This window comes from Triticum aestivum, chromosome 7B (genome assembly GCF_018294505.1).
Source record: "Triticum aestivum cultivar Chinese Spring chromosome 7B, IWGSC CS RefSeq v2.1, whole genome shotgun sequence".
Taxonomy (NCBI): Eukaryota; Viridiplantae; Streptophyta; class Magnoliopsida; order Poales; family Poaceae; genus Triticum; species Triticum aestivum.
The window spans coordinates 100,396,259-100,468,347 of record NC_057813.1 but is presented as its reverse complement, the minus strand read 5'-3'; positions in this window follow the sequence as shown (position 1 = coordinate 100,468,347).

Sequence of the window (72,089 nt, the reverse complement as noted above, 5' to 3'; positions counted from 1 at the left end):
ATCATTTTATAAAAAATTTATATCATTTTTTGGGACTAACCTATTGACCCAGTGCCCAGTGCCAGTTGTTGTTTTTTGCTTGTTTTTTACATCGCAGGAAATCAATATCAAACGGAGTCCAAACACCGCGAAACTTTTTGGAGAATTTTTATGGACCAGAACACCCAGGATGGGCCAGAGCAGCACCTGGGGGATGCCCCAAGGGGGGCACAACCCACCAGGGCATGCCTGGGCCCCCTGGGGCAACCAGGTGGGTTGTGCCCACCTCGGTGGCCTCCCGCACCCCCTCTTCGCCCTATAAATTCACAAATATTCCAAAACCCTTCGGGGTTAACTTAGATCAGAAGTTTCGCCACCACAAGCCTTTGTAGCCACCGAAAACCAATAGGGAGCCTGTTTCGGCACCCTGCCGGAGGGGGAAATCATCACTGGTGGCCATCTTCATCATCCCGCGGCCACCACGATGAGGAGGGAGTAGTCCACCCTCGGGGCTGAGGGTTTGTACCAGTAGCTATGTGTCTAATCTCTCTCTCTCTCTCTCTCTCTCTCTCGTGATCTTGAGATGTCACGATCTTGATATATCATGGGCTTTGTTAACATAGATGGATCATATGATGTTTCTCCCCTCTCTACTCTTCTTGTGATGAATTGAATCTTTACCCTTTGAAGTTTTGTCTTATCGGATTGAATATTCAGATTTGAGAATACATGATGTATGTCTTGCGGTATGAATACTTGAGGTGACAATGGGGTATCGTATTGATTCACTTGATGTATGTTATGGCACTCAACTTGCGGATTCCCGCGGTGACATTGGGGTAATCTATGCATAGGGGTTGATGCATGTTTTTATTATCTTTTCTTCGATAGAAACTTTGGGGTCTCCTTGTAGTTCTTTGAGTGGATTGAATATTATGATCATGAAGTTGTTTGATGCATGTCGTATAATTAACTCACGGATACTCGTGGTGACATTGGAGTATCTAGGTGACATTAGAGTTGGTTGATGTGTGTCATATGATGTTATTTTAGTATGAACTCTTGATTAGATCGATCGGAAAGAATAGCTTGTATTATTCTAGTACGAACTCTAGGATGGATCGAATGGAAAGAATAGCTTTGAGGTGGTTTCGTACCCTACAAACAATTTCTGTCTTTTGTTCTCCGCTAATAGGAACTTGGGAGTGATTCTTTATTGCACTTTGAGGGATAATCAAATGATCCAACTATGTTAGCATTGTTGAGAGATTGCACTAGCGAAAGTACGAAACCTAGGCCTTGTTTTCAAGAATTGCAATACCGTTTGTGCTCACTTTTGTTACTTGCTACCTTGCTTTTTTATTGTTCGCACTACAAAAGCTCATATCTACTATCATTACTACACTTTTATTACCATCTCTTCGCTGAACTAGAGCACATATACAATTTACCATTGTATTTGGTGTGTTGGGGACACAAGAGACTTTTTGTTATTTGGTTGCAGGGTTGCTTGAGAGATACCATCTTCATCCTACACCTCCCATGGATTGATAAACCTTAGGTCATCCACTTGAGGGAAAATTGCTACTGTCCTACAAAACTCTGCGCTTGGAGGCCCAACACGAGTCTACAAGAATAAAGTTGCGTAGTAGACACCAAGCTCTTTTCTGGCACCGTTGCCGGGGAGGTGAGTGCTTGAAGGTATATCTTTAGATCTTGCAATTGAATTTTTTACTTTCTTGTTTTATCACTAGTTTGGTTTATAAAAGAAAACTACATGAAAAATGGAATTGAGGTTGCATCATATTATTGATCATCTTTATAATATCTTTCTTGAAAATGATGGATCAGAAAATTGTGCTCAAGTGTTAGAAGAAGAATGCATTAAAATGTTTGGCACTAAATATTTGAATGATGAGCATGATTGCAATGTTGTCGGTATGAACTCTTTGAATATCCAAAATGCTAATGATGATTGCACAAGTCATGACAAAAATGTTTCTTATAAGCATGTCAATTTTTGCGGAGTGAATTGAGAGTGCATTTGCACACCAAAAAGGGAAGATAGATTTTGTAAGAAGCATAAATATTTAGAAACGGAAAAGTTGCAAGAGAGGCTAGATGATTGTGCTGAAAGATTTTTTTTCCACCATCCTTGTGAACTTTGCAATGAACATGGTCATTTGAATCTCCAATGCAAATTGTTTCATGATCAAATCGTGTCCAAAAATTGTGATAACTTGATTACCCTTGAACATCATAAAGAGCTTAGTCTTCTCTTGGGGTATGAAGAAATGAAACGTATAACTAAGGGTATTCCAAAATTTAATCTCAAGAGATTTCTTGATTTTGATCTAGAGGAAATTTTATATGTTTTGTGCGGTAAATTGCATTGAGAATTCTTATATTGCCAACTATCCAAAGACAAGAAAACAAATAGAGTATGAAGAGAGTACTAATGAAAGGGAAAATATTTCCCAATACCCTCCTAGTGTTTATTATGATGAATCAGGTAACGAGGAGGAACTTCCTATCCAATCAATCTCTTCAACAAGAAGCTCAAAAAAATTAATTGAACCCACACATGATGTGGTGAAGAATAAGAAAAGAAGAAAGAATAGAGGTAAAAAGGTATCTCTCCCAAATAATGTTGCTCCTATTATTGTTGTGCCCCACGAAAATGAATCAAAAATTATTGTGGAAGATGATGAACTTGATGATGATATTGCTTCTATGTCTTATGGCACAATGTCCGAGAGCACTATTGATGATGATTTTGTTATGCCTATTGCTTGTTGTGATGATTATGATTGGGAAGATAATGATACTTCTTATAATTTTGGAAATCTTTTTGGCACTTGCTTGGAAGAATATGATAATAATGTTTGCTATACTATTGGTGCCACTCATGCTATTGATAAGAATGATTGTGATGATATGCAAAACCACAAGCTTGGGGATGCTATGTTTAATGAGTATGAAATGTTTGAAGATTTATTTTCTGAAAATAATGCTTGTCCTAAGCTTGGGGATGCTTTTCTTAATGAATATGATTCTTTGATTCCTTCTACTTTCGATAAGAAAATTTATTATGATGATAGCATGCCTCCTATCTATGATGATTATTATGATGACATGTATGCCATAAAGAGTAATAAATCTTCTATGCTTGTGCATCATGAAAAGAGTGTTGTATGTGATATTTATATTGTTGAATCCATTCATGATGCCTCTGAAAATTATTATGGGAGAGGAACTTATGCTCTTACATATCTCAATAATATCAAGTTTCTTCTCTATGTGTTGATTGTTTTGAAGTTGTACTTGTCTTGCCTTCCTATGCTAGTTGGTTCTTGTTTTCATGGGTTGCTTTCTCACAAAATCCCTATGCATAGGAAGTGGGTTAAACTTAAATGTTCTTGACATGTGTTTCATGATGCTCTCTTCATATTTCAATTCTTATCTTTTATGTGAGCATCATTGAAATCATCATGCCTAGCTAAAAGGCATTAAAGAAAAACGCTTGTTGGGAGATAACCCAACACTTTTACCTACTTTTTTTGCGTGATCACATGATTATGCTACTGTATTAATCATGTTTTATTGCTTTTGTTGTAATAAAGTGCCAAGTAAAGCCTTTGGGATCATGTTGGGTGATAGTTAATTTGATCTTGCTGAAAAACAGAAACTTTTGCACTCACGAAAATAATTATAATTTTTAATAGAAGAGTGACTTTGAGTTTATTCCTTTTGAAGAAGATTAATATACAAATTTCTCACGTGGTCCTAATTTTTCAGAATTTTTGGAGTAGCATAAGTATGGTAGTTATCCAGATCATTACTGACTGTTCTGTTTTTGACAGATTCTGTTTTCAATGCATAGTTTGCTTGTTTCCTAGTTTCTATGGATTATATTGCTCAATATAAATTGTGGAAATGATAATATACAGTAGGCATTCTGTGGAAACGATTATGAATCTTGTATTTGACAGTACCAAAGTGAAATGGTTTGCTCTTTATCATACTAACGCATCTCACGAAGTTCCGTTAAGTTTTGTGTGATTGAAGTTTTCAAGTTTTCGGTGAGATATTGATATGAGGAGAATAAGGAGTGATAATACCCTAAGCTTGGGGATGCCCAAGGCACCTCCAAGGTAATATTCGAGGAAAACCAAGCAACTTAGCTTGGGGATGCCCCGGAAGGCATCCCCTCTTTCGTCCCCAACACTATTTGTAACCTCACATGGAGCTATGTTTTCGTTCATCACATGATATATGTTTTGCTTGGAGCGTCATTTTATTTTGCTAGGATTTGCTTTCTGTTATTTAGAATAATGTTTTGCATCTTTATTTTCAATAAAAATGTCAAGGATAGCCTTTACCATGCTTATTTTGCAAGTATATATGTTGTTGTTTCAAAACAGAAAGTTTATCATTGTTGCAAAAATTCCCTAGAAATGTTAGAGTGTGATAAAATGTTGAAACTTTTTGCACAATAAGCTTTGAAATTTTTTCTACAGTGTGGTGAATTTTCAGAATTTTTGGAGTTAGGGAAGTATGATGAATATTGCATTCTTTACAGATTGTACTGTTTTGGCAGATTGCTGTTATGTTTGCATTGTTTGCATATGTTTGCTTGTTTAATGATTCTATTCAAGGATAGGAGTATTAAATATGTAGAGGCATTTAGTATGCAATGTTGAATAATAATTTTAGTGATTTGCTACAGTAGAGAATGATAAGGTTTTTGCATTGATTTATACTAATTTATCTCACGAGTTCTTGTTGAGTTTTGTGTGGATGGAGTTTTTGAGATTTAGGAAAACCGTGATATGGGAGGAATTAAGGAGTCACAAAAGCTCAAGATTGGGGATGCCCAAGGCACACAAGATAATATTTCAAGAAATCTCAAGCATCCAAGCTTGGGGATGCACCGGTAGGCATCCCACCTTTCTTCTTCAACAATTATCGGTTAGTATCGGTTGAGCCTAAGTTTTTACTTCTTCACATGATGTGTGCTATTCTTGGAATTGTTGGGGAACATAGTAATTTTAAAAAAATTCCTACGCACACGCAGGATCATGGTGATGCATAGCAACAAGAGGGGAGAGTGTTGTCCACGTACCCTCGTAGACCGTAAGCGGAAGCGTTATGACAACGCGGTTGATGTAGTCGTACGTCTTCACGATCGACCGATCCTAGTACCGAACGTACGACACCTCCGCGATCTGCACACATTCAGCTCAGTGACGTCCCACGAACTCACGATCCAGCAAAGTGTCAAGGGAGAGCTTCATCAGCACAACGGCGTGATGACGAGATGATGAAGCTACCGGCGCAGGGCTTCGCCTAAGCACTGCAACAATATGAACGAGGTGGAGTATGGTGGAGGGGGGCACCGCACACGGCTTGGAACAATCAACTTGTGTGTCTTAGGGTGCCCCCCTTGTCCCGTATATAAAGGAGCAAGGGGGAGGCCGGCCGGCCTTGGGACGCGCCAAGGGGAGGGGGGAGTCGTCCTCCTAGTGGGAGTAGGACTCCCCTTTCCTAGTCCAACTAGGAAGGAGGAAGGAGGAAGGAAGGAGAGGGAGAGAGTGAGGAAAGAGGGGGCGCCGCCCCCCCTCCTTGTCCAATTCAGACTCCCAAGGGGGGGGTGCGCGGCCAGCCCTTGGCCCTCTCTTCTCTCTCTCACAAGGCCCATGTTGAGCCATTAGTTCCCCCGGGGGTTCCGATAACCTCCCGGCACTCTGATAAATATCCCGTGACCCCCGGAACTCATCCGGTGTCCGAATATAGTCATCCAATATATCAATCTTTATGTCTCACCATTTTGAGACTCCTCGTCATATCCGTGATCACATCCGGGTCTCCGAACTATCTTCGATACATCAAAACACATAAACTCATAATACCGATAGTCACCGAACGTTAAGCTTGTGGACCCTACGGGTTCGAAAACTATGTAGACATGACCGAGACATGTCTCTGGTCAATAACCAATAGCGGAACCTGCATGCTCATATTGGCTCCTACATATTCTACGAAGATCTTTATCGATCAAACAGCATAACAACATACGTTGTTCCCTTTGTCATCGGTATGTTACTTGCCCGAGATTCGATCGTCGGTATCTCAATACCTAGTTCAATCTCGTTACCGGCAAGTCTCTTTACTCGTTCCGTAATGCATCATCCCACAACTAAATCATTAGTCACATTGCTTGCAAGGCTTATAGTGATGTGCATTACCAAGAGGGCCCAGGGATACCTCTCCGACAATCGGAGTGACAAATCCTAATCTCGATCTATGCCAACTCAACAAGTACCATCGGAGACACCTATAGAGTACCTTCATAATTACCCAGTTATGTTGTGACGTTTGGTAGCACACAAAGTGTTCCTCTGGTATTCGGGAGTTGCATAATCTCATAGTCATAGGAACATGTAGAAGTCATGAAGAAAGCAATAGCAATATACTAAACGATCAAATGCTAAGCTAACGGAATGGGTCAAGTCAATCACATCATTCTCTAATGATGTGATCCCGTTAATCAAATGACAACTCATGTCTATTGCTAGGAAACTTAACCATCTTTGATTCAACGAGCTAGTCAAGTAGAGGCATACTAGTGAGACTCTGCTTGTTTATGTATTCACACATGCAGTAAGTTTCCGGTTAATACAATTCTAGCATGAATAAGAAATATTTATCATGATATAAGGAAATATAAATAACAACTTTATTATTGCCTCTAGGGCATATTTCCTTCAGTCTCCCACTTGCACTAGAGTCAATAATCTAGATTACACAATAATGATTCTAACACCCATGGAGTCTTGGTGCTGATCATGTTTTGCTTGTGAGAGAGGCTTAGTCAATGGGTCTGCAACATTCAGATCTGTATGTATATTGCAAATTTCTATGTCTCCATCCTTGACTTGATCGCGGATGGAATTGAAGCGTCTCTTGATGTGCTTGGTTCTCTTGTGAAATCTGGATTCCTTTGCCAAGGCAATTGCACCAGTATTGTCACAAAAGATTTTCATTGGACCCGATGCACTAGGTATGACACCTAGATCGGATATGAACTCCTTCATCTAGACTCCTTCATTTGCTGCTTCTGAAGTAGCTATGTACTCCGCTTCACACGTAGATCCCGCCATGACGCTTTGCTTAGAACTGCACCAATTGACAGCTCCACCGTTCAATATCCGGTTTGTGACTTAGAGTCATCCGGATCAGTGTCAAAAATTATATCAACATAACCATTTACGACGAGCTCTTTGTCACCTCCATAAACGAGAAACATGTCCTTAGTCCTTTTCAGGTATTTCAGGATGTTCTTGACCACTGTCCAGTGATCCACTCCTGGATTACTTTGGTACCTTCCTGCTAAACTAATAGCAAGGCACACATCAGGTCTGGCACACAACATCGCATACATGATAGAGCCTATGGCTGAAGCCTAGGGAACACCTTTCATTTTCTCTCTATCTTCTGTAGTGGTCGGGCATTGAGTCTGACTCAACTTCACACCTTGTAACACAGGCAAGAACCCTTTCTTTGCTTGATCCATTTTCAACTTCTTCAAAATTTTATCAAGGTATGTGCTTTGTGAAAGTCCAATTAAGCGTCTTGATCTATTTCTATAGATCTTGATGCCCAATATATAAGCAGCTTCACCGAGGTCTTCCATTGAAGAACTCTTATTGAAGTATCCTTTTATGCTATCCAGAAATTCTATATCATTTCCAATCAACAATATGTCATCCACATATAAAATTAGAAATTCTACAGAGCTCCCACTCACTTTCTTGTAAATACAGGCTTCTCCAAAAGTCTGTATAAAACCATATGCTTTGATCACACTATCAAAACGTTTATTCCAACTCTGAGATGCTTGCACCAGTCCATAAATGGATCGCTGGAGCTTGCACACTTTGTTAGCATCCTTTGGATCGATAAAACCTTCAGGTTGCATCATATACAACTCTTCTTCCAAAAATCCATTCAGGAATGCAGTCTTTACATCCATTTGCCAAATTTCATAATCATAAAATGCAGCAATTGCTAACATGATTCGGACGGACTTAAGCATCACTACGGGTGAGAAGGTCTCATTGTAGTCAACTCCTTGAACTTGTCGAAAACCTTTCGCAACAAGTCAAGCTTTGTAGACAGTAACATTACCATCAGCGTCAGTCTTCTTCTTGAAGATCCATTTATTCTCGACGGCTTGCTGATCATCGGGCAAGTCAACCAAAGTCCACACTTTGTTCTCATACATGGATCCCATCTCAGATTTCATGGCTTCAAGCCATTTTGCGGAATCTGGGCTCATCATTGCTTCCTCATGGTTCGTAGGTTCGTCATGGTCAAGTAACATGACCTCCAAAATAGGATTGCCGTACCACTCTGGTGCGGATCTTACTCTGGTTGACCTACGAGGTTCGGTAGTAACTTGATCTAAAGTTACATGATCATCATCATTAGCTTCCTCACTAATTGGTGTAGGAGTCACAGGAACAAATTTCTATGATGAACTACTTTCCAATAAGGGAGCAGGTACAGTTACCTCATCAACTTCTACTTTCCTCCCACTCACTTCTTTCGAGAGAAACTCCTTCTCTAGAAAGGATCCATTTTTAGCAACGAACGTCTTGCCTTCGGATCTGTGATAGAAGGTGTACCCAACAGTCTCCTTTGGGTATCCTATGAAGACACATTTCTCTGATTTGTGTTCGAGCTTATCGGGTTGAAGTTTTTTCACATAAGCATCGCAGCCCCAAACTTTAAGAAATGACAACTTTGGTTTTTTGCCAAACCACAATTCATAAGGTGTCGTCTCAACGGATTTAGATGGTGCACTATTTAACGTGAATGCAGTCGTCTCTAAAGCATAACCCCAAAACAATAACGGTAAATCAGTAAGAGACATCATAGATTGCACCGTATCTAGTAAAGTACGATTACGATGTTCGGACACACCATTACGCTGTGGTGTTCCGGGTGGCGTGAGTTGCGAAACTATTCTGCATTGTTTCAAATGAAGACCAAACTCGTAACTCAAATATTCTCCTCCACGATCAGATCGTAGAAACTTTATTTTCTTGTTACGATGATTTTCCACTTCACTTTGAAATTCTTTGAACTTTTCAAATGTTTCAGACTTATGTTTCATCAAGTAGACATACCCATATCTGCTCAAATCATCTGTGAATAATGATACCCGCCGCAAGCCTCAACATTCATCGGACCACATACATCAGTATGTACGATTTCCAATAAATCGGTTGTTCGCTCCATTGTTCCGGAGAACGGTGTTTTAGTCATCTTGCCCATGAGGCATGGTTCGCAAGTACCAAGTGATTCATAATCAAGTGATTCCAAAAGTCCATTAGAATGGAGTTTCTTCATGCGCTTTACACCAATATGACCTAAACGGCAGTGCCACAAATAAGTTGCACTATCATTATCAACTCTGCATCTTTTGGCTTCAATATTATGAATATGTGTATCACTACTATCGAGATTCAACATAAATAGACCACTCTTCAAGGGTGCATGACCATAAAAGATATTACTCATATAAATAGAACAACCATTATTCTATGATTTAAATGAATAACCGTCTCGCATCAATTAAGATCCAGATATAATGTTCATGCTCAACGCCTGGCACCAAATAACAATTATTCAGGTTTAAAACTAATCCCGAAGGTAGATGTAGAGGTAGCGTGCCAACCGCGATCACATCGACTATGGAACCATTTCCCACACGCATCGTCACCTCGTCCTTAGCCAATCTTCGCTTAATCTGTAGTCCCTATTTCGAGTTGCAAATATTAGCAAAAGAACCAATATCAAATACCCAGGTGCTACTGCGAGCATTTGTAAGGTACACATCAATAACATGTATATCACATATACCTTTGTTCACCTTGCCATCCTTCTTATCCGCCAAATACTTGGGGCAGTTCCGCTTCTAGTGACCAGTCCCTTTGCAGTAGAAGCACTCAGTCTCAGGCTTAGGTCTAGACTTGGGCTTCTTCACTTGAGCAACAACTTGCTTGCCGTTCTTCTTGAAGTTCCCCTTCTTCCCTTTACCTTTTTTCTTGAAACTGGTGGCCTTGTTGACCATCGACACTTGATGCTCCTTATTGATTTCTACCTCCGCAGCCTTTAGCATTGCGAAGAGCTCGGGAATTGTCTTATCCATCCCTTGCATATTATAGTTCATCATGAAGCTCTTCTAGCTTGGTGGCAGTGATTGAAGAATTATGTCAATGACACTATCATCAGGAAGATTAACTCCCAGTTGAACCAAGTGATTGTTATACCCAGACATTTTCAGTATATGCTCACTGACAGAACTATTCTCCTCCATCTTGTAGCTGTAGAACTTATTGGAGACTTCATATCTCTCAATCCGAGAATTTGCTTGAAATATTAACTTCAACTCCTGGAACATCTCATATGCTCCATGACGTTCAAAACTTTGTTGAAGTCCCGGTTCTAAGCCGTAAAGCATGGCACACTAAACTATCGAGTAGTCATCAGCTTTGCTCTGCCAGACGTTCATAACATCTGGTGTTACTCCTGCAGCGGGTTTGGCACCTAGCGGTGCTTCCAGGATGTACTTCTTCTGTGCAGCAATGAGGATAATTCTCAAGTTATGGACTCAGTCCGTGTAGTTGCTACCATCATCTTTCAACTTAGCTTTCTCTAGGAATGTATTAAAATTCAACGGAACAACAACACAGGCCATCAATCTACAACAACATAGACATGCAAAATACTATCAGCTACTAAGTCCATGATAAATTAAAGTTCAATTAATCAAATTACTTAAGAACTCCCACTTAGATAGACATCCCTCTAATCATCTAAGTGATCACGTGATCCATATCAACTAAACCATGTCCGATCATCACGTGAGATGGAGTAGTTTTTAATGGTGAACATAAACTATGTTGATCATATCTACTATATGATTCACGCTCGACCTTTCGGTCTCATTGTTCCAAGGCCATATCTGCATACACTAGGCTCGTCAAGTTTCACCCGAGTATTCTGCGTGTGCAAAACTAGCTTGCACCCATAGTATGTGAGCGTAGAGCTTATCACACCTGATCATCACGTGGTGTCTTGGCACGACGAACTTTCGCAATGGTGTGCTACCTCTTGAGCATTGCGTTGGTTTTCCCTTGAAGAGGAAAGGGTGATGCAGCAAAGTAGCATAAGTATTTCCCTCAGTTTTTGAGAACCAAGGTATCAATCCAGTAGGAGACTACACACAAATCGCCTCGTACCTACACAAACAAATAAGAACCTTGCAACCAACGCGATAAAGGGGTTGTCAATCCCTTCACGACCACTTGCAAAAGTGAGATATGATAGAGATAATAAGACAAATATTTTTGGTATTTTTTATGATATAGATTGAAAGTAAAGATTGCAAAGTAAAATAGATTGGAAACTTTATGATGGAAAATAGACCCGGGGCCATAGGTTTCACTAGCAGCTTCTCTCAAGATAGCATAAGTATTAGGGTGGGTGAACAAATTACTGTCGAGCAATCGATAGAAAAGTGCATAATTATGAGAATATCTAGTCATGATCATGTATATAGGCATCACGTCCGCGACAAGTAGACCGAAACGATTCTGCATCTACTACTATTACTCCACACATCGACCACTATCCAGCATGCATCTAGAGTATTAAGTTCATAAGAATAGAGTAACGTATTAGGCAAGATGACATGATGTAGAGGGATAAACACAAGCAATATGATATAAACCCCATCTTTTTATCCTCGACGACAACAATACAATGCGTGCCTTGCTGCCCCTGCTGTCACTGGGAAAGGACACTGCAAGATTGAACCCAAAGCTAAGCACTTCTCCCATTGCAAGAAAGATCAATCTAGTAGGCCAAACCAAACAGATAATTCGAAGAGACTTGCAAAGATAACAAATCATACATAAAAGAATTCAGAGGAGATTCAAATATTGTTCATAGATAATCTTGATCATAAACCCACAATTCATCGGATCTCGACAAACACACCGCAAAAAGAATTACATCGAATAGATCTCCAAGAAGATCGAGGAGAACTTTATATTGAGGTCCAAAGAGAGAGAAGAAGCCATCTAGCTAATAACTATGGACCCGAATGTCTGTGGTAAACTACCCACACATCATCGAACAGGCTATGGTGTTGATGTAGAAGCCCTTCGTGATCGATTCCCCCTCCGGCGGAGCGCCATAAAAGGCCCCAAGATGGGATCTCACGGGTACAGAAGGTTGCGGCGGTGGAAATAGGGTTTCGTGGTGCTCTCGGATGTTTTTGGGGTATATGAGTATATATTGGCGAAAGAAGTCGGTCAGGAGAGCCACGAGGGGCCCTCAAGGGTGGGGGCGCGCCTACCCACCTGGGCGCGCCCTCCTACCTCGTTGCCTCCTCACTTCTTTCTTGACCTCCACTCCAAGTCTTGGATTGCGTTTGTTCCAAAAATAACTCTCCCGAAGGTTTCATTCCGTTTGGATTCCGTTTGATATTCCTTTTCTGCGAAACACTGAAATAGGCAAAAAAACAGCAATTTGCACTAGGCCTTTGGTTAGTAGGTTAGTCCCAAAAATAATATAAAAGTGTATAATAAAGCCCATTAAATATCCAAAACAGATAATATAATAGCATGGAACAATCAAAAATTATAGATACGTTGGAGACATATCAAGCATCCCCAATCTTAATTCATGCTCGTCCTCGAGTAGGTAAATGATAAAAATAGAATTTTTGATGTGGAATGCTACGTAGCATAATTCTCTATGTAATTTTCTTTATTGTGGCATGAATGTTCAGATCCAAAAGATTCAAGATAAAAGTTTAATATTGACATAAAAATAATAATACTTCAAGCATACTAACAAAGCAATCATGTCTTCTCAAAATAACATGGCCAAAGAAAGTTATCCCTACAAAATCATATAGTCTGGCTATGCTCTATCTTCATCACACAAAGTGTTTAATCATGCACAACCCCGATGACAAGCCAAGCAATTGTTTCATACTTTTGATATTCTCAAACTTTTTCAATCTTCACGCAATACATGAGCGTGAGCCATGGACATAGCACTATATGTGGAATAGAAGGGTGGTTGTGGAGAAGACAAAAAGGAGAAGATAGTCTCACATCAACTAGGCGTATCAATGGGTTATGGAGATGCCCATCTATAGATATCAATGTGAGTGAGTAGGGATTGCCATGCAACGGATGCACTAGAGCTATAAGTGTATGAAAGCTCAACAAAAGAAACTAAGTGGGTGTGCATCCAACTCGCTTGCTCACAAAGACCTAGGGCATTTTGAGGAAGCCCATCATTGGAATATACAAGCCAAGTTCTATAATGTAAAGTTCCCACTAGTATATGAAAGTGACAAGATAGGAGACTCTCTATTATGAAGATCATGGTGCTACTTCGAAGCACAAGTGTGGTAAAAGGATAGTAACATTGTCCCTTCTCTCTTTTTCTCTATATTTTTATTTGGGCCTTTTTCTCTCTTTTTATGGCCTCTTTTTTCTCTCTTTTTTTTCGTCCGGAGTCTCATCCCGACTTGTGGGGGAATCATAGTCTCCATCATCCTTTCCTCACTTGGGACAATGCTCTAATAATGATGATCATCACACTTTTATTTACTTACAACTCAAGAATTACAACTCAATACTTAGAACAAAATATGACTCTATGTGAATGCCTCCGGCGGTGTACCGGGATATGCAATGAGTCAAGAGTGACATGTATGAAAGAATTAATAAGGTTGCTTTGCCACAAATACAATGTCAACTTCATGATCATGCAAAGCAATATGACAATGATGGAGCGTGCCATAATAAATGGAACGGTGGTAAGTTGCACGACAATATATCTCGGAATGGCTATGGAAATGCCATAATAGGCAGGTATGGTGGCTGTTTTGAGGAAGGCATATGGTGGGTGTATGATACCGGCGAAAGGTGCGCGGTATTAGAGAGGCTAGCAGTGGTGGAAGGGTGAGAGTGCGTGTAATCCATGGACTCAACATTAGTCATAAAGAACTCACATACTTATTGCAAAAATCTATTAGTTATGGAAACGAAGTACTACGCGCATGCTCCTAGGGGATAGATTGGTACGAAAAGACCATCGCTCGTCCCCGACCGCCATTCATAAGGAAGACAATCAATAAATAAATCATGCTCCGACTTCATCACATAACGGTTCACCATACGTGCATGCTACAGGAATCACAAACTTTAGAACAAGTATTTATCAAATTCACAACTACTCAACTAGCATGACTCTAATATCACCATCTTCATATCTCAAAACAATTATCAAGTATGAAACTTCTCATAGTATTCGATGCACTTTATATGATAGTTTTTATTATACCTATCTTGGATGTTCATCATATTAGGACCAATTTTATAGCCAAAGAAAACTACCATGCTGTTCTAAAAGACTATCAAAATAATATAAGTGAAGCATGAGAGATCAATAATTTCTATAAAATAAAACCACCACCGTGCTCTAAAAAGATATAAGTGAAGCACTAGAGCAAAATTATCTAGCTCAAAAGATATAAGTGAAGCACATAGAGTATTCTAATAATTTCCGATTCATGTGTGTCTCTCCCAAAAGGTGCGTACAGCAATGATGATTTTTCTAAACTAAAAAGAAAAGACTCAAATCATACAAGACGCTCCAAGCAAAACACATATCATGTGGTGAATAAAAATATAGCATCAAGTAAAGTTACCGATGGACGAAGACGAAAGAGGGGATGCCTTCCGGGGCATCCCCAAGCTTAGGATTTTGGTTATCCTTGAATTTTACCTTGGGGTGCCTTGGGAATCCCCAAGATTAGGCTCTTGCCTCTCCTTATTCCATAATCCATCAAATCTTTACCCAAAACTTGAAAACTTCACAACACAAAACTCAACAGAAAATCTCATGAGCTCCGTTAGCGAAAGAAAACAAACCACCACTTCAAGGTACTGTAATGAACTCATTATTTATTTATAGTGGTGTTAAACCTACTGTATTCCAACTTCTCTATGGTTCATACCCCCCGATACTAGCCATAGATTCATCAAAATAAGCAAACAACACAGGAAAAACAGAATCTGTCAAAAACAGAACAGTCTATAGTAATCTGTATCAAACGTATACTTCTGGAACTCCAAAAATTCTGAAATAAATTGGTGGACGTGAGTAATTTATCTATTAATCATCTTAAAAATTAATCAACCTAAAAGCACTCTCCAGTAAAAAATGGCAGCTAATCTCGTGAGCGCTAAAGTTTCTGTTTTTTACAGCAAGAACATAAAGACTTCACCCAAGTCTTCCCAAAGGTTCTACTTGGCACAAACACTAATTAAAACATAAAACCACATCTAAACAAAATCTATATGAATTATTTTTTGAATAACAGCAAGGAAAAATATTGAGTTGTCTCCCAACAAGCGCTTTTCTTTAAAGCCTTTTAGCTAGACATTGATAATTTTAATGATGCTCACATGAAAGACAAGAATTGAAGCGCAAATAGAGCATCATAAAACACGTGACAAACACATCTAAGTCTAACATACTTCCTATTCATAGGCATATTATAAGCAAACAAATTTGCAAGGCAAGCAAAAACTAGCATATGCAAGGAAGAAGAAAGTGATGATAGCAATGTCAACATGAAGAGAGGTAATTTAGTAACATGAAAACTTCTACAGCCATATTTTCCTCTCTCATAATAATTACATGTAAGATCATATTAAAATTCAACAATATAGCTATCACATAACATATTCTCTAGATGATCCACATGCATGCAAAGTTGACACTCTTCCAAAATAGTGGGAATAACATAAACTAAAGTCATGACCTCTCCAAACCCACTTTTATCAAAAACTTCATAAGATTGAACATTATCCAAATATGTGGGATCTAAAGTTGACACTCTTCCAAACCCACTTTCAATACTATTGCAAACATTATTATCAATCTCATATTCATCATGGGGCTTAAATAAATTTTCTTGATCATAAGAAGAATTACCCCAATCATGATCATTGCAACAAGTAGTAGACATAGCAAACTTAGCAACCCCAAGCTTAGGGTTTTGCATATCATTAACACAATTAAAATTAATAGAATTTATAATAACATCATTGCAATCATGCTTTTCATTCAAAGATCTATCGTGAATCACTTCATAAAGCACTTCATCACAATTTTCAGATTCACGGATTTCAAGCAAAACCTTATAAAGATAATCTAGTGCACAAAACTCACTAGCAATTGGTTCATCATAATTGGATCTCTTAAAAAGATTAGCAAGTGGATGAGGATCCATAAATCTTAAGTTCTCTGTTTAGCAATAAATAAACAACTATTCCAACCAAACGAGCAAACGAGCCAAGTAAGACATCAAAGCAAACGAAAAGACGAACAGAAGAAGGGTGAATAAAATGGCAAGGGTGAAGTGGGGGAGAGGAAAACAAGATGCAAAAGGCGAATAATATAATGCGAGGGATAAGAGTTTGTGATGTGTACTTGGTATGTCTTGACTTGACTTGACTTGGCATAGATCTCCCCGACAATAGCGCCAGAAATCCTTCTTGCTACCTGAGGGAGTCCTGGACTAGGGGGTGTCCGGATAGCCGAACTATCATCATCGGCCGGACTCCAAGACTATGAAGATACAGGATTGAAGACTTCGTCCCGTGTCCGGATGAGACTTTCCTTGGCGTGGAGGGCAAGCTTGGCGATACGGATATGTAGATCTCCTACCATTGTAACCGACTCTGTGTAACCCTAGCCCTCTCCGGTGTCTATATAAACCGGATGGCTTTAGTCCGTAGGACGAACAACAATCATACCATAGGCTAGCTTCTAGGGTTTAGCCTCCTTGATCTCGTGGTAGATCTACTCTTGTAACACACATCATCAATATTAATCAAGCAGGACGTAGGGTTTTACCTCCATCAAGAGGGCCCGAACCTGGGTAAAACATCGTGTCCCTTGTCTCCTCTTACCATCTGCCTAGACACACAGTTCGGGACCCCCTACCCGAGATCCACCGGTTTTGACACCGACATTGGTGCTTTCATTGAGAGTTCCTCTGTGTCGTCACCGGTAGGCTCGATGGCTTCTTCGATCATCATCAACGACGCGGTCCAGGGTGAGACCTTCCTCCCGGGACAGATCTTCGTATTCGGCGGCTTTGCACTGCGGGCCAATTTTCTTAGCCATCTGGAGCAGATCGAAAGCTACGCCCCTGGCCGTCAGGTCAGATTTGGAAGTTTGAACTTCACGACCGATATCCGCGGGGACTTGATCTTCGATGGATTTGAGCCACAGCCAAGCACTCCACACTGTCACGACGGGCACGATCTAGCTCTGCAGTCGGATAGTATCCTGGAGGCCGCACTCGAGCCCGCTCCGATCTTCAATTCGGAGCCGGCTGCGCAGATCGAGGACGGATGGCTAAACACCACCTCGGGGGCTGCAACCTCTATGGCGATAGAGCCAAACACTAACCTCGTCCCCCATGAAGCTCGTGACTCCGAGGAGCCGGACTCCTCATCGGACTCCGAACCTCCCGCGCCCCCTCCGATCGAATCCGGTTGGGCGCCGATCATGGAGTTCACCGCAGCGGACATCTTTCAACATTCACCTTTCGGCGACATTTTGAGTTCGCTAAAGTATCTCTCGTTATCAGGAGAGCCCTGGCCGGACTGCGGTCAGGACGGTTGGGTTGCGGACGATGAAGAAATTCAAAGCCCACCCACCACCCACTTAGTAGCCACTGTCGACGATCTAACCGACATGCTAGACTTCGACTCCAAAGACATCGACGGTATGGACGACGACGTCGGAGACGACCAAGAACCAGCGCCTATCGGGCACTGGAAAGCCACCCCAACTCACGACGTATACATGGTGGATACACCAAAAGGAAGCGATAATGAGGAACAACGCGACATGGCGAAGGACAACTCCCCCAGCAAACAACCAAAACGGCGATGCAAGTGCCGCCCGAAGCCCCGCCTCGATAGAAACTGCACCCATACAGACCCGGCCCTAGAGCAGGACGAAGCAGTGGATGACGAACACGCCACCAAGCAATCATCCGAACACGGTGAACTGGACAAGCAACCCATCCCCGGCGAAGACGATCTCACGCCGAACACATTACTAGAGCATAAGAACCTTCATAAAAGGCTCGTCGCTACGGCAAGAAGTTTGAAGAAGCAAAAGCAGCAGCTCAAAACAGCAGAGGATGCACTCAGAATGAGATGGAGCAAAGTACTCAATACCGCAGATAAATATGACGCTAGTCGCCAGGCAAAGAGTTACCCGAAGCGCAAGCTGTTGCCCGAATTCGACGAGGAGGCCTTAGAGCCCCCGCAATCAAAAAAGAAAGAGGCCGCCTGACCGGATAGACGACCAGATGACAGGCTAAGAGCAGCAAGGGGCTCCGCATACAAGCCGGCACACGATCAACATAAAGATCCTCGGAAAAAGGATGATCCGGTCAGGTCTATCTACGGGCCAAAAAAGAAGACTCCAGGAAGCAACACAACCCGCCGAACGTTTGAAGACAACGGCACACCCAAATACAGGGGCGCTGCACACCCACTATGTTTCACCGACGAGGTACTGGATCATGAATTTCCAGTGGGATTCAAACCCGTAAACATAGAGGCATATGACGGAACAACAGAACCCGGAGTCTGGATTGAAGATTATATCCTACACATACATATGGCCAGAGGAGATGATCTCCATGCCATAAAATACCTACCCCTCAAGCTCAAAGGGCCAGCTCGGCATTGGCTCAAAAGCCTCCAAGAAAATACCATTGGAAGTTGGGAAGAGCTCGAGGATGCGTTTTGAGCAAATTTTCAAGGGACTTATGTCCGCCCTCCGGATGCAGACGATTTAAGTCACATAACTCAACAGCCCGGAGAGTCAGCATGCAAATTCTGGAACAGGTTCCTAACCAAAAAGAACAAAATAGTCGACTATCCGGACGTCGAAGCATTAGCAGCCTTTAAGCACAACGTACGAGACGAATGGCTCGCCAGACACCTCGGCCAGGAAAAACCAAGAACAATGGCCGCAATAACAAGCCTCATGACCCGCTTTTGCGCGGGGGAAGACAGCTGGCTGGCTAGATGCAACACCAGCGACCCGAGTACATCCGAAGTCAGGGATGGAAATGGGAAATCATGACGCAGAAAAGATCAGCGCCGAAATAAGGAAGATGGCCCAAATAGCACGGCGGTCAACGCCGGATTCAAAAGCTCTCGGCCGAATACTAAAACACTGCCCCTCAAGGACAACAACGACGAGCTATCCAACCTAAACAAAATTCTGGATAGGCTATGTCAAATACATAGTACCTTCGGGAAGCCTGCAAACCATACCCACAGAGATTGTTGGGTCTTCAAACAGTCTGGCCGACTTAACACCGAATGCAAGGGGCTCGACACACCAAGCGAAGACGACGACAAACCCCACACACAACACGCCGGAAAACAGAAGACTTTCCCACTAGAGGTCAAAACAATGAACTCACTTCATGTGATAACACGAAAACACAGTGCGGCACCTGCCATACCAGGACACCATCCGCAGAATGGGGATAGACCCTACCAAAATTCGCCGTAGCAGCACTTCCTTTAAAGGAGTGACGCCAGGCCTTTAAGCCAATTGTACAGGCTCTGTACCACCAGAGGTTGTGTCCGGTTCATCCGACAACCTCCGTTGCGAAAAGCTCACTCTCCATATCGCCCCATTTCACAGTGGCTTTCAAGCACTATTGGAACGTGAAGCTTTCGCCCGCTTTCACGCAACAACACATTACGCATCTCTTATGCTTACAATGCCCAGTCCACGCGGCATAATCTCATTAAAGAGTAACTCCGAGTGTTCCTCGACCATGGAGAACGTGAGGCCGCCTTGACAGCCACACACTAATCCGACCTTGCAGGTCAAAGCCCCTAAAAACAGGTCCTTCAGACCTCGGACACGGTTAGGCGAGTCCGGCGTAAATAAACAAGGGGCTTCCCAGCCGCATACCCCTTTAAAAGGGGCTACGCGTATAAACGATGAGAGCCAATAAAGCTCAACTTTATTCATCTTCCAAATTATACTTTATTTTCAATACATCCTTTGCACGATATTTCTTCCAAACTAAGTCCTTCTCTTTTACAGATGAAGCACGTGCTATACCCGTCCAGGATACAGCACAACGGAGACACAGGCGCAGACGTGCAGCAGGGACCCGTTGCAAGGATTCTTTTCAGATTAAGACCCTGCGTAAACCTTTCTTACCGTCTCTTGTTGATACACATCCCCCGGCTTTCTACCATAACCGAGGAGGAGGCTGGCGTTTTGGCATCGGCCGCGTCAGAAGTTCCCGCCTGTACCTGGACACTAGGGGCTTAGGGCATTGTTCTGCCCGGTATCATAAAGACCGAACACCTCAGGGAGTGTTCGGCGTCTCGAGTTAGGCCTTATATGCATCAGCTCCGAATCATGTCTTTGGTCAAATGTTGGGTTTGCCCGGCTCCTGTGTTTTGCTGCCTTACGTTCCGCTCCATCGGCTAACGCGGCACCAGGAGAACTACTGCGATTGTGCCCCGGTTCGGCCGGGCGAGCACCTCAGTAGAGAAAGCCGAAAACTGACCGTCATGATATAGCGAGAGACTAGTCAACCACTCGATCGACTATTGGAATGTTTAGAATTCCTCCGCTTTGATGGAGGACCACTTCCCGGTCAGGCACATACTCGCCCCGAGTTCGGAGAGCGCGGTGCCTCTAGGGGCTATATAGTAGCCCCACCTTTGAGCTCCTATGGCTAAGTGAAAGTGATAAAGCATTATAGTCCGGTTGCCTAGTTTGCTATGCTATCACCTCCTTCAAAGGACCAAGACGTTGGATTAAGTGTGAAAAAGCGCTTTTCTTTTTTGCAAACACCCCCGCACCATGTGCGTGGGGGCTGAAGCCAAAGACTGTAACTTTCAGGTTATTCATACATATACGGCCACACAGGAGATAGTTCAATACTTGAACGCACAAGTATAAAAAGCTATTGCATTATAAACATGACCTCACAAATCATACACGTCATTTGAACATGACATCTTTCGAGCACTGCGACTCTATTAAACGAGCGCCCTGCAGGACTTCCTCAAAATAGTGCTCGGCGGGTAATCGGCTCTTGTCCGAACCCCGGGATGCAACAGTGGTGGCATCCATGTCCGCCCAGTATGTCTTCACATGGGCGAGAGCCATCCGTGCACCTTCTATGCATGCCGACCGCTTCATCGCCTTGATATGCGGCACCGCCCCAAGGAATTGCTGCAACAAGCCAAAATAACTCTTAGGCTTGGGCCTTTCCGGCCACAGATGAGCGATCACATCCGTCATGGCAAGTCCAGACAATCTATTCAGCTCAGCCCACTCAGCCAGCCGATCAGTCAACGGAAGTGGACGCTCCGGACTATGGAATTGAGACTAGTAAAGCTCTTCCATTTCGTGATCCTTCTGGCTTTGGAAGTGCACGACTGCGTCCGCCACACTCGCCGCCAAATCCAGATAAGGATCCTCCGCACCACACAACTGGCCCAGCTGAGCATACTTCAGATCCGTGAACTTCCTACGCAGAAGAAAGGGCTTTCCAGCCGCAATGTCTCTGGCTTGACGCAGTTCCTCCTTCATAGCCCGCATCTCACTCCGGGCATCCTTGACTTCGGCGGCGGCCTTCTTCAGGCCCTCTTGCTCCACTCAGCGTTCTCCTTCAAGAACCTCACAACGGTCGGTAGCATCTTTTAATTTCAAGGCCATTATGGCCAACTCTTCCCTGCTTTGGCAGTGAGCAGCCTTTTCGGCTTTTAGCTCTTCTACTGCCTTCAAGGCAGCCGCATCACTTATCCTGGCTTGCTCCTTGGCTCGAGCAAGCTCTGCTCGAAGATCTTCCACAGCAGCGGCGCCATCTGCGTCAAGCATACAAATTGTAAGGAACGGGCACCAGCTCCCTTACTAGGCAACCGCGGAGCAACCACCTACCTTGCGACTCGTTAAGTCGTTTATTGACCAGCGCGATGTCCGCATCCGCAACATCGAGTTGCCTCTTTAGTTCGGCAACTCCATCAGTCCGGCTGGCCACCGAAAGTTCTGCCACCTGCATAGGAAAGGCGACATTCTATAACTAAGATTATGATCCTTGGCACGCTATCTCTTTCGACAGCATACCAAGTCTCAGGGGCTACTATCTATACAGGGCGCACTTCATGTGCAAAACTGTCAAAAGGTATGTCATTTTTTGCGTACCTCAAACCCCGTCAGCAAGCTTCCGACGGCCTCATACAACCCGCTCTCGGCGGATGAGATCCTTTCAATCACCGTACTCATTAATGTGCAGTGATCTTCTAAGATAGACGCCCTCTTGAGCAAATCCTGCAGCTCCACCGGCCGTACTCCAATGGGTACCGGACTCTCCGGCCCCGCCGGACTCGGGGAGATCCTCCGCGGCAGATGGAGGCGTCTCGCTCTCCATCATCTCCGGACGAAGGTCCCCCGAAGTTGAGCTCTGCTGAGATGGGCTGAGATCCGAACTACAAGGTGAAAACTTCGGTTACCTTTGGAAATAATATAGGGGCGTTCCCTATTACAAAATTCCCCCTTTTTTACTTACGGCTCGCTGGAGGGCTGATTCCTATGGGGAGACTGTGCGGCCGGGGCTCTTCCCGGCACAGGGCCTTCCGGTGCAGATTTCTTTCCCCGCTTTGAGGCCTTGGCCTTCGGGTCTTCGGAAGCAGTCCTCTTCTCCCCCTGAAAGGAGGGACTCTCGACTCCCCCCTTACTGAAAGCCTCCTTGGCAGAGGTGGTAGTTTCCCTGTGCCCCCCTTCACTCTCCTCCGAAGGCGCAAACTCCAACATTTTGACTAACACGGGATACGGCGTGGTCTCAGGGAGGGGGGCCGGACACCGTATCAGTTTTGCTTGCGCTATCCACTCCTGTCCAAGGGATAGCTGGTTAAAAGGCAAACCCATGATAAATAAATGGACAATATGTCCGGACACAGGGCTACTTACTTGAGTATCCCGGCGATTGCAACTTAGGCTGGCGTCCTCGGTCAAGTCCGGACGCATCTCTTGCGATCCGAAGAACAGTTTGTACATCTCTGCGGGTGTCAAACCCATGAAGTGTTGGAGAGCTCGTGGCCCCTCTGGATTAAATTCCCACAGGTGGAGGGGGCGACGTTTGCAGGGCAGAAGGCGCAGGATCAGTATAACCTGTGCCACTGCGACCAGATTAATCTCCCTTTCTTGGAGGTCTCGAATCCGGTCCTGCAACAGGGGTACGTCTTTGGACGGCCCCCAGTTAAGCCCCTTGTTGACCCATGATGTCAGCCGTTGTGGAGGGCCCGAGCGGAAGATGGGTGGCGGCTTCTGCCTGCTGCCCCTTGGAGCGGTGATATAGAACCACTCCTGTTGCCACGAGCCGAGCTCCTCCTAAAAAGAGCCCTCGGACCATGAAGCATCGGCCCTCTTGCTTATAACTGCTCCGCCGCACTCTGCCTGGCGCCCCTCAATCATCTTCGGCTCCACGTTGAAGGTTTTGAGCCACAAGCCAAAGTGAGGGGTAGTGCGGAGGAAGGCTTCGCAAACGACAATAAATGATGAGATGTGGAGGATGGACTCCGGAGCAAAGTCATGGAATTCCAGCCCATAGTAAAACATGAGCCCCCTCACGAAGGGATCCGTCGGGAAGCCTAAACCCCGACGGAGGTGAGACACGAACACGACGCTCTCGCCGGGCTCGGGAGTAGGAATAACTTGCCCTCGGGCAGGCAACCTCTGCGAAACTTCGTAGGTCAAGTACCTGGCGTCTCTCAGCTTTAGCACGTCTTCTTTCGTGATGGAAGAGGGCATCCACCGGCCTCGTAGGTCGGAGCCGGACATTGTCGAAGGTCGAAGGTACCCGAATCTGGAGCCCTGGGTGTTGGAACTCGGGAGCGACGGGCGGATTCGATTGAGGATTGAAGAAAAAGAACAGGCCTTGGTCTCATTATAAAGAGGAGGAATACCAAGAGCCGTCCCCATGACTTTTTGGAACCCGCCTTCGATGGAGGGGGCGTGGCAACGGGCGCGGTTGGGTTACCCATGTCCATATTTATGAGAATCCCGGAATAAGGGGAACACGATCTCTCCTTCGACAAGACGTGCCAAGGAAGCCGCTTCGCTAAACGCGCTGAGGTGGTACAATAAAAACAATTCGAGTAAAGGCTTGGTAGTGGTGTGACGTCACGCCACGAAATACGTCAGCAGATTGAACTTGTGTAAATATTATTCTCTATACGGTGGTATGTGGAATTTATTTTGCAGAGTCGGACACTATCCTGGTGTTCACAATCTTCTATAAATTATTCGGAGGAGGAACCCGCCTTGCAATGCCGAAGACAATATGCGCGCCGGACTCGTCGTCATTGAAGCCTGGTTTAGGGGCTACTGAGGGAGTCCTGGACTAGGGGGTGTCCGGATAGCCGAACTATCATCATCGTCCGGACTCCAAGACTATGAAGATACAAGATTGAAGACTTCGTCCCGTGTCCGGATGGGACTTTCCTTGGCGTGGAGGGCAAGCTTGGCGATACGGATATGTAGATCTCCTACCATTGTAACCGACTCTGTGTAACCCTAGCCCTCTCCGGTGTCTATATAAACCGGATGGCTTTAGTCCGTAGGACAAACAACAATCACACCATAGGCTAGCTTCTAGGGTTTAGCCTCCTTGATCTCGTGGTAGATCTACTCTTGTAACACACATCATCAATATTAATCAAGCAGGACGTAGGGTTTTACCTCCATCAAGAGGGCCCGAACCTGGGTAAAACATCGTGTCCCTTGTCTCCTGTTACCATCCGCCTAGACGCACAGTTCGGGACCCCCTACCCGAGATCCGCCGGTTTTGACACCGACACTACCTCTTGAGCACTGCGTTGGTTTTCCCTTCAAGAGGAAAGGGTGACGCAGCAAACTAGCGTAAGTATTTCCCTCAGTTTTTGAGAACCAAGGTACCAATCCAGTAGGAGACTACACGCAAATCGCCTCGTACCTACACAAACAAATAAGAACCTTGCAACCAACGTGACAAAGGGGTTTTCAATCCCTTCACGGCCACTTGCAAAAGTGAGATCTCATAGAGATAATAAGATAAATATTTTTGGTATTTTTTATGATATAGATTAAAAGTAAAGATTGCAAATTAAAATAGATTGGAAACTTATATGATGGAAAATAGACCCGGGGGCCATAGGTTTCACTAGCGGCTTCTCTCAAGATAGCATAAGTATTACAGTGGGTGAACAAATTACTATCGAGCAATTGATAGAAAAGTGCATAATTATGAGAATATCTAGGCATGATCATGTATATAGGCATGACGTCGGCGACAAGTAGATCGAAACAATTCTGCATCTACTACTATTACTCCACACATCGATTGCTATCCAGCATGCATCTAGAGTATTAAGTTCATAAGAACAGAGTAACACATTAGGCAAGATGACATGATGTAGAGGGATAAACTCAAGAAATATGATATAAGCCCCATCTTTTTATCCTCGATGGCAACAATAAAATGCGTGCCTTGCTGCTCCTGCTGTCACTGGGATAGGACACCGCAAGGTTGAACCCAAAGCTAAGCACTTCTCCCATTGCAAGAAAGATTAATCTAATAGGCTAAACCAACTTGATAATTCGAAGAGACTTGCAAAGATAAAAAATCATACATAAACCAGAGGAGATTCAAATATTGTTCATAGATAATCTTGATCACAAACCCACAATTCATCGGATCTCTACAAACACACCGCAAAAAGAATTACATCGAATAGATCTCCAAGAAGATCGAGGAGAACTTTGTATTGAGATCCAAAGAGAGAGAAGAAGCCATCTAGCTAATAACTATGGACCCAAAGGTCTGTGGTAAACTACTCACACATCATCGGAGAGGCTATGGTGTTGATGTAGAAGCCCTCCATGATCGCTTCCCCCTCCGGCAAAGCGCCGGAAAAGGCCCCAAGATGGGGTCTCATGGGTATAGAAGGTTGCGGCGGTGGAAATATGGATTCGTGGTGCTCTCGGTTGTTTTCGGGGTATATGAGTATATATAGGCGAAAGTGTGGGATTTCGGGTTCCGGCAGACCCTTGAGGTTCGAACTCTAGGGTGCGCGTGGAGATCACCCCCCTACCGGCTCACGTCTCGTCGCCTCGCAAAGGATCTAGGCTACACGAAGAACAACACAAGGGACGCAAGGTTTATACTGGTTCAGGCCACCATTGTGGTGTAATACCCTACTCTAGTGTGTGGTGTGTGGATTGCCTCAGGGGCTGATGATGAACAATAAAAAAGGAAGAACAACCTCGCAAGGGGAGGAGTTCTTGTGTGGGTGGTTCTGGCTAGGGTTCAAATGGTTGATCCTCTCTCCTCTTGCCTTGAGAGCGGGTAGTCCTATTTATAGAGCAAGGCCCTGGTCCTCTTCCCAAATATTTGAGCGGGAAGGGCGCCAACAATTGGCCATTTTGAAGGGGAACATCTAGTACACTTATCCTAACTAAAGTTTGTCCTCGCCTGCCAAAGGGCTCTGACGATGACGCCTTCCTGGGCTCCACGATGACCTCCGTCCTGCCGTTCTGCTGGTCTTGGTCTTGTTGCACCGAGATGGTAACCTTTGCATGATGCCTTGGCCTGTGCTTGCCCCCTTTGCACCGAAGAGGAAACAAGGACACTGCCCAGGCCGGCGCCCGCCTGGCTTAGGTCGTCATGGCTTGCGTCACGGGCACCTCGTGAGGTACCCCGCCTTGATCTCCCCGCCTCCTCGCGAGCCAGCCTGACGAGGCTGCGCCCGAGGAAGCTTCCTATTGTCCGCCTCGCGAGGCTTGGCCTCCCGCGAGGGTCTTGAGCTTGTGTTTACGAAGATGGGCCGTACTGGGCCATTCCTTGAGCCACGCTGCAGGCCGCAGGCAGGCAAGTCTGGGTACCCCCATTCCGAGAACGCCGATAGTAGCCCCGGGGCCCAAGGCGCGCCCGGGCTTGGCTTAGCAGAGAAACGAAGGGGCAAGTGCGAAGCGCCGCGGGCCCCAACAACCTGCGGTCTTGGGCGCCGCATGGCGGTAGATTGGACGTGGGCGTCCTCGCTTCCCCACGACGCCTCAGCAACTGTGTGTCTAGTCAAGTCCCTGCATGCAAAGCGGGTCATGATTACCTGTGATCATGGAGGACGATGGTTGCCTCCTCCGGCTATATGTATGGAACGGCGCAAGCCCTTCTGGTCCATCCCTTCCTGCTACTCTCTTTCTTCTTCTTCCTCGCCCTTGCTCCACCTTATGCCAATGGCACCAATCCGCCGGTTTTCTGCAGAAGAGAAGGGAAAGGCCCCCCGAGAGGGTCCTGACCCGCTTCCGTCGAAGAAACGGCTAGCCCTCTGCCGCGGAGACGGGGCTGCTTGGCAGGAGGTGTCGATGCCCTGGTTCGGGCGGCCGCCGCCTGGGTTTCCACTTCCCTTGTACGCCTGGATCGAGGTCCCTAGAGGAGAAGGCGCTGAGCGACATCGCTGGAGTCGTCGTCGTCGCCGATGGATTACGGCGGTGCGCGTCGTTCCTCCTGGAGTCCACGCCGAGGGCTCCTCTCGCGAGCTTGTGCTTCATGCTGCCATGCCTCCTCGTTATCGGATTCGCTTTCCTCCCTCCTTCGCCTTCCAGATCCTGCCGAGGGGGCCTCTTGAGCTCTGGCTGCAGCACGCTAACTGTAGTACCCCTGCGACCGGAGAGGAGGTCGAGGTCGTCGCTTCGGGCAAGGTCTACATGACCCGGGGCTGGGGCGAGATTTCCCGGGTCTGCCGATCGGAGGGGTCCCTCATGATTCATCTTGAATACGATGGCGCCTCCTTAATGTTCTTCAAGGTCTTCGACGTGGAAGGACACCGGCTGGAATGCTACCCCGAGAAAGGCGACCGGGGCGTCGTTGTGGCAAGGACCAGGCCTGCCAACCACTTCCCCAGGGGCTCCTCAGGCAGCAGTGGAGGTGCCGTGGGGTCCAGCGACTCCGCCGAGCTTTACGCGACTCCGGAGACGAGTGACGACAGCTACGAGCCCCCGAGCTCGCGTCACTCTCGGAGCATGGCAGCTGCATCAGGCCGACAACGCCATTGATCTGGATGGGGTCGGCGCCGGCACCTGCCGGCCCACTGTTGATGATGGCATCTCCTGCGGAGGCACACGTAGTTAGCGTCCCTTAGGATTAGCACCTTCTGCTCCCTACGAGGAATCGAAGTATCACCCACGGGGGTATTGTAAGGCGCTGGCCATGTCTTTTGTGAATATATATCCTCATTATGAATTGATGCGAGATGCTAGTCCTGTCCCTGCTCGGCTCCTTCTTTCTTTCCTCACGAGGGCTTGGTGCTCTACGTTGATAGGTCCCGGTCCCCAGGCAGGCTTCAGCCGTCACTGGTATGCCAGGTCGCAATGTCGTGGTCAAGGCCAGGAGGTGAGCGGCCCGAGGTCCAGTAAGAGCCCCTAAGACGCGATGCTCAGGGGTTCCCCTTTAGCGCTCAAGCAGCCTCCGCTGGGCAAGAAAGGTAGGCAACGTTGCCGTGATAGAGCTGAAGTAGGTGAGGGTTTAACACTGAGTTGAATCAGTTCTGGAGTAACTTATCTTATTGATTTGGAGTAGTTTTCGGTGAAGTGTCGGGCCTGCGTGGCAGCAACTGAGGTGTTGCTGGGTCAGGTCTTCGTGAGCTTCTTCCCTCTCCCCCACACTTTCCTTCATGCTCTACGTCCTCAAGTCCCGGCCCTCGATCAAGCTCAGCCGCTGCTGGTATGACAGGTCGCGATGCCGTGGGTCAAGGCCAGGGGGTGAGGGCTGGAGAGCCAGTAAGAGCCCGTGAGTCGCGATGCTCAGGTACCCACCTTTTAACGTGCAAGCGGATTGTGCCGGAGAGAAGGAGAGGAGGCTCACGTCGTGCCTAGCGTTACTCTTGGAGCGGGTCCTGCGTACCAATCACGAGAGAAAGCAAGGTTTGTTGTTGCGGTTGGTAGCCAACCATTGGTCGCTCCGAGGGAGTGATTGGGGCACTGAGTGCCCGGTGAGGTGGCGCCTTACGGGGCTGCCACGGCGAGAGCTCAACCACTCAGATTTATCGACGTTGCAGGGACGGACCCGTGCGCAAGTGCCGTGCCAGGGCGAGCGGCTCTAGAGGTAGGTGTCAATCGAGCAGGCGATTAGGTCGAGCATGTTAAGCATGAAGGAGCAAATCCATTTAGATAGATGTAGAAAAAGGCAAATGTCGCCGGGTCAGGCCCGAGTGGCTTGGGGATAATGCAGCCCGAGGGACGCCCCCAACAAAGTAACCTAAAGGAATGAACGAAAGGGATACATGCTGCAGGGACGGACCCACGCGACCTTGGAATGATGCAGCCCTGGGGGCGCTCCCAGCTGAAAATGAAACTCGAAGGATGTCACCTGATGATGTTGGAGACGAAGGAATGCTGAAGTAGCGGATGACGTGCGCTGCGGAAATCGACCCTCACGAGCCCCCAGGCCTAGGAGCCTCGGGAGGCTCCGGGGGCGCATGCGGCTCTTCAAAGGCCATCTCCATCTCTGCCAGGACTGCGGAATGCCTGACCTCCTGAGCCTCCAGAATGCTCCTCAGCAGGCGCTGGTGAGCAGCAACTGCGTTCGGCGTGCCAAAAGGCATGCGAGCGTAGCTGTGAGGTGCTCCCTCACAACGCCCCACGCGCGAAGGCTAGAGGCGCTCTTGAGATGTGGCTCGGTTGAGCCCTGGTACATTGATGCAAACGCGCAGCCCACCATCCTCGCCTGGATGGGGAGCTACGGCGGGTAAGCGGCGGCTGCCACTCATGACTCTTGACTCCTGCAGCTCCTGAATGCTTCTCGTGATGAACTCCCGAGGGCTTGGCCCTCCTTGCCTCGTTCCTTCCTAAGGGAAAGGTGCTTTGAAGGATGCCTCCATGTGGTGCCCGAACGCCTCCCTTGTGACCTTGGCAAAGTCGGTGGCCCTCCAGGAGAGAGCCCCCGAGCCTTGCCCGAGGAGGGCGCAGGGCGCGCCTTCCTATGCGAGTGAAGGAGGCGCCCCTTGAACGGCCACGGATCCTGACACAACGCCACTGGAGGGGCCTGCCTCCCGAGGGTTCAGACCGGGTGATGCCTTCTTCTTCTTAGGGACTGCCTCGGGAAGTCTTCCGCTCCTGTGATCTGGGTCTTCGATTGCTGCGGCTTGAAAAGTACGCTCAAGAGAACACACCGCATCCCTCTCCTCACAAGGCACCGTGATGACTCCACCGCTTCCTGAGCATGAACTTGGCCAGAGCTCGGTACCCGAGGATGGCATTGTATGGCAGGAGAATGTGGGCGACGTCGAAGTCAATGATCTCGGTGCGGTAGTTGTTGTGCTGCCCAAAGGTGACAGGAAGGCGAACTTGCCCTATTGGAACGGTGGAACCATCAGTGACTCCTGAGAAAGGCTTGGTTGGTTGAAGCTGATCGTATGGCACTTGGAGATTGTTGAATGTCTCGACGGACAGGACGTTGAGTCCCGCTCTGCCATCGATGAGGGTCCTAGTGACTTGCACATTGCTAATGACTGGGGAGCAAAGCATCGGGAGGACTCCGGCCGTGGCTGCGCACTTGAGCTGATCCACTGAGCTGAACGTGATAGTGCACGCTGACCACCTGAAAGGGCGCATGGCCTCAAGCTTGGGGAGGACTGCATTCACCTCGCGAGCAAATTGTTTGAAGATGCGCTGAGAGGCTGGGGCCTGAGCGCCGCCCAGGATGCAAGCGATTGCGCGTGGCTCCTGGAAGCCCCCAGCCCCTTCGTCCTGATGATGGTATTCATTCCTCCTCGGTGGTGGTGGTAGAGGAGGGAGGCCTGCGTTGCCTTGATGGCGATCCTCACGAGGCTGATCCCTCTAGCCTCCCTCGCGAGGCTGGCCCTGCCAGCGGTCCTTACGAGGTCGGTCACACCACCCTTGGCAAGGGCCACGGTCTTCCCATCGTCCTCCACCTTTTCCTCCTCCTCGTCCATAGCCCCGGTCATTGCACTCGGGGCGTCGGCCGATACGCCCATCTCGCACGGCCCTGAGCTCTTGGCCATCGTTGGTGTTGTGGGTGTGGAGGTCATGGTACACGCAATATCAGCTGCCCTTGGATGACTCAGGCTGATCCCTGCCTTGCTTGGTGTCTGGCTCTGCTGCAAGCACAACAACCCCCTTGTGCTTCACGTCCTTGACCTTGGGCTTATTCTCTTCTGGATCGGCAGCTGGAAGCTCGAGGAGGGAGAGACGCCCTTCCTCAGACCTGGCGCACTTGGTCGCCAAGTTGAACAGCTCCAGGGATGTGCACAGGTCTTCATGGATTGCTAGCTCCTCCTTCATCTTGATGTCACACACGCTGTCAGAGAAGGCTGAGATGATGGCTTCCTCAGTCACCCTGGGGATCTTGAGGCGAGCGTTGTTGAAACGCTAGATGTACTTCTGCAGGGTCTCTCCTGGCTGTTGCTTGATGCAGCGAAGGTCGCTCATGGCCGGGGACCGGTCGCGAGTGCCTTGGAAGTTGGCGATGAAGCGAGTGCGCATCTCGTCCCAAGAGGAAATCGTGCCAGGAGCCAGGTTTAGGAGCCAGGTGCGGGCACCGTCCTTGAGCGCCATCGGAAACCAGTTCGCCATGACCTTCTCGTCCCCGTTGGTGGCTTCGATTCCCAACTCGTAGAGCTGAAGGAACTCCGCAGGGTCAGCCGTGCCGTCGTAGCATGGAGGCAGATCGGGCTTGAACTTGCCCGGCCAAGCTATGCTGCGCAGCTCGGCGGTGAAGGCACGGCAGCCCGCAGTGGCCATAGGAGGCCTTTGGTGATGAAGGGCTTGATCTTGGAGGTCTCTGCGTGCTGCCGCTAGGAGCAGCGCGGGGTCTTGGCGCGCTGGAGCAGGAGCGGGTCATGGCGTGCCGGTGCAGGGAGCACGCAAGCAGCTTCTTGGGGACGAGGGATCTCTTGGCAGCTCTTTTCTTGTCGCGCGGGCACCGGACACGGAGGGTCTCGTCCCGGAGCCGCGCGCCGTGGAGCTAGGGCACCTTCTTGGGGAGGAGGTGGCAGAGGCACCTCCTGATCCATGCCTCCTGCATAGGATGGAGGGCAAGGCAGCGAGAGAGAGGGCATAGGAGAGCCCCCTGCAGCGCTGACAAGCTCGGTGATGCGGGCGAGCCAGTCCTCGTAGAGGTCGTCAACGGGACGGTAGTGCAGGATCTCTCGCGCCAGGAGTAGCGCCGCGTGCGCGTCTGCGGGGGCGCGATGGGCGTGGGACGACGAACCAGCTGGAGTCAGCAATGGGGTGGCGGTGCGGCCTTCTCGCCGCACCAAAGGATGCAGGGATGAGGCCTGCTGCTCGTTCCCCGCCGAGCCGGTGGCGGCGTTGGCGGTAGGCGACGAGGAACGATGGGGGCGTCCGCTGACGGGCGCCGTCTGGGCGACGCGGGTGGAGAGGGCAGCCCGGCGCTCGGCGCGGGCTCGACGAGCGTCAGACATGGATGCGACGGACGGCAAAACGCAAGATGACGGAAGGCGTGATTCCGGCACACCCCTACCTGGCACGCCAAATGTGGGATTTTGGGTTCCATCAGATCCTTGAGGTTCGAAATCTGGGGTGCGCGCGGAGATCACCCCCCTACCGGCTCACGTCTCGTCGCCTCGCAAAGGATCTAGGATACACAAAGAGCAACACAAGGGACGCAAGGTTTATACTGGTTCAGGCCACCATTGTGGTGTAATACCCTACTCCAGTGTGTGGTGTGTGGATTGCCTCAGGGGCTGATGATGAACAATACAAAAGGAAGAACAGCCTTGCGAGGGGAGGAGTTCTTGTGTGGGTGGTTCTGGCTAGGGTTCGAATGGTTGATCCTCTCTCCTCTTGCCTTGAGAGCGGCTAGTCCTATTTATAGAGCAAGGACCTGGTCCTCTTCCCAAATATTTGAGCGGCAAGGGCGCCAACAATTGGCTATTTTGAAGGGGAACATCTAGTACACTTATCCTGACTAAAGTTGGTCCTCGCCTGCCAAAGGGCTCTGATGATGACGCCTTCCTGGGCTCCATGATGACCTCCGTCCTGCCGTTCTGCTGGTCTTGGTCTTGTTGCATCAAGATGGTAACCTTTGCCTGATGCCTTGGCCTGTGCTTGCCCCCTTTGCACCGAAGGGTAAACAAGGACACTGCCCACCCGCCTGGCGCTCGCCTGGCTTTGGTCGTCATGGCTTGCATCATGGGCACCTCGTGAGGTACCCCGCCTTGATCTCTCCGCCTCCTCGCGAGCCAACCTGACGAGGCTGCGCCTGAGGAAGCTTCCTGTCATCCACCCTGCGAGGCTTGGCCCCTCGCGAGGGTCTTGAGCTTGTGTTGACGAAGATGGGCCGTACTGGGCCATTCCTTGAGCCACGCTGCAGGCCGCAGGCAGGCAAGTCTGGGTACCCCCGTTCCCAGAACGCCGACAGAAAGAAGTCGGTCAGGGGAGCCACGAGGGGCCCACGAGGGTGGCGTGCGCGCCTACCCCCCTGGGCGCGCCCTCCTACCTCGTGGCCTCCTCGCTTCTTTCTTGACCTCCACTCTAAGTCTCCTGGATTGCGTTTGTTCCAAAAATAACTCTCTCGAAGGTTTCATTCCGTTTGATATTCCTTTTCTGCGAAACACTAAAATAGGCAAAAAAAACAATGATTTGCACTGGGCCTTTGGTTAGTAGGTTAGTCCCAAAAATAATATAGAAGTGTATAATAAAGCTCATTAAACATCCAAAACAGATAATATAAGAGCATGGAACAATCAAAAATTATAGATACGTTGGAGACGTATCACGGTGCATACTCAGGGAGAACACTTATACCTTGAAATTTAGTGAGAGATCATCTTATAATGCTACTGTCGAACTAAGCAAAATAAGATGCATAAAGGATAAACATCACATGCAATCAATATAAGTGATATGATATGGCCATCATCATCTTGTGCCTTTGATCTCCATCTCCAAAGCACCGTCATGATCACCATCGTCACCGGCACAACACCTTGATCTCCATCGTAGCATCGTTGTCGTCTCGCCAACCATTGCTTCTATGACTATCGCTACTACTTAGTGATAAAGTAAAGCAATTACATGGTGATAAGATTTCATACAATAAAGCGACAACTATATGGCTCCTACCAGTTGCCGATAACTTTGTTACAACACATGATCATCTCATAAAATAAAATTTAGCATCATGTCTTGACCATATCACATCACAACATGCCCTGCAAAAACAAGTTAGACGTCCTCTACTTTGTTGTTGCAAGTTTTACGTGGCTGCTACAGGCTGAGCAAGAACCATTCTTACCTATGCATCAAAACCACCATGATATTTCATCAAGTATGTGCTGTTTTAACCATCAACAAGGACCGGGCGTAGCCACACTCGATTCAACTAAAGTTGGAGAAGCTTACACCCGCCAGCCACCTATGTGGGAAGCACATCGGTAGAACCAGTATCACGTAAGCGTACGCGTAATGTCGGTCCGGGCCGCTTCCTCCAACAGTACCGCCGAATCAAAGTATGACATGCTGGTAAGCAGTATGACTAGTATCTCCCACAACTCACTTGTGTTCTACTCGTGCAAATAACATCTACGTGTAAACCTGGCTCGGATGCCACTGTTGGGGAACGTAGTAATTTCAAAAAAATTCCTACGCACACGCGGATCATGGTGATGCATAGCAACGAGAGGGGAGAGTGTTGTCCATGTATCCTCGTAGACCATAAGCGGAAGCGTTATGACAACGCAGTTGCTATAGTCGTACGTCTTCACGATCGACCAATCCTAGTATCGAACGCATGACACCTCCACGATCTGCAGACGTTCAACTCGGTGACGTCCCACGAACTCACGATCCAGCACTGTCGAGGGAGAGCTTCTTCAGCACGACGGCGTGAGGATAGTGATTATGAAGCTATCGGCGTAGGGCTTCACCTAAGCACTGCAACAATATGACCGAGGTGGAATATGGTGGAGGGGGGCACCACACACGGCTTGGAACAATCAACTTGTGTGTCTTAGGGTGCCCCCCTGCCCCCATATATAAAGGAGAAGGGGGGAGGCCGGCCGGCCTTGGGGTATGCCAAGGAGAGGGGGGAGTCCTCCTCCTAGTGGGAGTAGGACTCCCCTTTCCTAGTCCAACTAGGAAGGGGGGAGGGGGAAGGAAGGAGAGGGAGAGAGGGAGGAAAGAGGGGGTGCCGCCGCCCCCCTAATTGTCTTCTGACTCCCAAGGGGGGGCGTGCGACCAGCCCTAGGCCCTCTCCTCTCTCTCCCACAAGGCCCATTGAGGGAGTCCTGGACTAGGGGGTGTCCGGATAGCCGGACTATCATCATCAGCCGGACTCCAAGACTATGAAGATACAAGATTGAAGACTTCGTCCCATGTCCAGATGGGACTTTCCTTGGCGTGGAAGGCAAGCTTCCGGTGTCTATATAAACCGGATGGCTTTAGTCCATAGGACGAACAACAATCATACCATAGGCTAGCTTCTAGGGTTTAGCCTCCTTGATCTCGTGGTAGATCTACTCTTGTAATACCCACATCATCAATATCAATCAAGCAGGACGTAGGGTTTTACCTCCATCAAGAGGGCCCGAACCTGGGTAAAACATCGTGTCCCTTGTCTCCCGTTACCATCCGCCTAGACGCACAGTTCGGGACCCCCTACCCGAGATCCGCCGGTTTTGACACCGACATTGGTGCTTTCATTGAGAGTTCCTCTGTGTCGTCACCGATAGGCTCGATGGCTTCTTCGATCATCAACAACGACGCAGTCCAGGGTGAGATTTTCTCCCCGGACGGATCTTCATATTCGGCGGCTTTGCACTGCGGGCTAATTCGCTTGGCCATCTGGAGCAGATCGAAAGCTACGCCCCTGGCCGTCAGGTCAGATTTGGAAGTTTGAACTTCACGGCTGACATTCGCGGAGACTTGATCTTCGATGGATTCGAGCCATAGCCGAGCACACCGCACTGTCACGATGGTCAAGATCTAGCTCTGCAGCCGGACAGTGCCTTGGAGGCCGCACACGAGCCCGCTCCGACCCTCGATTCGAAGCCGGCTGCGCAGATCGAGGACGGGTGGCTAGACACCGCCTCGGGGGCTGCAACCTCTACGGCGATGGAGCCGAATACTGACCTTATCCCTTGTGAAGCTCGTGACTCCGAGGTGCCGGACTCCTCGCCGGACTCCGAACCTCCCGCGCCCCCTCCAATCGAATCCGATTGGGCGCCGATCATGGAGTTCACCGCTGCGGACATCTTTCAACACTCACCTTTTGGCGACATCCTGAGTTTGCTAAAATATTTCTCGTTATCAGGAGAGACCTGGCCGGACTGCGGTCAGGACGGTTGGGATGCGGACGACGAATAAATTCAAAGCCCACCCACCACCCAATTAGTAGCCACTGTCAACGATCTAACCGACATGCTAGACTTCGACTCCGAAGACATCGACGGTATGGACGACGATGCCAGAGATGACCAAGAACCAGCGCCTACTGGGCACTGGAAAGCCACCTCGACTCACGACGTATACATGGTGGATACACCAAAAGGAAGCGATAACGAGGAACAACGGGACGTGGCGAAGGACAACTCCCCCAAACAACCAAAACAGCGACGCAAGCGCCGCCCGAAGTCCCGCCTCGATAACAACGGCACCCATACTGACCTAGCCTTAGAGCAGGGTGAAGCAATGGACGACGAACATGCCACCAAGCAACCATCCGAACAGGATGAATTGGACAAGCAACCCATCCCCGGCGAAAACAACAGTCCAGACGATCTTACGCCGGGCACATCACCGGAGCATAAGAACCTTCATAAAAGGCTCGTCGCCACTGCAAGAAATTTGAAGAAGCAAAAGCGGAAGCTCAAAACAGCGGAGGACACACTCAGAATGAGATGGAGCAAAGCACTCAATACCGTAGATAAATACGGCGATAGCCACCATGCAAAGAGCTGTCCGAAGCGCAAGCTGTTGCCTGAATTTGACGAGGAGGCCGTAGAGCCCCCACAGCCAAAAAAGAAAGAGTCCGCCTGGCCGGATAGACGACCATATGACAAGCTAAGAGCGGCAAGCGGCGCCGCACACAAGCCGGCACACGATCCACATAAGGATCCTCGCAAAAAGGATGGCCCGGTCAGGTCCATCTATGGGCCAAAAAAGAAGACTCCAGGGAGTAACACAACCCGCCGAGTGTTTGAAGACAACGGCACACCTAAATATAGGGGCGCCGCACACCCACTATGTTTCACCGATGAGGTACTGGATCATGGATTTCCAACGGGATTCAAACCCGTAAACATAGAGGCATATGACGGAACAACAGACCTCGGAGTCTGGATTGAGGATTATATCCTACACATACATATGTCCAGAGGAGACGATCTCCATGCCATAAAATACCTACCCCTCACGCTCAAAGGGCCAGCTCGGCATTAGCTCAAAAGCCTCCCAGAAAATACCATTGGAAGTTGGGAAGAGCTTGAGGATGCGTTTCGAGCAAATTTTCAGGGGACTTATGTCCGTCCTCCGGATGCAGACGATTTAAGTCACATAACTCAATAGCCCGGAGAGTCAGCACGCAAATTCTAGAACAGGTTCCTCACCAAAAAGAACCAAATAGTCGACTGTCCGGACGCCGAAGCCTTAGTTGCCTTTAAGCATAATGTCCGAGACGAATGGCTCGCCAGACACCTCGGCCAGGAAAAACCAAGAACAATGGCCGCGCTAACAAGCCTCATGACCCGCTTTTGCGCGGGGGAAGATAGCTGGCTGGCAAGATGCAGCACCAGCGACCCGAGTACATCCGAGGTCAGGGATTGAAACGGAAAATCACGACGCAGAAAAGATCAGCGTCGGAATAAGGAAAAATGCCCAAGTAGCATGGCGGTCAACGCCGGGTTCAAACGCTGTCGGCCGAATAATAAAACACTGCCTCTTAAGGACAACAGTGATGAGCTATCCAACCTAAACAAAATCTTGGATAGGATATGTCAAATCCATAGTACCCCCGGGAAGCCTGCAAACCATACCCACAGAGATTGTTGGGTCTTCAAGCAGTCCGGCCGACTTAACGCCGAACACAAGGGGCTCGACATACCAAGCGAAGACGACGAACCCCACAAGCAGCACGCCGGAAAACAGAAGACTTTCCGACTAGAAGTCAAAATAGTGAACTCACTTCATGTGATAACAAATAAAAATAGTGCGGCACCTGATAAAACACGCGCCGCATGGTCCACCCCAGCAGAATCCCGAAATTGGATGTTTAAACCAATTACTTTCGACCATCAGGATTACTCCAGAAGTGTTCGAAATGCAGGAGGGACTGCTTTGGTATTGGATCCCATAATCGACGCACTACAATTCACACAAGTCCTAATGGATGGCGGCAGCGATATAAACCTGCTATACCAGGACACCATCCGCAGAATGGGGATAGACCCTACCAAAATTCACCATAGCAGCACTTCCTTCAAAGGAGTGACGCCTGGCCTTTACGCCAATTGTACAGGCTCTGTACTACTAGAGGTCGTGTTCGGTTCAACCGACAACCTCCGTCGTGCAAAGCTCATTTTCCATATCGCCCCATTCAAAAGCAGCCATCAAGCACTACTGGAACGCGAAGCTTTCGCCCGCTTTAACGCAATACCGCATTATGCGTCTCTTACGCTTAAAATGCCCGGTCCATGCGGCATAATCTCATTAAAGGGTAACTCCGAGTGTTCCTCGACCACGGAAAACGTGAGACTGCCTTGACAGCCAAACACTAATCCGACCTTGCTGGTCAAAGCCCCTAAAAACAGGTCATTCAGACCTCGGACACGGTTAGGCGAGTCTGGCATAAATAAACAAGGGGCTTCCCAGCCGCATACCTCTTTACAAGGGGATGCACGTATAAAAAATGAGAGCCAATAAAGCTCAAACTTCATTCATCTTCCAAATCATACTTTATTTTTAATACATCTTTTGCACGATATTTTTTCCAAACTAAGTTCTTCTCTTTCACAGATGAAGCACGTGCTACACCCGTCCAGGATACAGCACAACGGAGACACAGGCGCAGACGTGCAGCAGGGACCCATTGCAAGGATTCTTTTCAGATTAAGACCCTGCATAAACCTTTCTTACTGTCTCTTGTTGATACACATCCCCCGGTTTCCTACCATAACCGAGGAGGAGGCTGGCGTTTTGGCATCGGCCGCGTCTGAAGTTCTCGCCCGTACCTGGACACTACGGGCTTAGGGTATTGTTCTACCCGGTATCATGAAGACCGAATACCTCAGGGAGTGTTCGGCGTCTCGAGTTAGGCCTTATATGCATCAGCTCCGAATCATGTCTTTGGTAAAATGTTGGGTTTGCCCGGATCCTGTGTTTTGCTGCCTTACGTTCCGCTCCATCGGCTAACGCGGCACCAGGAGAACTACTGTGATTGTGCCCCGGTTCGGCCGAGCGAGCACCTCAGTAGAGAAAGCCGAAAACTCACTGTCATGATATAGCAAGAGACTGGTCAACCACTCGATCGACTACTGGAATGTTTAGGATTCCTCCGCTTTGACGAAGGACCGCTTTCCAGTCAGGAACACACGCGCCCCGAGTTCGGAGAGCGCGGTGCCTCCAGGGGCTATATAGTAGCCCCACCATCGAGCTCCTATGGCTAAGTGAAAGTGATAAAGCATTATAGTCCGGTTGCCTAGTTTGCTATGCTATCACCTCCTTCAAAGGACCAAGATGTTGGATTAAGTGTGAAAAAGCGTTTTTTTGCAAACACCCCTACACCATGTGCGTGGGGGCTGAAGCCAAAGACTACCATTTTTCAGGTTATACATACATATACGGCCGCACAGGAGATAGTTCAATACTGGAACGCACAAGTATAAAAAGCCGTTACATTATAAACATGATCTCACAAATCATACATGTCATTTGAACATAACATCTTTCGAGCACTGCGACTCAATTAAACGAGCGCCCAGCAGGACTTCCTCAAAATAGTGCTCGGTGGGTAATCGGCTTTTGTCCGAACCCCGGGATGCAATAGCGGTGGCATCCATCTCCGCCCAGTATGTCTTAACACGGGCGAGAGCCATCCGTGCACCCTCTATGCATGCCGACCGCTTCATCACCTCGATATGCGGCACCGCCCCAAGGAATTGCTGCAACAAGCCAAAATAACTCTCCGGCTTGGGCCTTTCTGGCCACAGATGAGCTACCACATCCGTCATGGCAAGTCCGAACAACCTATTTAGCTCAGCCCACTCCGCCAACCGATCAGTCAACGGAAGTGGACGCTCCGGACTATGTAATTGAGACCAGAAAAGCTCTTCCATTTTGTGATCCTTCTGGCTCCGGAAGTGCACGACTGCGTCCGCCGCACTGGCCGCCAAATCCAGATAAGGATCCTCCGCACCACACAATTGGCCCAACTGAGCATACTTCGGATCCGTGAACTTCCTACGTAGCAGAAAGGGCTTTCCAGCCGCAATGTCTTCGGCCTGACGCAGTTCCTCCTTCATAGCCCGCATCGCACTACGGGCATCCTTGGCTTCGGCGACGGCCTTCTTCAGGTCCTCTTGCTCCGCTCGGTGTTCTCTTTCAAGAACCTCATAGCGGTCGGTAGCATCTTTTAATTTCACGGCCATTCCGGCCATCTCCTCCCTGCTTCGGCAGTGAGCAGCCTTTTCGGCTTTTAGCTCTTCCGCTGCCTTCGAGGCAGCCGCATCACTTTTCCTGGCTTGCTCCTTGGCTCGAGCAAGCTCCGCTCGAAGGTCTTCCACAGCAGTGGCACCATCTGCATCAAGCATACAAATTGTAAGGAATGGGCATCACCTCCCTTACTAGGTGACCATGGAGCAACCACTTACCTTGTGACCCGTCAAGTCGTTTATTGACCAGCGCGATGTCCGCATCCGCAACATCGAGTTGCCGCTTCAGCTCGGCAACTCCATTAGTCCGGCTGGCCACCGAACATTCTGCCACCTGCATAGGAAAGGCGACATTCTATAACTGAGATTATGATCCTTGGCATGCTGTCGCTTTTGACAGCATTCCAAGTCTCAGGGGCTACTATCTATACAGGGCGCACTCCATGTGCAAAACTATCAAAAGGTATGTCATTTTTTGCGTACCTCAAACCCCGTCAGCAAACTTCCGACGGCCTCATGCAACCCGCTCTCGGCGGATGAGATCCTTTCAATCACCATACTCATTAATGTGCGGTGATCTTCTGAGATAGACGCCCTCTCGAGCAAATCCTGCAGCTCCACCGGCCGCACTCCAGTGGGTGCCGAATTCCCCGGCCCTGCCGGACTCGGGGAGACCCTCCGTGACGACACCTCAGGGTCGTCTGCCCCGCCCGACGGGGTGGCAGATGGAGGCATTTCGCTCTCCATTATCTCCGAACGAAGGTCCCCCAAAGATGAGCTCTGCTGAGAAGGGCTGAGATCCGAACTACAAGGTGAAAACTTTGGTTACCCTTAGAAATAAAGTAGGGATGTCCCCTATTACAAAATTCCCCCTTTTTACTTATGGCTCGCTGGAGGGTTGATTCCTTTGGGGAGACTATGCGGCCGGGGCTCTTCCCGGCACAGGACCTTCCGGTGCAGATTTCTTTCCCCGCTTTGAGGCCTTGGCCTCCGGTTCTTCGGAAGCGATCCTCTTCTCCCCCTGGAGGGAGGGATTCTCGATTCCCCCCTTACTTAAAGCCTCCTTGGCAGAGGTGGTAGTTTCCCTATGCCCCCCTTCGCCCTCCTCCGAAGGTGCAACCTCCAACATTTTTATTAACACGGGATCTGGCGTGGTCTCAAGGAGGGGGGCCAGACACCGTATCAGTTTTGCTTGCGCTATCCACACCTGTCCAAGGGATAGCTGGTTAAAAGGAAAACCCATGATAAATAAACGAACAATGTGTCCGGACACAGGGCTACTTACTTGAGTATCCGGGCGATTGCAGCTTAGGCCTGCGTCCTCGGTCAAGTTCGGACGCATCTCTTGTGATCCGAAGAACACTTTGTACATCTCCACGGGTGTCAAACCCATGAAGTGTTGGAGAGCTCGTGGTCCCTCCGGATTAAATTCCCACAGGCGAAGGGGGCGACGTTTGCAGGGCAGAAGGCGCTGAATCAACATAACCTGTGCCACTACGACCAGATTGATCTCCCTTTCTTGGAGGTCTCGAATCCGGCCCTGCAACAGGGGTACGTCTTTGGACGGCCCCCAGTCAAGCCCTTTGTTGACCCATAACGTCAGCCGTCGTGGAGGGCCCGGGCGAAAGGCGAGCGGCGGCCTCTGCCTGCTGCCCCTGGGAGCGGTGATATAGAACCACTCCTATTGCCACAAGCCGAGATCCTCCTGAAAAGAGCCCTCGGGCCATGGAGCATCGACCCTCTTGCTTATAACTGCCCCGCCGCACTCTGCCTGACGCCCCTCAATCATCTTCAGCTCCACGTTGAAGGTTTTGAGCCACAAGCCGAAGTGAGGGGTAGTGCGGAGGAAGGCTTCGCAGACGACAATGAATGATGAGATGTGGAGGATGGACTCCACAGCCAAATCATGGAATTCCAGCCCGTAGTAAAACATGAGCCCCCTCACGAAGGGATCCATCGGGAAGCCTAAACCCTGACGGAGGTGAGACACGAACACGACACTCTCGCTGGGCTCGGGAGTAGGAATAACTTGCCCTTGGGCAGGCAGCCTATGCGAAATCTCGTAGGTTAAGTACCTGGCGTCTCTCAGCTTTAGCACGTCCTCTTCCATGACGGAGGAGGGCATTCACCGGCCTCGTAGGTCGGAGCCGGACATTGTCGAAGGACGGAAGTACCCGAATCTGGAGCCCTGGGAGTTGGAACTCGGGGCGAGGGGCGGATTCGATTGAGGATTGAAGAAAAAGAACGGGCCTTGGTCTCATTATAAAGAGGGAGAATACCAAGAGCCGTCCCCGTGACCGTTTGGAACCCGCCTTCGATGGAGGGGGCGTGGCAACGGGCGCGGTTGGGTTACCCACGTCCGTATTGATGGGAATCCCGGAATAAGGGGAACACGATCTCTGCTTCGACAAGACGTGCCAAGGAAACCGCTTCGCTAAACGCGCTGAGGTAGTACAATAAAAACAATTCGAGTAAAGGCTTGGTGGTGGTGTGATGTCACGCCACAAAATACGTCAGCAGATTGAACTTGTGTAAATATTATTCTCTCTATGGTGGTATGTGGAATTTATTTTGGAGAGCCGGACACTATCCTGGTGTTCACAATCTTCTATAAATTATTCGGAGGAGGAACCCGCCTTGCAATGCCGAAGACAATATGCGCGCCGGACTCGTCGTCATTGAAGCCTGGTTCAGGGGCTACTAAGGGAGTCCTGGACTAGGGGGTGTCCGGATAGCCGGACTATCATCATCAGCCGGACTCCAAGACTATGAAGATACAAGATTGAAGACTTCGTCCCGTGTCCGGATGGTACTTTCCTTGGCGTGGAAGGCAAGCTTCCGGTGTCTATATAAACCGGATGGCTTTAGTCCATAGGACGAACAACAATCATACCATAGGCTAGCTTCTAGGGTTTAGCCTCCTTGATCTCGTGGTAGATCTACTCTTGTAATACCCACATCATCAATATCAATCAAGCAGGACGTAGGGTTTTACCTCCATCAAGAGGGCCCGAACCTGGGTAAAACATCATGTCCCTTGTCTCCTGTTACCATCCGCCTAGACGCATAGTTTGGGACCCCCTACCCGAGATCCGCCGGTTTTGACACCGACACCCATGTTAGCCCACTAGTTCCCCGGGGGGTTCCGATAACCCCCCGACACTTCGATAAATATCCGGTGACCCCCGGAACTCATCCGGTGTCCGAATATAGTCGTCCAATATATCAATCTTTATGTCTAGACAATTTTGAGACTCCTCATAATGTCCGTGATCACATCCAGGACTCCGAACTATCTTCGGTACATCAAAACACATAAACTCATAATACCGATCATCACCGAATGTTAAGCGTGCGGACCTTACGGGTTCGAGAACTATGTAGACATGACCAAGACATGTCTCCGGTCAATAACCAATAACGGAACCTGGATGCTCATATTGGCTCCTACATATTCCACGAAGATCTTTATCGGTCAAACCGCATAACAACATACGTTGTTCCCTTTTTCATCGGTATGTTACTTGCCCGAGATTCGATCGTCGGTATGTTAATACCTAGTTCAATCTCGTTACCGACAAGTCTCTTTACTCATTCCGTAATGCATCATCCCGCAACTAACTCATTACTCACATTGCTTGCAAGGCTTATAGTGATGTGCATTACCGAGAGGGCCCAGAGATACCTCTCCAACAATGGGAGTGACAAATGCTAATCTCGATCTATGCCAAATCAACAAGTACCATCAGAGACACATGTAGAGCACCTTTATAATCACCCAGTTACGTTGCGACATTTGGTAGCACACAAAGTGTTCCTCTGGTATTCGGGAGTTGCATAATCTCATAGTCATAAGAACATGTATAAGTCATGAAGAAAGCAATAGCAATATACTAAATGATCAAATGCTAAGCTAACAGAATGGGTCAAGTCAATCACATCATTCTCTAATGATGTGATACCGTTAATCAAATGACAACTCATGTCTATGGCTAGGAAACTTAACCATCTTTGATTCAATGAGCTAGTCAAGTAGAGGCATACTAGTGACACTCTGCTTGTCTATGTATTCACACATGTACTAAGTTTCCGATTAATACAATTCTAGCATGAATAATAAACATTTATCATGATATAAGGAAATATAAATAACAAATTTATTATTGCCTCTAGGGCATATTTCCTTCAGGATTGTCATTTTGTTTTGTTTTGCTTGCTGTTTTAATAAAATAATTAGATCTGAAAGTTTTAAATAAGAGAGAGTCCTCACATAGATATCTATTTACTTAACTAGTCGCATGAGCTTCACTTATACCTTTTTGGAGTAGTTTTTCATTAACTCTTGTGCTTCACTTATATCATGAAGTTGAAGTAATATCATGCCGAGTAGTAGCTTCACATTGGGTTTAGAAAGTGAACTCATTTGAAGCTTGACAATCACAATATTGGTCATACAAGCAATTCACAAATAATTAGTATAAGGAAGAGAAATTTCACATGCAAATACACTATCGTGGAAATATTTTGTGATTATGAGCCCCCATCAAAATATTATATGCCAAAATTGTTGACGTTGGACAAGGAAGACAACGTAATGATTTATGTTTGTTCATATTCATATAGAAGTTATATTGTCATAGATCCTTCAACATGTGGTGCTTGCCCCCATCTTTGCTAGCCAAAACTTTCGCACCAAGTAGAGATACTACTTGTGCATCCAAAAACCCTTAAACCCAAATCTTATTTTCAAGAGTCAAACATACCTACCTAAGGATTTAGCAAGATCCTTCAAGTACGTTGTCATCGGTGCAATAAGGCAATAAAAATTGCTTCTAAAAGTGTAAGATCATTTAGTGTAAGAGAAAATTTAGCATTGTACGAACTTGTGATGGCAAAGCAATAAAAGCGACAGACTGCATAATAAAGGTTGCCATCACAAGGGGTGAGGGAGTCCTGGACTAGGGGGTGTCCGGATAGCCGAACTATCATCATCGGCTGGACTCCAAGACTATGAAGATACAAGATTGAAGACTTCGTCCCATGTCCGGATGGGACTTTCCTTGGCGTGGAAGGCAAGCTTGGCGATACGGCTATGTAGATCTCCTACCATTGTAACCGACTCTGTGTAACCCTAGCCCTCTCCGGTGTCTATATAAACCGGATGGCTTTAGTCCATAGGACGAACAAAATCCATACCATAGGCTAGCTTCTAGGGTTTAGCCTCCTTGATCTCGTGGTAGATCTACTCTTGTAACACACATCATCAATATTAATCAAGCAGGACATAGGGTTTTACCTCCATCAAGAGGGCCCGAACCTGGGTAAAACATCATGTCCCTTGTCTCCTGTTACCATCCGCCTAGACGCACAGTTCGGGACCCCCTACCGAGATCCACCGGTTTTGACACCGACATTGGTGCTTTCATTGAGAGTTCCTCTGTGCCGTCGCAATCAGGAAGGATGCCTTTTCCCGTCTTTAACGACAGCGCCGTCGTCAAGGGAGCTTTAGCCGCCGGCCAAACTATCCGGCTAGGTGGTTTTCTTATGACCGCCTGTTCGGCCACCGCTCCGACAATGACCTCTTAGGTCATCAAAAGCGATCTTCACGTCAACTCAGAATTCGCCGAGCAGCTAGATCCGATGGAGCTCTCCTCCGTAAATGAGCTCTTGATCGCATCGCAGCCCTGGGAGTCGCTACAGACTACGATCAGATTGGGCTTAAAACCGATCTGAGAGAAATTAACTCTCCCCAGGCTACCCACCACGTTGTTGTGGTGGAGGAACTATGCGGCGACTCTTCTTCTATGTTAAAAACTAGCTATGTCCGGATTCCCGATCCCTCCATGCCGGATTCCCACGGTGGGATGGACGTCAATCAAATACTGAACCTAAAGTCAGGCATCGGACCAGATTTGTTCGAAAACATCCAACAACCCAAGCTTCCAAATCTGGAAACTTCTTGGCCTTTGAGCCTCAGATCGGGCGGGGTTCCAAATTTAATTCCACCCGCCCACCCAAACATAAGCGATCTATCTCAAATACGGCAAGAGCCCGATGAAACAGTACATCATTACTGGGCCAGATTCCTCCTAGTTATGAACAGGATAAAGGACTACCGTGAAGAAAGCACGATTTCAATTTTCTGCAACAATTGCACGGACAAGGGAATCATGAACGCCATAAGTCATCGCGAAGTTACACGCTTTGCCGACCTAGCGACCATTGTACAAAAATAATGTGCGATGGAGAGTGCCTGGAAACCAAAACCAGGTTTTGGGACAATCCGGCCCTGAATACAACCCTAGTCTGAAACAAAAGGGTGCGTCATACTCAAGCACCTGGGATAAAAACCAAAAAGCAAAAAACACCTAAAGGGCACGGAACCGTACTGGAGGGATGGCTCAAAGGACCCAGTCAAATCCACGGTACGGAGGGCGCCACTCCAACACATAGCCTTCGAGCATGTTGGATACTACGGCAGGTGGCCAAAAGTGGCAAAGGCTTTCTAGCCCCGGGTAACTAGCCCAACAGTACCAGTACGGTATTAACAGTCTTCGAGACTTTCGCATCAAATAACATGCGGAAACGAACAATCCGTAGCCTCGCCAAAGTCTGCCAAGTAGCAACAACAAATCCATGGAGTGACACGGCTATCACTGTCGGTGTCAAAACCGGTGGATCTCGGGTAGGGGGTCCCGAACTGTGCGTCTAGGCGGATGGTAACAGGAGACAAGGGACACGATGTTTTACCCAGGTTCGGGCCCTCTTGATGGAGGTAAAACCCTACGTCCTGCTTGATTAATATTGATGATGTGTGTTACATGAGTAGATCTACCACGAGATCAAGGAGGCTAAACCCTAGAAGCTAGCCTATGGTATGATTGTTGTTCGTGCTACAGACTAAAGCCATCCGGTTTATATAGACACCAGAGAGGGCTAGGGTTACACACAGTCGGTTACAATGGTAGGAGATCTACATATCCGTATCGCCAAGCTTGCCTTCCATGCCAAGGAAAGTCCCATCCGGACACGTGACGAAGTCTTCAATCTTGTATCTTCATAGTCTTGGATTCCGGCCGATCATGATAGTTCGGCTATCCGGACACCCCCTAGTCCGGAACTCCCTCAGTAGCCCCTGAACCAGGCTTCAATGACGACGAGTCCGGCGCGCATGTTGTCTTCGGCATTGCAAGGCGGGTTCTTCCTCCGAATAATTTATAGAAGATTGTGAACACCAGGATAGTGTCCGGCTCTGCAAAAATAAATTCGACGTACCACCGTAGAGAGAATAATATTACACAAGTTCAATCTGCTGACGTATTTTGTGGCGTGACGTCACACCATTACCAAGCCTTTACTCGAATTGTTTTTATTGTATCACCTCAGCGCATTTAGCGAGGCGGTTTCCTTGGCATGTCGTGTCGAAGCAGAGATCGTGTTCCCCTTATTCCGGGATTCCCATCAATACGAACGTGGGTAACCCAACCGCGCCATCGATTGTGATGCTTGGGAGATAAGCGAGTTTTACCAGGCCGGTGGGGACACATGTTTTTGTCCGCCCATATAAGGGGATAAAGATCCAACCCTTTTACCTGCGCCTTCTTCCTCCTTGGCTTATCCATCTCCGCAAACTCGAGCTCCAGCGCCCAAGTCCGCACTTCTCACCTCAACCTTCTCCAACTATGTCCGGAGCGGGAGGCAAGTGGATGGCCTCCTCCGTCACGAAGGGGCAGATCCAGAAGCTGCGCGACGCCGGATATTTGTCCAGCGACATCGCGCACCGGCTCCCCGACGAGGGAGAGCTCATCCCCACCCCTAGGCCCCATGAGAGGGTAGTATTTCTTCCCCATTTCCTCCGCGGACTGGGCTTCCCACTTCATCCCTTTGTCCGGGGGCTCATGTTCTACTACGGCCTAGATTTCCATGATGTGGCCCCGAATTTCATCCTCAACATCTCGGCGTTTATCGTCGTGTGCGAGGCCTTCCTTTGCATCCAGCCCCACTTCGGCTTGTGGCTCAAGACCTGCAGTGTCAAGCCGAAGGTTGTGAAGGGCAGCCAAGCGGAGTGCAGAGGCGCCATGGTGGGCAGGATGTCCCACATTACATGGCTGGAGGGCACTTTTGTGGAAACCATCAAGGGGTGGCAATCGGGGTGGTTCTACATCACGGAGCCGCGTGACCCTGATTGGGCAGCGGCCCCCGAATTCAGATCCGGCATCCCTACACGGCTCACCTCCTAGAAATAGAGTGGCCGGATCTGGGGCGATTCGGAGGAGCTGACTGGACTCCAAGCCTGCATCCAAAAGCTGGTGGACAAGAAGCTCAAGCTTGTCAACGTAGTCCGGGTCATGCTCATCCGCCGGATTCTCCCGTGCCAACGATGGGGCTTCAACATGTGGGAGTTCGATCCGGCACAGCACCAGACCCTGAGCGGGCTCTTCAACACTACGTACGAAGATGTCTGGAAGGTGTTGTTCAAAGGCGCCGAGGCTCCCGCATCCCCTACCGAAGATCGCGGATTCCGCTCGCAGCGTCCAGCTGACGAGGTAAGTGATTTTGCCATTTGTTTTCCATAGTTTGACTCTATGCGGGATCTAAACTCCCTTTACCTTTGACAGGACTGGCTGGCGAAGGCCGAACGAACTATCTGTCCGGCCCCATTACCAGAGGACCCAGCGGACGCCCGCCTAACGGGGCTGCTGGCTCCGGCACCCCACGTGGTGCCGGAGAAGAAGGCCAAGAAGAAGGCCACGGGGACTCGGAAGAGTTCCCGTTTTCAGGTGCTATCGGATGATGAATCCGAGGCCGACTCCTCCCACCAAGGCGAGGAGGAGAAGAAGAAAGCCTCTCCCCCAGCGGGGGGAGGGAAGAAAAGGAAGGCCTCCCCAACAAGGGAGGCCGAAGGGTCCAAGAAGGGAAAAACTCTTCGCCCGGACTGCTCCGCCAACGCCAGTGACGACGACGAGGACTGGCCTCCAAGGGCCAAGCCCCTGGCAAGATCATAAGTATCCGGACTCCCGAATAACTTGAAGGTTTTTATTTTCCGCCACATAATGTCTTTCTAATGCCGCATACAACCCTGCAGTCCGCCTAAGGATGATCTTCCCGCTTCGTCGAGCGGGTCCTTAGGTGCGTCGGATATGGATTCTCTTCCGACGGCCTCCACCCCCCGTGATGTGGATGATGCCGAGGTGGGATCCCATGAAGGGACCCACCAGGAGGAGGAGGCCCCGGGGGTGTCGCAGGACAACCTCCCGGACTTTGCACCGGACTCGGACCCGGAACCCATAGTGGCTCCGGAGTCCGGCGGGCGACCCCCTCGTAAGAAGGGCAAGACCGTGACGCCGGTAGCCTCCGTCCAACCAGAGGCGCCGGATAACTTGCTGGAGGCGCTCAATGGCGCCTCCATTGGAGAGGAACACCGCACTGTTATGAGTGCGGTGATTCAGAAGGTTCAGCTCGCCAAGAGCGGGCTGACCGAAGCCTGCAGCAGCCTTCTAACAGGCTTGGAGGTAAGAATTTCAATATGTATAAAATGGTACCGCATAGACAGTAGCCCCTGATGCTCGGTTCGGTGTTCGGAAAGAAAAGCCGGACTAAGGATCTAAAAAGATATACGCAGGAGTCATAATAAATATGTCAATATGGGATTGCAGGCTGCGCTGCTGACCTCTGCCGCACTGACTGCGGAGGTCAATACGTTGAAGGAAAGCCTCGAGCGGTCCCAGAACGAGCTCGGCCGTGCCAAGAAGCAGCTCGAGGACAAGGAAGGTGAGTAACACCTTACTAAAATTGTACCTTACGGAAAAGGATTTTGGTTGCAAAAAGAATGACAAGGATAACGTGGGTATTGCAGGGGCCACTGACAAGGTGGCAACCCTGAAAGAGGCGGTGGCCGCGGCTGAACGCAATGCGGCCGCGGAGCGCACCGAGCAAGAGAAGCAGGAGGCGCGGGTGGCGGAGGTGCAGCAAGAGCTCCAGGATCTCGTGAAAAAACACGAGAGCCTGGAGCGTGACTCGAAGACTCGAGAGTCTGAGCTTGCAACGGCTCTTGAGAGTGCCAAAGACGCTAAGGCCGAAGCCTACAAGGCCCTCCAGAAGATTGAGGCGGTGAAGAAAATAGCAGCGGGTAAGGCATTTTTCATGCAAAGTAGGCATGTGAGTGTTAATTACCTGTTGCTTACCCGAATTCGGAGCTCTCCAGGAGCGTTCGCAGATCTTCCTCGCAGCATGTCCGATGCTGCTGCATTCTACCGGGCCGAGGAGGGGAGCTCGACGGAGAAGGTCTTCTGGTCTCAGTATGCTGAGGTCGGACATCCGGTGCCCCTTAGCGACCAGCTGAAGCAGCTGGTCGAGCTCCACAAGACGGCCGAACAGGCCATGAAGGGCCTCATAGTTCGGCTGTGGCCTAAGGAGGCCATGCCTAGGAGCTACTTCGGCCTGGTGCGGCGGCTGGTGGATGCGTGTCCGTGGGTTGAAGTCATCAAGCACTCCGCCTGTATTGAGGGTGCCCGTCGGGCCCTTGCCCGCGCAAAGGTGCACTGGGGCAAGATGGATGCCCAGAAGCTTGTGACGGACCCGCCACCAGAGGGCAAGGAGCATCGCACGCCCGAGATGTATTATAAGAGTGTGCTGAAGGGCGCCCGCACTATTGCGGGTGATTGCTCCAAAGATGTAATATTTGAGTAGACTCGCATTTTGTTATCCTATGCGCTGAAAACTTAGTTCATATGCGCTAAGCAATGCTTGTTAATTTAAAATATTACCTTCTGTGCGGCTGTTTATCAAATCTGAGAGATGGCAAGTCGTCAGCTTCAGCCCCCATGCCACGAGTGTTGGGGTGTTCGGGATAAACTTGAGCACTCTTGTTCCCATTTTTGGGTCCATCTAGGGAGGCGCTCAACACAGCGAACAAGGCAACCGGACTTATAATGCTTGAACACTCGCACTTAGCCATAGAATTCTATAATTTTAAATTTCGGCGAAGCCCCTAGTCTTCGGAAGGCCGAATTTGGGGCGCTATCCACGCCTGGGCCGGACAAGATCCGGCTCCTCGCTCTAAGCAGCATAAGTCTTTAAGGACTCACAAAAAACCTCTTCGAACAGCGACCGGCTCTCGCCTCATCATGACGGTCAGTTTTAGCTTTCTCCACTGAGGCATTAACCCAGCTCAACTGGGGCGCAATCGCAGTGGTTCTCCCAGTGCTACCTTAGCCGATACAACGGAACGTAAGGTACCAAAACATGGGAGCCGGGCAAACCCAACTATTGACCGAAGACATGATTCGGAGCCGATGCATATAGTGCTATAAGTTCGGGGTGCCGCACTTGTGAAAGTGTTCGGACTTATCACACCATGATGTGGGAAACATAAGCCCCTGGTGTATTTTAGCCGTACCAAAGTGTACGGATGCAACATGCCGTAAATGAACATATGTATAAAAAGGAAATGCGATTATAAGCAAAAAGGTGCTACATTGTTTATTTAAGAAAGACTGCTGTAAGTGCCAAACGATACAAATGGTGCGATAAGCAAGGGATGGGACTGTTAAACATGTCCCCCTCCAGGGGTGGGCTGCCAAACGGTGCGTAAAACAGATTTAATGCTCGTAATGGAGACCACCTGGATATTCATTGTAGCATTTATCCTTCCCTGGCTGTTGCATCGTTAGTTCGGCAGGTCTGGTGCCAGACAGGGCCTCTGACAAACGGAGTCCTTTGGGCAAAAAAGGAAAAAGAAAATAAAAAAGAACAACACACTTGAGAGCCCCTGGTGTGGTTAAACCGCAATCTGGGCTTATCGTGGTCGTGCCCCTCTCCCCATGCCCATGGTATCTTCAGAGCGTAATGGTGTACACGAAGGACCTATTTTGACGCTTTACAAGGGCCAGGGTTGGGGCCGCACTGCTACGCATGCTTGGAACGTGCCAGGTGGTCTTGTTGTAGGTTACTCCGGGCGCGCTTAGCTGTGTCCGGCCGCTTAACGGCCGGACTCGAGAATTGCCTTAAGAGGCTGCATTGTACTTCTGCCGCGAGAGCTGCTGTATGTTCCTCCATCCGGAGAGAACGTTCAGTGTTTCCGTTGACCGTGATGACTCCTCGAGGGCCTGGCATCTTGAGCTTGAGGTATGCGTAGTGCGGCACCGCGTTGAATTTTGCAAACACGGTTCGTCCGAGCAGGGCGTGATAGCCGCTGCGGAACGGAACTATGTCGAAGATTAACTCCTCGCTTCGGAAGTTATCCGAGGATCCGAAGACCACTTCCAGTGTGACTGAGCCTGTACAATTGGCTTCTACACCTAGTCTGACGCCTTTAAAGGTCGTCTTGGTAGGTTTAATCCTTGAGGGGTCTATGCCCATTTTGCGCACTGTATCCTGATAAAGCAGGTTCAGGCTGCTGCCGCCGTCCATCAAGACTCTGGTGAGGTGAAATCCATCGACGATTGGGTCTAGGACCAATGCGGCGAATCCGCCGTGGCAGATGCTGGTGGGGTGGTCCCTTCGGTCAAAAGTGATCGGGCAGGAGGACCATGGATTGAACTTCCGTGCAACTGGCTCCATCGCGTATACGTCCCTTAGCGCACGCTTCCGCTCCCTTTTGGGTATGTGCGTTGATCTTGATCAGCTCTAAGCTGTTGCTGCTTTTTCTTGAGGCTGTTCGCCGTGGCCATAATCCTGCGTTTAAAACGCTCTTGTTTGACAGGATCCTCAGGCACGACGAATTCATCGTCGTCGAGGCTTGCTTTGTCTCCGGAGGGAGGCATATAATCCTCTACCTCTTCTTCTGCCGCTCTCTCATGAGGGCTGGCGTCTCCGTCCTCCTGCGCCGCATCTTGCTGGAGTGGGTTGTCTTCGGCACTGTCTGGTGTATTATTATCTTCGGTGCCGGTATCTTCATTGTTGCTGTGGCGAGATTTAGAGCGGCGCCGCTGACGCTGGCGCTTGGGCTGTTTCTTGGAGGGGTCATCCTCCGCTGTTCCTTCGCCATTCCCATCTTTTGGGATATCCACCATGTATATGTCATATGATGAGGTGGCTTTCCAGTGCCCGGTGGGCGCTGGTTCTTGGTCGTCTCCGGCATCGTCGTCCATACCGTCGATGTCTTCAGAGTCGTAGTCTAGCATGTCGGTTAGATCGTCGACAGCGGCTACCAAGTGGGTGGTGGGTGGGCTTTGAATTTCTTCGTCATCCGCATCCCAACCGTCCTGACCGCAGTCCGGCCAGGGCTCTCCTGTTAATGAGAGAAACTTTAGCGAACTCAAGATGTCGCCGAAAGGTGAGTGTTGAAAGATATCTGCTGCGGTGAACTCCATGATCAACGCCCAATCGGATTCGACCGGAGGGGGCGCGGGAGGTTCGGAGTTTGGCGAGGAGTCCGACACCTCGGAGTCACGAGCTTTATGAGGGACAAGGTCAGTGTTCGGCTCTATCACCGTAGAGGTTGCAGCCCCGAGGCGGTGTCTAGCCATCCGTCCTCGATCTGCGCAGCCGGCTTCGAATTGAAGATCGGAGCGGGTTCGGGTGCGGCCTCCAGGGTACTGTCCGGCTGCAGAGCTAAATCATGCTCACCGTGACAGTGCGGCATGCTCGGTTGTGGCTCAAATCCATCGAGGATCAAGTCCCCGCGGATGTCAGCCGTGAAGTTCAAACTTCCAAATTTGGCCTGAAGGCCAGGGGCATAGCTTTCGATCTGCTCTAGATGGTCAAGCGAATTGGCCCGCAATGCAAAGCCGCCGAATACAAAGATCTGTCCGGGGAGAAAGGTCTCGCCCTGGACTGCGTCATTGAGGATGGTCGAAGAAGCCATCGAGCCTATCGGTGACGACACAGAGGAACTCTCAATGAAAGCACCAATGTCGGTGTCAAGACCGGCGGATCTCGGGTAGGGGGTCCCGAACTGTATGTCTAGGCGGATGGTAACAGGAGACAAGGGACACGATGTTTTACCCAGGTTCGGGCCCTCTTGATGGAGATAAAACCCTACGTCCTGCTTGATTAATATTGATGATGTGTGTTACAAGAGTAGATCTACCATGAGATCATGGAGGCTAAACCCTAGAAGCTAGCCTATGGTATGATTGTTGTTCGTGCTACGGACTAAAGCCATCCGGTTTATATAGACACCGGAGAGGGCTAGGGTTACACAGAGTCGGTTACAATGGTAGGAGATCTACATATCTGTATCGCCAAGCTTGCCTTCCACGCCAAGGAAAGTCCCGTCCGGACACGGGACGAAGTCTTCAATCTTGTATCTTCATAGTCTTGGAGTCCGGCCGATCATGATAGTTCGGCTATCCGGACACCCCCTAGTCCGGAACTCCCTCAATCACCTTCAATGCCAGCGACAAACCTAAATTCCGAACAGCTCGAGCACCAGTCGCATTGGTCCTCAATCCGATAGTGGACAGCTTTTGTCTTACCAAGGTACTAATGGATGGCGGCAGCGGATTAAACCTCATCTACGAGGAAACCCTTCAAAAAATGGAAATTGACTAGAGCCGCATTGAGTGAAGCAGCACAACCTTCAGGGGAATAATCCCTAGTCGAGAAGTACGCTACACAGGAAAAATCACACTAGACGTAGTGTTCGGCTCGCCGGACAATTACAGGCCCGAAGAGGTCACGTTCCAAGTGGCCCCATTCGGCAGCGGATATCACGCCTTGTTAGGGCAAGAGGCATTCACAATCTTCCAAGCTATACCTCATTACGGGTACATGAAGCTCAAAATGCCCGGGCCCAATGGAATAATCACTCTTGTCAGTGATCCAGATATAGCCATCCGCGCTAAAAATAAGACAGCCGCACTGGCCCTAGAGGCATTATCCGAAGCCCTAGCGGCAGAGGAACTCACTGCACTGCGCTCCACGGTGGACAGGAACGATGTGATACTCGATAAGAGATCTAAGTCCACCTCTTTTAAACCAGCAGACGAAATAGTCAAATTCTAGGTCCATCCAACGGACCCCACAAAGACGGCCTCCATTGGGGCACAATTAAATCCTGATGTAGAAGCCGCACTACGAGAATTCCTATGGGAAAATTGGGACATTTTTGCCTGGCACCCTTCAGACATGCCAGGAATCCCACGCAGGCTGGCAGAGCACAGCCTAAATATCCTAAAAGGATTCAAGCCAGTCAAGCAGGCTCTTCGGCGATTTTCCGAACCCAAAAGACAGGCAATGGGAGAGGAGCTAGCCAAACTCTTAGAAGCCGGATTCATTAGAGATATAAAACATCCAGACTGGCTAGCCAACCTGGTAATGGTACCAAAAAAGGACAAATCCTGGCGCCTTTGTGTCGATTTCAAAGACCTGTCCAAAGGACCCTTTCCCTCTCCCTCGCATCGACCAAATCATCGATGCTACCGCAGTGCACGATTCATTGTGCTTCCTCGACACATACTCCGGATACCATCAAATCAATATGGAGGAAAAAGACCAGGCCACAACGACATTCATTACTCCATACGGACCATTCTGCTTCAACACAATGCCCTTCAGACTCAAAAACGCCGGCGCAACATATCAGCGCATGATTCAAACATGTTTGGCTACCCAGATAGGCAAAATAGTAGAGGCATACATAGACGATGTGGTCGTCAAGACCAAACACGTGGAAACTCTAGTAGACGACTTGAGGGTGACATTCGACAACCTCCGTGCATATGACATTAAGCTCAACCCGGAAAAATGTGTTTTCGGCGTACCAGCCGGAAAGCTCTTGGGCTTCATTGTATCCGGTAGAGGAATTGAAGCAAACCCAGCCAAGATCCGAGCTCTGTCACAATTGGATATCCCAAAATACCTCAAGCAAATACAAAAACTAACTGGATGCGTGGCGGCTCTAAGCCGCTTCATCTCCCGTTTGGGAGAAAAGGCACTGCCCCTCTATCGCCTCCTCCGGTGCACCGAACACTTCGAATGGACGGATGCTGCCACAACCGGACTCGATGAAATTAAGGCCATATTGGCAACAAATCCGGTCCTGGCCGCGCCCAACCTGGGCGAACCGATGTTATTATATATCGCAGCAACACATCAAGTTGTCAGCGCGGTACTCGTCGTCGAACGAGGAACAGAAGGGCACAGATTCCCTTTTCAAAAACCAGTGTACTATGTATCCACTGTCTTAACTCCATGCAAGTCCCGGTACCCACATTATCAAAAGATAGCGTATGCGGTGTTCATGGCATCCCGGAAGCTGCGACACTACTTTCAAGAGTGTTCCATAGCGGTGGCCTCCGAAGTACCTCTCAACAATATTATAAACAATCGCGACGCGACGGGCAGGATTGCAAAATGGGCCATTGAGCTCTTACCATTTGACATAACCTACAAACCACGGCGAGCTATAAAGTCGCAAGTTCTGGCTGACTTCATCGCCGAATGGAACGAAGCCGAACTCCCTAAAGAGTACGGCGCATACTCCAATTGGATCATGCATTTTGACGGCTCCAAAATGTTGGCTGGCTTGGGGGCTGGCGTCGTCTTGATGTCCCCAACCGGAGACATAGTCCAATACGTGCTTCAAATAATGTACACGGACTCCAACAACGCAGCCGAATACGAGGCCCTTCTACATGGCCTCCGGATGGAAATCTCCATGGGTATTCAATGCCTAGAGGTGCGCGGGGATTCAAACCTCGCAATATCCCAAGTAAATGGAGACTTTGATGCCAAGGATCCAAAAATGGTAGCCTACCGTAATGCCGTCTTAAAAATGTCAGCCCAGTTTGAAGGACTCAAATTCCACCATGTAGCCCGGGATAATAACCAGGCAGCAGACGTGTTGGCACGCATCGGCACAAAACGCGACGCCGTCCCTCCAAACATCTTCCTGGAGCGGCTCTTTAAGCCATCCATATTATGGGAAGAGGAGTCCGGAAACGACAACCCGGAACCAACTGCACCACCCAACACAGAACATTCTGACAAAATCGGTCGCTCAGCCAATGAAATAACACCTTCAGCCCACGAGATAATGGCAGTAATTGCCCCGTGGACGGAACCATTCCTAGCCTACTTAATCAGGCAGGAACTCCCCGAAGACCAAAATGAGGCCCGCTGCATAGTTCGGCGATCTAAAGCCTACAAGGTCCATGAGGGAGAACACTATAAGAAAAGCACAACCAGAGTCCTTCAAAGGTGTATCTCCGAAGAGGAAGGGCGAAATCTCCTGGCTGAAATTCACGCCGGACTCGGCGAGCACCACGCTGCAGCCCGGGCCCTTGTAGGCAAGGCCTTCCGTACAGGATTTTATTGGCCGACAGCCCGGGCAGATGCTCAGGACTTAGTCCAATGATGCGTTGGTTGCCAGCTCTTTGCTAATCAAAGCCACATGCCACCCACCGCCCTCAAAACTATACCCATCACTTGGCCGTTCGCGGTCTGGGGGCTTGACATGGTCGGACCCCTTAAAGGGGGAACCCACAAGCACAAATACTTATTGGTCATGGTGGACAAATTCACCAAATGGATAGAGGCCAAGCCGGTTAAAATGCCAGAATCCGGACCTGTGATAGACTTCATATCCGGGGCAGTACACCGTTTTGGCGTCCCCCACAGCATCATCACTGATAACGGCATGAATTTCACGACTGACGAGGTTAAACTCTCGTGCAAAAACATGGGCATCAAGCTCGACTACGCTTCAGTCTACCACCCTCAAACTAACGGTCAAGTGGAACGAGCAAATGGTCTAATTATGAGCGGCATTAAACCCAGATTAGTGCGGTCCCTCACAGAATCTAACACGCACTGGGTAGAGGAGCTTGACTCCGTACTCTGGGGGCTGCGGACCATGCCAAACCGCACTACCGGATTCACACCATTTTTTATGGTATACGGCGCTGAGGCAGTTTTGCCCTGCGATATAATTCATGACTCACCTCGCATGCGCATGTACAAGGAAAGAGAAGCCGAGTTGGATCGGCAGGACAGTTTGGACGCCTTAGAGGAGGAGCGCGACGTGGCAAAATCCCGTTCCGCATTCTATCAACAGCAGGCTCGAAGATATCAAAGCAGGGAAATACGGGCCAAAACTTACAATGTTGGCGAGCTAGTTCTACGCCTGCCGGACAAGAAAAAGGACAAACTTAAGCCCAAATGGGAAGGTCCCTTCATCGTCGACCAAGTCCTTACCGGCGGTGCATACCGTCTACGCAACGCATCTGACAACCGACTCGAGCCAAATCCATGGAATGCAGCCCGTCTCCGAAGATTTTACGGCTAGCGCCGGACTCAGGGTTCGTCTCCTTCCTCCGTCCACCTTTCATATTTTTCACTGTCTTTATTTTCCCTCCCTTTTCTTCCCCCTCTCAGTACAAGCCTCTTGAGGGTTGATCTGCGCTTTGTTCACACTCACTCGATGTGCTACTCGCACTCGTTATACCTGGGGGCTTCTTTAACAGAAGCTTATTTATACGGGCTTCATGCCCAACACATGTGTCACACTTACGCATGTACCTTTTGATCACCATTATATGCATCGATATGAATTAAGTTTTGGCCAGGCCAGGATGCTTGGCTCCTGTGCTTACCCCTACGTTCCCGATTGTTCGGCTAGGAGGTAAAGGGAGCACCTCTGCGATTGTTACTGCCGGGTCAGCCGGACGTGTACCTCAGACTGGGTGAAGCCGAAGGCTAGCGTTCTTAAGGGAATATTCGGTCGGTGACCTGAAAGATGATTTATTACTTACCTATTTATCTGCCCCCAGATGCTTTTTCTGCTATTTTCACAGTCTGGACATGCACTTTAGGGCATGCCTCCCAGGGAAAGGAACCCTTAATGGAACTATTCTCCCTGGAAGATGTTTCTTACTAACCATGTAATATAACATAGCTAGTTGGGCACTTGTCTGATAAAGCAATTATGACCCCTACGCCTTGTCTCCACGCATGCCCCGGTTCTTTTATAACCGTAAGGGTATTCGGACACACACCGGACTGTTGGGTCCCGAGGTTGAAGCGAAATGGTCCGCAAAGACAAACGATCTACAATCCGGCTAGAAGGCATTTTACATGTCATTTTAAAATTACATCGTCAAACTGACTGATTGTACTCCTCTTCAATCCCATCTAACAGGCTGTCTAATTTACAGTCCTGTTGGGAATATTTCGCGGCCAACTCTACTTGGCGGTACATCAGGCTCACAGAGATCTCCTTCCCATCGGGCCCCATAGGTCCGACCTCAGCCATGTGGTTTGGGTCAGCCTTCGGGTACCGCGTCTTCACCATGGCCCAGGCCTCCTTGGCGCCTTGACGGCAGGCCGATATCTTCCACAGACGGAGACGCCGTTGTACTCCCTGAAGCTTCTCAGCAAGCCCTCCAAGACACTCGGGTAGGGAGATGGAAGGCCATAAGGCCTGAACGACGCCGCTCATCGCCTGCCAAACACGTTCGTGCAGTTGCAGCAGCTCGGGAAGAGGGTCTCCCGTGGAACCAGGCATCTCCTCCGCCGGACGACCCGTGAGCACACCTACAGACACATTTCTGTCAATCGACTTCCTCGCTGAACTCTTCTTTTCAAAAGAGTTTGCTCAAGCACTTACTATAAATGCCGCGAAGAAGCCGCCGATTCTCCTTTACGGAGTTAGACAGCTGGACCCGGACATCTTTTAGTTCTTCGCCCAGCTGGGTGTTGGCATCTTGGAGTTTGTTCCTCTCCTGCTGGACCCTCATAAGCACCTTCTCGCCGGCCTTCAACTGGCGCATCAGATGTTGCTTGTCCGGATCTAGTTCGGCACCCTCTGCAATATTATTGTCAGACTATACACACACGCCGCACTTCATAAACTACTTCTCTTTTCAAAATATGAATTACCAGAGGGGGTCTCCATGGCTCCCCCGGCAGCGGCTAGTGCGGCCTCAAGTTGGGCCTTGCATTCTTGAAGCTCCTGGGACAGGTGGGTATTCTTCTCGGTAAGATCCTGCATATATAACTATTAAAATTCCTCACCCGTATGTCTTTTACATACTTCTCCGTGGCTCTGGTTAAACCATCTTGAGCAGCACGGAGGTGCGCGTCTCCGGCATTAAAGGCATTCAACGCCTCTGGGGAGAAACACGCATCACGAAGAACTGTCCGACGACGCCTGTGATTCATGGTGCTCTCCACCTCAGACCTGGTGGCGGACAACTTGTCGGCATCCTCTATTGGAGGAGCATCCGGCTCGCGCCTTGCGCTCGCCTCCCCCTCCGGACCAGGCGTTGGAGCCTGGCTGGCGGAGGCTTGGTTGGCACCCTCTCCGTACTCAGTCCGGCGAGCGCTCTTTCTCCTGGAAGGATCATGAGCATTAATATACCTCCCAGGAGTCTTTCCCTTAAAAGACAATGGTGCACCATACCTTTGCGGCGACGTTTCGATTCGCACCGCACTCCTCTTCCGCCTGCTAGGCCACACTGACCTCGTTTGGTCAGTCGCCGCGGGCTCGGCTTCCCATCGTAAAGGCACCTCCTGCGAAGCACCATTGGTATACGGTGGTGAGAAATAGGCATTAAAAAAGTAACGGTGTCAGGACTTCGGTCGTACTCACCTGGGAAGTCGGACATAAACCGGGGTAGTCAGCCGTAATGGCGACTAAAGCATTGTCTATGCTGAGCTGGTGGAACACCCCGTCAATCAATTCCACCTTTATGTCCGGATCCTCTTCGGAGGCTGGATCAAGGGACCTTCCCGGATCCTCGGGTTGTGGAGTTGGGCTTTCTATGCCCTCCACATCCCGGCGCAGTTCCTGCGTCGAAATCATAAAGTAAAACACTTATCTTTGAAAGCACGGATTAGATATATAAACGTCCGCTTACCCAGCTCCGAGGGTTATTCATGGAGAATCCATTCAATGGACTCGTGCGGAGGAAGTCCTCCTTCTCCCCCTTGTACAAGCTGCACAGGATCTTCACCAGATCGGCGGCCAATCCCGGCCCCGTGCGGCCATGACGGGTGGCGTAATTCTCCCCGTTGAAATCCCACATGGGGTGGCCCCTATATTGGAGCGACTGCACCCCTCGCATAATGCATATGGCCATGACTCCAATCATGGTTAATCTGGAATGGGCTAGTAACCGTATCCGGCCCATCAGATAGTGGACGCTCCTGTCATCTTCCCGTTGAGGGCTCCATGGGCGCCAACTAAGGCGTTTCTTCAGAGGAGCATTGCTAAACTCCGGGAGGCCGATCCGAACTGGATCCGGTAGTGGGGCGTCTTCCATATAGAAGCACTCCGAAGGCCAGTCTTCGGACGCCTTCTTCGGGGTTCCGGATAGATATCCGGTCCCGGCGATGCGCCATATTTCGGCTCCGCCCACTTGATATATCGACCCCTCATGAGAACGGGGTACGAGGCAAAACAGCCTCTTCCACAGCGCAAAATGGGGCTCGATGCCCAAGAATAGCTCGCAAAGAGCTACAAAGCCCGCGATGTGCAAAATGGAGGCAGGTGTGAGGTGGTGAAGTTGGAGTCCATAGAACTCCAGGAGCCCCCAGAGAAAGGGATGTATGGGAAATCCGAGTCCCCTTATTAAGTAGGGGATGAAGCATACCTGCTCTCCTTTGGAGGGATTGGGGACGCTCTCCGCCTGCTTCCCACCCTTGTAGGTGGCCAGTCCGGCTCGAACCGGAACCATAAAGGCTGGGGCAAGGTATCCCTCTGCTTGGAGCGTCACTAACTCGCTATGCGGGACTAAGCATCTCCTCCAATCTCCTGGCGTAGGACTGGGAGCGCGAGAAGAGGAGCCGCGTCGACTATCCATGTTGGAATGGATTTTTTGTCAGATGCGCCTCGATGAGTACTTGCGGAAGGAGGATGGTGTGATTTGGATCTAGATCCTCGCCTCTCTTATAGGCAGCTTATTCGTACAACTAGGGGGTAAAACGTAAGAATACCCTGGCTTTTCGCATTCGTACAACACGTGTAAGAAGGCCATTATTGGACGTCGAAGCCAAGGAGCGCAACATTTATGAAGCAACCGGACACTATCCGGCAAACACATGGAACATGAAGGAGAACCCGCCTTGCAAACGCCGAAGACAATATATGCGCCAGACTCGTCGTCATTGAAGCCTGGTTCGGGGGCTACTGAGGGAGTCCTGGACTAGGGGGTGTCCGGATAGCCTAACTATCATCATCGGCCGGACTCCAATACTATGAAGATACAAGATTGAAGACTTTGTCTCGTGTCCGGATGGGACTTTCCTTGGCGTGGAAGGCAAGCTTGGCGATACGGATATGTAGATCTCCTACCATTGTAACCGACTCTGTGTAACCCTAGCCCTCTCCGGTGTCTATATAAACCGGATGGCTTTAGTCCGTAGGACGAACAACAATCATACCATAGGCTAGCTTCTAGGGTTTAGCCTCCTTGATATCATGGTAGATCTACTCTTGTAACACACATCATCAATATTAATCAAGCAAGACGTAGGGTTTTACCTCCATAAAGAGGGCCCGAACCTGGGTAAAACATCGTGTCCCTTTTCTCCTGTTACCATCCACCTAGACGCACAGTTCGGGACTCCCTACCCGAGATCTGCCGGTTTTGACACCGACAAGGGGCAATATGACGTGACATTCTTTTGCCCTAAGGGATTGAGCATACAAACAAATAAGCGCATGGCAACCTCAACCCTTCCCTCTGTGAAGGGCCTATTTTTTACTTTTATGCAAGAGTCAAAGTTTTTCTCTCTATTCCTTTTTATTTTTCTCCTTTGGCAAGCATCATGTGGTGAGGAAAGATCTAGGCACATATGTCCAGTTGAATATGGGTGCATGAGTTATTATTGTTAACATCACCGTTGAGGTGAATACATTGGGAGGTGAAACTATAAGCCCCTATCTTTCTATGTGTCCGGTTGAAACGTTTTGCTCATGTGTATGCGGTGAGTGTTAGCAATCATAGAAGACTATATGATGGTTGCGTATGTGGAGCTCTTACTTAAACTCTGTTGTATACGTTGAATTGCAATTGCTTGGTGACAGAGAACATAGGTTGTTGAGTTTCAAGAGAATTCATTGTTTGAACCTTAACATGTGAATTGGTTGCTACTTTAACATAAGAAGTGTTATAAGAAAGAATTGTTGTTATGATGCTAGGAAAAGTGATTGAAATTATCATTGATCAAACTTATGCACTTTGCTAGCATTCACACTTCATAAATTATTTATTTTATCATTTACCTACTCGAGGACGAGTAGGAGCTCGGGGATGCTGATACGTTTCCAATGTATCTATAATTTATGAAGTATTCATGCTAATATATTATCATTCTTGGATGTTTTACACTCATTTTATAGCAACTTTATATCATTATTTGGGACTAACCTATTGACCCAGTGCCCAGTGCTAGTTGCTGTTTTTTACTTGTTTTTTACATCGCATGAAATCAATATCAAACGGAGTCCAAACACCGCGAAACTTTTTGGACAATTTTTATGGACCAGAACACCCAGGATGGGCCAGAGCAGCACTTGGGGGGTGCCCCGAGGGGGGAACAACCCACCAGGGTGCGCCTGGCCCACCTGGTGCGCCCAGGTGGGTTGTGCCCACCTCGGTGGCCTCCCACACCCCCTCTTCGCCCTATAAATTCACAAATATTCCAAAACCCTTCGGGGTTAACCTAGGTCGGAAGTTCCGCCGCCGCAAGCCTCTGTAGCCACTGAAAACCAATCAGGAGTCTGTTCTGGCACCCTGCCGGAGGGGGAATCATCACCGGTGGCCATCTTCATCATCCCGGTGACCACCACCATGAGGAGGGAGTAGTCCACTGAGGGAGTCCTGGACTAAGGGGTCCTCGGCGTCCAGCCTGTTAGCCATGGGCCGGACTGATGGGCTGTGAAGATACGAAGACCGAAGACTTTCTCTTGAGTCCGGATGGGACTCTCCTTGGCGTGGAAGGCAAGCTTGGCGACCAAATATGAAGATTCCTTTCTCTCTCACCGACTTTGTGTAAGCCTAATCCCCTCCGATGTCTATATAAACTGGAGGGCTTAGTCTGTAGAGGATATATAGAATCATAGTCATATAGGCTAGACTTCTAGGGTCTCAGCCATTACGATCTCATGGTAGATCAACTCTTGTAATACTCATATTCATCAAGATCAATCAAGCAAGAAGTAGGGTATTACCTCCATAGAGAGGGCCCGAACCTGGGTAAACATTGTGTCCCCTATCTCCTGTTACCATCAACCCTAGATGCACAGTTCGGGACTCCCTACCTGAGATCCACTGGTTTTGACACCGACATTGGTGCTTTCATTGAGAGTTCCACTGTGCCATCATTGAAAGGTTTTGATGGCTCCTTCAATCATCTGCAACGATGCTGTCCAAGGAGAAGTCTTCCTCCCCGAACAGATCTTTGTGTTCGGTGGCTTCACACTGCGGGCCAACTCGCTTGGCCATCTGGAGCAGATCGATAGCTACGCCCCTGGCCGTCAAGTCAGATCTGGGAGCTTGAACTATGTCGCGGATATCCGCGGAGACTTGATCTTTGACGGATTCGAGACCCCGATAGCCGCTCCCCACCACCACGATGAACATGACCTAAATCTGCCATCGGACCATACCCAGGAAATAGCACCTGTAACCGCTTTGGCCTTAGATCTGGAGCAGATCGTGCCATCCAAAGACGGGAAGCTCAACTCCGCCACGGATGTCACAGTCCCAGCAGCATTAGAGCCGCACACAAACCCAACCTTGAGTGGAATCTATGTCAACGGAGTCTCGGACTCATTTCCGGCTACAAGCTCCGAACCATGTGCGTCCACAAGCGTTGAGCTCTGTCGGATATCGGGTTACGGAAAAACCCTTAAGGCTCGAACTCTGGGGTGCGTGTGAAGATCTTCTCCCTACGGATCCACGTCCGAACGCCTCGCTGAGAATATAAGCTAAATGATGAACAGCTCAAGAGACACAAGATTTATACTGGTTTAGGCCACCATTGTGGTGTAATACCCTACTCCATTGTGTGGTGTGGTGGATTGCCTCAGGGGATGATTATGAACAGTACAAGGAAGGAACAGCCTCGCGAGAGGTGTTCTTGGGCTGGTGCGATGAACTACTTGGGTGAGTTTGATCGCCTCTAGATTTGATGAGAACTCTCTCTCTCTCTCTCTCTCTCTCTCTCTCTGAGATCCCCTCCACTATGGTGGCTAGCTCTATATATAGAGGCCCTGGTCCTCTTCCCAAATATTGAGCGGGAAGGGCACCAACAACGACAATTTTGAAGGGGAACATCTAGTACAAGTTATCCTGACTAAAGTTGGTCTTCGGCTGCCAAAGGCACTGGTGATGACGCCGTCTTGGGCTCCACGGTGACCTCCATCCTGCCGCCCTGCTGGTCTTGGTCTCATTGCACCGAAATGGTAACCTTTGCCTTTTCCCTAGGTACTCCACGCCTATGATTGCCCCCTTTGCACCAAAGAGGAACAAGGACACTGTGCAGGCCGGTGCCCGCCTGGCGCCCACCTAGTCTCGATTGTCATGGTTTGCGTCACGGGTACCTCGCGAGGTACCCCTGCCTTGATCTCTCTGCCTCCTCGCAAGCCTGCCTGGTGAGGCCGCTCCTGAGGAAGCCTTGCGTCGTCCGCCCTGCGAGGCTTGGCCCCTCGCGAGGGTCTTGAGCTTGAGTTGATGAAGATGGGCCGTACTGGGCCACCACTTGAGCCACGCCGCAGGTCGCAGGCAGGCAAGTCTGGGGACCCCCGTTCCCAGGACGCCGACAGTAGCCCCCGGGCCCAAGGCGCGCTCGGACTTGGCTTAGCAGAGAAGCGAAGGGGCAAGTGCGGAGCGCCGCGGGCCCCAACAGCATGCGGCCTTGGTCGCCGCGTGGTGGTTGATTGGACGTGGGCGTCTCCGCTTTCCCATGCTGCCTCGGCAACTGTCCGCCTGACAAAAGGCTGGTCCGGGTTAGGCTTACCTTCATTGCTTCTCGTTCGCCTTACTCCAGATCCCCTTTCCTGCCCTTGCCTTCCTACTTCTGAAATCTCCAGATCCGCCTCAATCTTTCACCTCCGGCGAGCAATGGCGCCCCGCAAGACCGCAACCGGGGCTCCACCGGCCTGGTACTCGCCGGCTCTGGATCCCCCAAACATGACGGAGAAGAACCTCGTCCTCACGCGCCTGATGACGGTGGCGCAAGGCAGCGAGATGGGGAAGAATGTGCTTCGGCCCGGCTCCACCCAGCTAGAGGACAAGGGGAGCACCTCTATCCCTTCTTCATGAGCAATGTCATTGCTGGTCTGGTGCCTCCTTTCTTTGAGTTCGTCTTTGCCGTCCTCCGCCAGTGTAATCTGCATGCTTTGCATCTCCACCCCAACCCTGTTCTCCTCCCATCGGTCTTTGCCTACTACTTCAAGGCACACATCGGGTGACGCCCTCCGTGGCGTTGCTGCGCCACTTCTTCTCCCTCCGGGTCACTGGAGCCAACATCTCGGCGTGTGCAGGCTTTGTTGCGTACTCCAAAGCCAACGCTATCTCAAAGGCCAGGAAGAGGGCCGACGGCTTCCGGAGCAAGTGGGTCATGATGGATTCCTGATGCACCAACTCTCGACTGGAGCTGCCTAAGGGGTAGCCCCAGATCGTCAAAGCATGGTCTCGTGCGAAGCTTGACGACCGGCGGGCGAAGCTGGTGCTGGAGAAGATGAACGCTGACCTGAAGGCGGCGAAGCTCACCGAGGCCACGCTCCTGAGGGAGTTCTTGGCGCATCGGGTGGCTGCACTTCAGGCGCACTCGCGCCCGCTGTGGAGGTTCGAGGATGCGAACGTTGTCCTCCACCTGAGCTCGGAGGCCCTGGCTGACGAGGATCTGGCCGCAGATCTCCGCTTCCTTGTCGGAGAGGACGTGGCAAGCCCGGAGGGCACTCCGGTCCCCTTGTTCCTCCGCGACGACTGGGAGCGGGTGGTGGACACCATGCCCACCTTTGACGGGGACAGTCTGGTGCCGACGGAGGCTCCTGAGGGTCCGGCGGCGACGGTGATGGTGGACTTATCCTCCGATGATTCCGGCGGGGGAGAGGAGGAAGATGAGGAGGAGGAGGAAGAGCACACTCGGAGGCGACCATCGAAGGGGACCGGGGAGACTTCCCCCTGGCGCAGGTCTAGTGCCCTCCGCTCCATGCCGGACGACGACGAGGCCGGTGCCAGGAGAGGGGGAGAGTACACACCCTTGATCCCAAAGAAGGACAGGTCGGGGCTTTTCTCCCGAGGGTCTACACTAGCCCTGGTGCTGCCCGAAGCCAGATCCAGCCCTTCTGGTGCGCCTCCCTCTACTGCTGGACCTCCCAAGGCTGAGCTCCGCAGGAGGCTCTCGGGCTTCAAGCTTGGCCGAAGGCCGTTCGAACCCGCGGCAGCCGACCAGTAAGTGCTTGAACTCTGCTTTACTCTTGTTTTTGCCATCGTTGCTTGACATCCTCCATTCTTGGGTAGGCCGCCACCTGCGGCGAAGAGGCTGAAGGGGGACACGGCGGCCCCACTCGGGGCAAGCTCTCCTATTGTGGCCGCGCCTTCATCTGCGGGAAAGGGAGGCAGCAGGGCTCGCACCTCCCCTGCCCGATCATCCTCGCGAGGCCAGGAGGGACGCTCTGGCGGGGAGCCATCCCCCATGGCCCCGCTGACTCTGGAGGCACCTGCTCTTGACGCTGTCGCCGAGGTTGCCAAGGCTCAGGAGGTTCCGGTCTCTCAAGCCGTGATCACGCTGCCGTCTTCTCCTCCTACTCCGCCTGTTCCCGTCTCCTCTGCCTCCTCCGCCGCCTTGGATCATGCCGCTAATGAGCTGAGCCGGCTCCACGAAGATCTCTAGGGTGCCGACCCCCGCCTGGTGGCCGGGCGCCTAGAGCTGGTCTCCGGCTGGGTTCGCTCTGATGCTTCCGTCCGTGCGGCGCTGAGCCAAGCTGTGGCGGCTTCCGAGGAGGAGAAGCAAGTCACCTCCCAGGCCAAAGCCGCTTGTGACGCAGCGTTGAAGGATGCTTCAACTGTCCGGGGCCACTACAAGGCGCTGGAGGACGAGCTGCAAGGCTTGCATGATGAGCTCACCAAGGAGGTTCGTTACCGCTAGGCGAAGGAGGAGGAGATGAAGGCTCGGGAGGCTGCCGTCAAAGACCGCGACAACGAACTCTCAGCTGATCGCGGCTAGCTGAAGATGCTGGAGCAGACGCTAAAGGCGAAGAGGGTTGAGCTGGACGCCAAGGCGAAGGTCTTGGCCGAGGTCCGCGTGGCCTTCACGGACTATGAGGTGAGATCTCGCAAGGCGCTGAAGATGCTTTATGAAGAGGGTCTGCAGAAGCCGCTGGCCGGAGCTACGGAAGGCCCCGCCAAGCTGCTCCCCTTCCTGGTCGAGGCGCTTGAGGAGGTCGTGACCGGTATCGTCCCCATGGCCGAGGTCGAACCTCATGTCCTTTCCTCCGCAGCGCTGACGCGGATCCTCAGCCACGTCTACCTCCGCAACCCCGACGCCAACCTCGACGACATGATGGAACCTGTGGATGCCGAGCGCTTCGCCGCTGCTGCTAAGGCCGTGAAGGGCCGAGCGGAGGCCTTGCTGGCAAAGTTCCGCGCCTTCAACACTGCGCCGAAGTGAGGTGTTGCTGGCTCCGCGGCCTAGGGGGTGGAGCTGACAAGCACAACCCTACCACGAGCGGCGGCGCTACCCAAGGGTGATCTTCTCGCGGCTTCTTTCCTGCTCCAATTCCTGCAACATGTACCGTGCCTCGTGGAGGCGTTTAAACTGGTGTTTGGTATTGTGAGAAGAATTTATGGTCTGTAATATTTACTCCTGAATTTGCTTCTGAATTTTCGAGATTTTGCGGTTTCCTTCCTATTTTCTTTGTGTTCTACGTCGGCAGGGCCCGACCCCGCGCATACCTCAGCCGCTGTTAGCCCCGACCGGATTACCAGGACGGGACTAAGGAGTGAGGGGCTACGTGGCAAGTTAGGTTCCTGAGTCGCGATGCTCAGGAGTCCCCCTTGACGCGCAAACAACAAATAGGGAGGGGGTGTAGGGGTGGATCTGTTGTTCTACGTCGGCAGGGCCCGGCCCCATGCATACCTCAACCGCCGTTAGCCTTTTGGAACTAAGGAGTGACGGGCTACGTGACCAATTAGGCTCCTGAGTTGCGATGCTCAGGAGTCCCCTTGACGCTCAGACAGTCTTCATACCTTGGCTCCGCTCGGGGAGGGGCGCATGACGACCAGGTCCGAGGGCCTGGCTCGGTGGCGTGCGCTCGGGCATGACCCGGGCGTAGCCCCCGTGCCCAGCCCCCTCGCGCGGCGCTCCCATGGGGAGGCGTTGCGATAAGGCCAGACACTGAGCTCTGGGCTCCCTGAGGTTGATACAGCCGTGGGCTGCCCTCAGTTGTTTATCACCAGCGCGGAGCATAGCGCTTTCGTATGTGTATGGGCATAGCCGCTCCTCGGCAGTGTCGTCAGCTAGCGCGGAGCATGGTGCTTCCACTGGTATGTGGGAGGGGCCCCCCCTCCAGGAGGAGCCCCCAGGGCGTGTACAGCCCCGCCCTGACACGTGGCCAGCACGGTAGGGCTAGACGAGGTGTATCTGGGCACTGGTGAGCCAGCGCGGGACTCACGAGGCCTTACCTCAAGGCGGATTGCACCTGATCTTGAGCCTTGGGCGACCGGGTGTCCTTGCAAGGTGGTTAGATGCAAACGCTCTACGTCCTCAGGTCCCGGCCCTCGATCTAGCTCAACCGCCACTGGTATGCCAGGTCGCAATGCCGTGGTCAAGGCCAGGGGGTGAGGGCTGGAGAGCCAGTAAGAGCTCCTGAGTCGCGATGCTCAGGCGCCCCCCTTTTAACGTGCAAGCAGTTTTGCATGAAGGAGAAGAAGGGTCCGCGATGGGAGAGAGATGATAATCATAAGCAGGTTAACCGCAAAGAGGAATTCAGCGTAGATAGATGCAGGAGAGACTCATGCCACTGGGTCTGGCCCGAGCGGCTTGGGGATGATGCAGCCCGAGGGGCGCCCCCAACAAGGTAAGCTAAAGACGTAAGCAAAACGGATACATGCCGCAGGGACAGCCCCACGCGACCTGGGAATGATGCAGCCCTGAGGGCGCTGCCAGCTGAAATGAAACGCGAAAGATGTCACCTGATATCATTGCAGAGCGAGTGTTGTAGTAGATGACAACGCGTGGTGAAGAAGCCAATCCTCACGAGCCTTCGGGGCCCTGAGCCTCGGGAGGCTCTGGAGGTCCGGACAACTCCTCAAGGTCCATCTCCATCTCCTCCAGGAACGCGCGGTGCCTGGCCACCTGAGCCTCCAGAATGCTCCTCATCAGGCGCTGGTGAGCAGTAGCCGTGTTCGGCAGGACGAAAGGCATGCGAACATAGCTGTGAGGTGGACCTTCGCAACATCCCACGCTCGAAGGCCAGAAATGCTCCTTAGACGTGACTCGATTGAGTCCTGGGTAGTCGATGCATACGCGCATCCCGCCATCCTCGCCTGGATGGGGAGCTACGCCAGGTAGGCGCGGTTGCCACGCATGACTCTTGATTCCTGTAGCTCCTGAGTGACCTTGGTGATGAACTCCTGAGGGTTGGGCCCTCCTTGCCTTATGCCTTCCTGAGGGAAACGTGTCGTGAAGCACGCCTCCAAGTGGTGCCCGAGCGCCTCCCTCGTGATCTTGGCAAAGTCAGTGGCCCTCCAGGAGAGAGCCCCCGAGCCTTGCCCGAGGAGGGCGCCGGGCGTGCCTTCCTATGCGACGGAGGGAGGCGCCCCTTAGACGGGTGTGGATCCTGGCGCGGTGCCACCGGAGGTGCCAGCCTCCCGAGGCCTTGAGCTGGGTGATGTTTTCTTCTTCTTGGGAGCTGCCTCGGGAAGGTTCCCACTCTTGTTGTCTGAATCCTTGATTGACGCGGCTTGGAAGGCATGCTCGAGAGAGCACACCACATCCTTCTCTTTGCAGGGGACTGTGATGACTCCGCCGATTCCTGGCATCTTGAGGACATTGTAGCCATGGTGAGTCACTGCCATGAACTTGGCCAGGGCTGGATACCCGAGGATGGCATTGTACGGCAGGCGACTGTGGGCAACGTCGAAGTCGATGAGCTCGGTACGGTAGTTCTTGCACTGTCCAAAGGTGACAGGGAGGTGCACCTGCCCTATCGGGGTGGTGGAACCGTCAGTGACTCCTGAGAAAGGCTTGGTCGGCTGAAGCTGATCATATGGCACTTGGAGATTTTTGAACGTCTCGACGGACAGAACGTTGAGTCTTGCGCCGCCCTCGATGAGGGTCCTGGTGACTTGCACATTGCTGATGACT